This window comes from Lissotriton helveticus, chromosome 11 (genome assembly GCF_964261635.1).
Source record: "Lissotriton helveticus chromosome 11, aLisHel1.1, whole genome shotgun sequence".
NCBI lineage: Eukaryota > Metazoa > Chordata > Amphibia > Caudata > Salamandridae > Lissotriton > Lissotriton helveticus.
The window spans coordinates 270721546-270793634 of record NC_136072.1 but is presented as its reverse complement, the minus strand read 5'-3'; positions in this window follow the sequence as shown (position 1 = coordinate 270793634).

Sequence of the window (72089 nt, the reverse complement as noted above, 5' to 3'; positions counted from 1 at the left end):
CGGCCTACTTTGAGAATTTTTATCGGGCTAGAGACCTAGGGGGAGCGGAGGTAGTGCGGGCCTATCTGGGAGATATGGAAATCCCGCAGTTGACCCCCGAAGATTGTGAGACCCTGGAGGCAGACTTATCACTTACCGAAATTACGGAGGCGCTGGCGCTTTTGAAGCCTGGGAAGGTGCCGGGCCCCAACGGCTTTCCGGCGGAGTTTTTCAAACGGACGGGAGACCTCCTCTCGCGCCACCTGCAGGGATTGCTCGTCGAGGCGTTTGATGCCGGGCGGCTCCCGCCGGATTTGACCCTAGCCACCATAGTCCCAATCTATAAGGAGGATAAACCCAGGGAGGAGTGCTCCTCCTACCGCCCAATCTCCCTCCTTAATATCGAGACCAAACTGTTGGCCACTATTTTGGCGCGACGCCTACGACAGGTCATTCCAGATCTAGTGCATCCGGACCAATCTGGGTTTCTCCCGGATAGGGCCACCAAACTCAACTTACGGCGAACCCACAATTGGCTCCAGGAGGTCTGTGACAGGGATGAACCCCACTGGTTCCTCTCCCTGGACGCGGAGAAGGCGTTCGACGCGGTACATTGGCCCTTCTTGATGGGCACGCTCGAACGCTTTGGGTTAGGGCCTAAGTTCTTAGGATGGGTGAAGCTGCTCTATTCGAACCCCAGAGCGAAGGTGAGGGTCAATGGCAGGCTATCCAGAGAGTTTGCGATAGAGCGGGGGACAAGACAGGGGTGCCCGCTATCCCCACTGCTTTTCACCCTCACGATTGAAATCCTGGCGATTCGCATTCGATACAACGGGGACGTGAGGGGGTTTCACTGGGGGGAGTCGGACGCGGACCAGGAGAAAATCTCCCTCTACGCTGATGACGTTTTATTGTACATCACGGAGCCGACTAAGACTATCCCTGCCCTATTTAAGGAGCTGGGAGACTTCGGGGCAGTGGCCGGCCATACCATTAACTGGCACAAATCGGTCATTTACGATCCTCAGGGGGCCCCTAGAGGGGAGTGCTTGCCCGAACAGCTCCTGCACACCACAGAGGGCTTCCGATATCTGGGGGTTTTCATCACCCGAGACGCCCGTCGTTCCTATACTGCTAACATTGACAGGATCCTGGTGGCCGCGAAGGCGGAAATGGAGCGATGGCGACAACTCCCACTCACCATCCTGGGCAGGGCCGCCCTGTATAAAATGATCCTTCTTCCGAAATTCTTATACGCCCTCCAAAACGAATATTACCCGCTGCCTGCCGCAACTACATCAAAAATACACGCTGACCTCCGCTCCTACCTGTGGCTGGGGAAACAACCGAGAGTGGCACTAACGACTTTGCAGCGGCACCAATACAGCGGGGGCATCTCGCTTCCCAACTTAGAGGCATACTACTGGGCCGAACACCTGGCCCCGGTCAACGAGTGGATACATGCCCCAGCGGATCACCCGACCTATGCCCTAGAAAAATCCAAATGGGGCGCAAGGACGGTCTTACACTTCCTGTACGGGGGTATGGGGGGTCGTAGGCTTCTCCCGGCAACTAGAATCACCCTAACGGCGTGGCGTAAAGCTACGGTGAAAATGGGATGGCAACATAGACCCACCCGGCAAACCCCCCTGTGGTCCTGCAGCTGGCTGACCGAACTCCACAAACTGAGGGGTTTCAAACAGTGGGATGACATTGGCATCTCTACGATCGGGGATGTCATGGCGAGGGGGGGGCTGAAAACCTTCCAGGCACTGCAACAGGAATTTGGTCTTCATAACACACAATACTTCCGATACCTGCAATTGCGACATGCGTGGGGCACACAGAACATATCCCTTACTGACATTCCCCAATATGCACCACTTGAGGGACGCCTGCTCCAGGAGCGGATACACAGGGGGGCGGTATCCATGATCTACAAAACACTGACAAACAATATGCTAGGTGACCTACAGGCCTTGAGGGAGAGATGGGAGGGTGATGTGGGCACGTTTGAAACCCTGGATTGGGAACTCATCCTCATGCACCCTAGGGAGGTGGCCATCAAATCGCGGCTTCGCCTCATCCAATTCAAGGTTCTCCACAGGGCCTACTTTGATAGGGCACGACTCTTCCGGATGGGGAGGGCCGCTGATGCCTCCTGCCTGAGGTGCCAACATCCTCAGGGTGATTTCTACCATATCATCTGGGGTTGTTCCGTGATTCAGGGGTACTGGAATGAGGTCTTCACAGAATTATCAGCAGTTCTGGAGGTTGACGTCCCCAGAGACCCTAGGTTGGCGCTCCTGGGCTTGTCGACTGAGGTGGATGTCACACGATACTCTCTTATCTTCCTGTTGTTGGCGCTGGTAGTCGCCAAGAGAGATATTGCTAGAATGTGGGGGGCACCAGGACGGCCGAATCTGGATGACTGGAGACGAGGCCTAGACATGTACATGGCAGCTGAGAGGGTTACGTATAAAGCGAGGGGGTGCCCGAGGAAATTTCGTAAAATATGGGCCAAGTGGAGGCACTATCACGGACTCGAATAGGGGGATGCACTGTGGAGAGGGGGGGAAAATTGAGGGTTACGATATGGCCCACAGAGGTGGTCTCATGTACGAATGTTTTGCACCTGTTGAACCTGGAGGACCCGGAGGATGAGTCGACCTAATGCTTGTGGCTTCTGCCATGTGGGGTGTGGAAGACGCGAGATCCGGGGCCTGGGGGGAGGTATGGGGGACGAGTTGTTTGGGGGGGGGGGGAGGTGAAGGGCGGGAAGGGGGACCTCGGATAGAGGCCTCTCAGTTGCCCGGGGATGTTCAGTGGGATAGTTGGGAGGGGGGGTTTGGGGTGAAAAATTGGACCACGAAATGATCTTATCGTGATAAATACTGTATGCTACTGTGTTCAAAATGTTGCGTATCACCGGGGGTTGGCGGAATGTTGACGCCCCCCCCGGATTGCCACACTGCTTTTCTTGATGATCCGTATGATGCAACAATAAAAGAAATTTACAAAAAAAAAAACAGTAGGGAAAGCGCTGGATAGCATAGGGGTGAAAATTACTATTCCCACTCCAGGGAATGCAACTGTAGGGAAAGTGTTGGATAGCGTTCGGGTAAAAATTACTATTCCAACTCCAGAGAGTGCAACAGTAGGGAAAGAGCTGGATGGCGTAGGTGTAAACATTACTATTCTCCCACCAGTGAGTACAACAGTAGGGAAAGCGTTGGATAGCGTAGGGGTAAAAATGACAATTCCCACTCCAGAGAGTGCAACAATAGGGAAACGCGCTGTATAGCGTATGGGCAAAAATTACTATTCCCACTCCAGTGAGTTCAACAGTAGGGAAAGCATTGGATAGCATAGGGGTAAAAATTACTATTCCAACTCCAGAGAGTACAACAGTAGGGAAAGCGCTGGATAGCGTAGGGGTAAAAATTACTATTCCCACCCCAGTGAGTGCAACAGTAGGGAAAGCATTGGATAGCGTAGGGGTAAAAATTACTATTCCAACTCCAGAGAGTGCAACAGTAGGGAAAGCGCTGGATAGCTTAGGGGTAAACATTACTATTCCCCCCTCCAGTTAGTGCAAAAGTAGGGAAAGCTTTGGATAGCATAGGTGTAACAATTACTATTCAACTCCAGAGAGTGCAACAGTAGGGGAAGCGCTGGATAGCATAGGGGTGAAAATTACTATTCCCACTCCAGGGAATGCAACTGTAGGGAAAGTGTTGGATAGCGTTCGGGTAAAAATTACTATTCCAACTCCAGAGAGTGCAACAGTAGGGAAAGAGCTGGATAGTGTAGGTGTATACATTACTATTCCCACTCCAGTGAGTACAACAGTAGGGAAAGCGTTGGATAGCGTAGGGGTAAAAATTACAATTCCCACTCCAGAGAGTGCAACAATAGGGAAACGCGCTGGATAGCGTATGGGCAAAAATTACTATTCCCACTCCAGTGAGTTCAACAGTAGGGAAAGCATTGGATAGCATAGGGATAAAAATTACTATTCCAACTCTAGAGAGTGCAACAGTAGGGAAAGCGCTGGATAGCGTTGGGGTAAAAATTACTATTCACACTCAAGTGAGTGCAACAGTAGGGAAAGCATTGGATAGTGTAGGGGTAAAAATTACTATTCCAACTCCAGAGAGTGCAGCAGTAGGGAAAGCGCTGGATAGCATAGGGGTGAAAATGACTATTCCAACTCTAGAGAGTGCAGCAGTAGGGAAAGCGCTGGAAAGCTTAGGGGTGAAAATAACTATTCCCACTCCAGTTAGTGCAACAGTAGGGAAAGCATTGGATAGCGTAGGGGTAAAAATTACTATTCCAACTCCAGAGAGTGCGACAGTAGGGAAAGTGCTGGATTGCGTAGGGGTAAAAATTACTTTTCCCACTTCAGAGAGTGCAGCAGTAGGGAAAGCGCTGGAAAGCTTAGGGGTGAAAATTACTATTCCAACTCCAGAGAGTGCAGCAGTAGGGAAAGCCCTGGAAAGCTTAGGGTTGAAAATTACTATTCCCACTCCAGTTAGTGCAAAAGTAGGGAAAGCTTTGGATAGCGTAGTTGTAAAAATTACTATTCAACTCCAGAGAGTGCAACAGTAGGGAAAGCGCTGGATAGCATAGGGGTGAAAATTACTATTCCCACTCCAGGGAATGCAACTGTAGGGAAAGTGTTGGATAGTGTTCGGGTAAAAATTACTATTCCAACTCCAGAGAGTTCAACAGTAGGGAAAGAGCTGGATAGCGTAGGTGTAAACATTACTATTCCCACTCCAGTGAGTACAACAGTAGGGAAAGCGTTGGATAGCTTAGGGGTAAAAATTACAATTCCCACTCCAGAAAGTGCAACAATAGGGAAACGCGCTGGATAGCGTATGGGCAAAAATTACTATTCCAGCTCCAGAGAGTGCAGCAGTAGGGAAAGCGCTGGAAAGCTTAGGGTTGAAAATTACTATTCCCACTCCAGTTAGTGCAACAGTAGGGAAAGCGTTGGATAACGTAGGGGTAAAAATTACTATTCCAACTCCTGAGAGTGCAACAGTAGGGAAAGTGCTGGATTACGTAGGGGTAAAAATTACTTTTCCCACTCCAGTGAGTGCAACAGTAGGGAAAGCGTTGGATAGCGTAGGGGTAAAAATTACTATTCCCACTCCAGTGAGAGCAACAGTAGGTAAACGCACTGGATAGCGTAGGGGTAAAACTTACTATTCCCACTCCAGTGAGTGCAACAGTAGGGAAAGCGCTGGATAGCGTAGAGGTTAAATTAACAAACTTATCAATTAAATAATTTTGTATTCAAAAATAGCATATTAATACTTATTTTACAAATAAATTATTAATAAATAACAATAAATTACAATACATATTTACAAAAATAACATTAAATTACATCCCACACTATTTCCCCTTTCACTCACTACACAGTACACATACAAAAAATTACAATTAATTTAACTATCAATACCAATTAATAATATATTAATTATAATTAATATAATTATAAATTAACTAATTAATTACTATTACTTACCAATTAATAATTAATCACCACCTAATTATTAATTAACAATAAATGAATTAACACTAACAATAAATACAAATATTAATAAATTCATTATAATAATATATGTAACTAACTAATAAAAATTAATTACCAATTAATTAATAACAAATACCAATAAATAAAAACAATCTCATTGATTAATTTCATTAAATTACTTCCCACCCTATTCCCCTATAAACCCACAACCCACTACACATAAAAAAATCACATAATTATTTTATCACTTAATAAAAATCAATCACCAATTAATTATTAATTAACAATACATTGATTAACCATAAATAAAAATGTATAATAAATGAATTGTAGTTAATATAATTAACTAATTAATAAAAATTAATAAAGAATTAATTAACAATGAATTATTAATCAATACCAATTAATAAAAACATATTAATTAATTAATTATAATTTAATTACTTCCCATCCTATTCCCCTATAAACCCACAACCTGCTCTGATACTAAAACACAATATTTACTTTGCCAAAATTACTAATTTCGAAACATGTATTTCAAATTTATTGAAATACATCAAAAAATGTTTTACATACATATAAAATCTATACTAAAATACATAACACTAAAACATTTTTCGATATTATTGACAATATTTTTGCTTATGATATTACTTATTTGGACATTACTTACTTCCACATTTAAAAAACGATATTACTTACCTTTGGGTCGATATTCTGGTCAACGATATTCTTGACTTCAATATTCTGTCCCTACGATATTAAAAACTCAATATTAATGTAGGTCGATATTTAAAAATCAATATTTTGACTGACCACCGCAGTGGTCAAAGTGGGCCGGATCGGCAGGCCATAAAGTGCCCTACTTCTTTAATTCAATTGATTTCATTCCCCTACTTTTTTATTTTAAACATGCATCTCAGGACAAGGGAAATATCCAAGGCCTACAGCTAAGTCTCGTTGTTCTGGAACGGGCGGGTGGGCAGAAAAGGGCTTTGTCTCTTGCCAGGAGAAGACAAGAACAGTGTTCACTTCTCCTGCTCTACTGCTGGCAGATGCCACCCCCTCTCTTTATTCCTCATATTCCCTCTCTTTCTGTCTTGCTCCTCCTCACTTATTGAAAATCGTGACTTCAATAAACGCTTCTCACCCTCTCTTTCCTCCTTTCGTTTATTTGTTCCCCTGTGAAATTGATCCAATAATCCAAAAAAGAAAAACACTTGCTGGAAATGCCGTCTTCTTCTGCATTTTTCTTTTCCAAAGTGCAGTCTCTGGAATAAAAGATTAAAAATATGAAAAATAAATAAATGACTAAGGGCCAGATGTAGGTAATTCCGATTTACCGACTCTTAAATACCGACTCATACCGAATCGGTATTTAAGAGTCGGTAAATTGGAAGGAGGCAGATGTAGGTAAAAAATTACCGAATCTGTAAGAGTCGGTATTTACCGATTCTGTAAATACCGATTCTGTATTTCCCATTGATTCCTATGGGCCTTGAAGCCCATAGGAATCAATGGGAAATACAGAATCGGTATTTACAGAATCGGTAAATACCGAATCCTGCAAGGGTGCAGGGGGTGTCACTTTGACACCCTCTAGCACCCCAAGTACGGGCTAGTGTGACATGTGGGACACATACATGCCCTAAGGGCATGTCTGCGTGTCACATTGCACAGGTGTGCATGCACAGATGTGCATGCACACCTGAATTCGGTATTTTACCACCCAATAGGATTGGGTGGTAAAATACCGACTCTTAAGGGCCTGTGGCACTCTTAGGAGTGTCACCTACATATGGATTTACAGAATCGGTATGTTTACCGATTCGGTAAAATACCGAAGTGGTAAATTTACCGAATCGGTAAATATACAGATTCTGTAAATAACTACCCACCTACATCTCAAAAGCCAAATACCGGTTGGTAACGGCCGAATTCGGCCGTTACCGACCGGTATTTGGCTACCTACATCTTGCCCCAGATGAGGCAAGAGAGAGTGGTCGCAAAGTGGTCAGATTGATTTTATTCACACCCAAACACATTGGCGTCACTTTACAGAGTTTGCCAGTGAAGCTCTACTTTTGTTTTTCTGCCTTTCTTTGAACAGCATTGTTTTCCCCGGGTGGGGAAGTGCACCAATCCTGGAGGTACTGCAATGCCTGATTGATGGATGGATTGGAAAGAAAATGTGTACTGTGGCACTGTGCTCTTTTTAAACCACACTGCTTATATTTTGTAAGGATATAAGCAATGGACATTGAAATGGGTCCCTCCGGGCCCTGTAGTCATGCCCTTAAATTTTCAGGCAAAAACACTCACTGATTTCTAAACAGTAAGTGTAGTGCTGCCGTGCTGCTTTATTTTTTTAGGCAACATATTGCTCTTGTCCAGTGCTTAATTTGAATTGAGTCGTATGCAGGTGTTTATATTGGGGCACAATTGGGTTGTAGTTGAAGGCAGTGCGAGTTTCTCTCAGTGGGGCAGTTTTTGTTCAGTGGGGGAGAGGATGTGGCACTATGGTCAGAGCTGCCGAATTTGGAACTGGGGAACCAGGTTCAGCCTTTATGACCAGTCCCCCAGACCACTCTCCTGAGGGAGCACATTCCCATGCTTGACTTTAGAAGTCCCCACAAGACATTAGAAGCCCGGGTGTCTTTGCACCAGCAGGTGGACCCTAGCGGTGGCAAGTGTGGGTTAACCTTGAAGGCCTGTCCACCATAATCCATACTGAAGTTCACCTCCAGTCTTCTGGGCAGGCCTATGAAGCAGCACACCCTAGAGCAACAGTGACTGTCACTGAGGTCACAGGACCCTTGAGAAGGGCCAGCTCTAGGGCGGTGCGACTGGTGTGACCGCACTGGGTGCTGACTTTGGGTGGGGGCGTCATGTTTGCAAGTATATTATGGTTTTTAAAGCGCTTGCTGCCTCCTTCCTGGCTTCTAGCAATTTTTGGCAACAACAAAAATGTCATGATAACGCCAGTGATTAATTTTCTTCCTAGAGAGAGATCGGAGTTTTGTCTTTGGAAGTTAGGGCTCATGGAAAAGTAGTGCAGAGGGTTAATGTGCCTGCTGCAAAGAACACGTACCACACAGATCACAAAGTGCACATAGTGTAAATAGGTCAGTGGGTTACTGCTTTTGTCAGAGAGATCCTTTTGTTACTTGCAGTTTATCAGTTAAAACCCTAGCGTAGAACAGTGATCTATTAACTATCATCTAAAAGCTGCATGCAAACTGCAAGGTATAAATTGGAGTGTTGTGTTTTCTTTTTTACTCCAGTCTTTGATTATCCTAATGTTGCAAAAAGTGTTCATTCAGATGGAAATCAATTCTAATTATTAAAGAGAATCCCCAACCATGGTATTACGTTTTACATTCTGAGTTTGTGCTTCTCCAGATCAATAACTAATATACTATGTTGCCTATTAGTATGGTTGTCATGTTACACCTTGTACTCCTTTGTCTTATGTATCATTTCCTATACAGTGATTTACACACGTATGATTGATTGTCTCTGTGTATTGTGTGTGTGATGTAAAGTGCTCTGATACCCTACACTGGTATGAGTAGCGCTGTAAATCAAATTAAATGCATCTGAGAGAGAGTGGGGTTTTCGAGACTCAATGGCCCTATTAAAAGTTGGTAGCGATAAAATCCATGGCGAAGGTGCTTATTTGGGGGGCACCAACAAACATTGTTGCATAGGGTGCCACCAGCACTAAAGCCGCCCTGGCCTTAAGGCCAGTCTGCCTCACCGATTGTTACCTCCATTGGCCTTGTTTCAGCAGTAGTAGCTGCAACTCACCAGTGATCTTCAATGCAAGATTTGCACGCACACCAAATTAAGTTCGCAAACTTCACAGTCTCTCTGCTTCATGCAAAAGCACTTTTAACATGTGCTACCTGCTTTGGGTTCACTGGAATTATGCAGCGAAGGATGAAAAAATTATGCCGCAGTGTTGACTAAATTTTTCAGCAAAAAAAAGGCTGCAGCGTAATGCAATATATTTTTTGGTACTTTATCATTTTGAAATTTCTACACATGCTAACAGCCTCTGGAAAAATTCTGCCTTGTTAGTAACAGTGTAACATACAAAAGCAGCAGTGAGAAAGATGATCAGTCAACCTTTGCACAGGGCCATCTATTTTGCAGCAAAACAAGTCACATTTGTTTAAATCTATTTGAGCTGCAAACACCGATGGGGGTCTCGTCTGCAGGCAATGCTCCTCTCGCTCTTCTCGTGGAAGTGCTACGAGAGAAGGCGGTCTAAGCTCTAAGCACTTTGGTGGAGTGACGTTGGACGCCACGAAACTCGTGCATGGAGCGGAGGCTGAGGGGGTGTCCCGGTCCCAGTCCTGATCCCGACCCTCCGAGACCCTCCATAAACCTAGCAACTGGGGAAGTGTGGGGAACTTCTCTGCTCTGCTGCATTGCCTGCCTTGCCCGGTCCTGCTCCGCCGTCCTGGGAGCCGCCTTGGGACCCGCCTGGAAGTGCCTCTTGATTGCAGTGAGTGCAGCGGAGCCAGGCGCCGGGAAGGGGTGGACAGGAGCTTCCGCCCCTCCTGCTTCCAGGCACTTCCAGCTACTGTTGTAATCGCTGAAAACTGAATTACCAGCCCCTTGAACACCCTGGTTGCACCCCAGTCGCACTCCAGTTGCAGGCAGAGGTGCAGGCAGGGGTGCGGGTCAGAAACACTTGTGACCCCTTACGAGCCAGTGAGTGCAGTAAGTGCAGGTGAGCCCCGGGGGCCAGGAGTTGTTCCACCACTTTGGAGGGACTGGCCGGGGTGCATGTAGTGCCAATGTGGAATCGTTGTTGTAGCGCTTCCACGAAAAGAGCGAGAGAAGCATTGCCTGCAGACGACCCCCCCCCCCGGTGTGGGACGGGGGAGTCGATAGTCACTGTGCCAGGCGCCCCTAGGGGGGCAAAAGGCGGAAGGGAATTCAACTGGTTTTTACTGCAAGGAGCTGACCGGTGTCTGGTCGAGGGGGCTCTTGTTCCTAAGGAGCCTAGACTGCAGCGTTAGCAGGTAAACAGGCAATTTGAAAACTTGGCAACTGGACAAACAACTTGACAAATAACTTGACAAGCAACAGGCACTGTCTATTGAACTTACTGCTCCAGAGGGTCTGCGGCTAATACTGGGATAGTGACTGTGGGGCTGTCAACAGAGACAAACCTAATCGGGGAATTTTTGTGGTTGAAAAAAAAGGGAGACTTTTATCAAAAGGCTGTTGAAGACAAAAACACCCAAAGAAACACACTTCAATAAAAAGGAAGGAAAATGGCAAGGTTCTATCGCAAAGAATATCAAAACAAATACAGAGGGGGTGGCTCAGATTTAATCTCACCAGTGTATAGAATGTTTACAAAATCCATCAATATTCCAAGCAAATTTGATTTCTTAAAGGATCCAGCGGGTGCAATGGTATCCCATCGCGAGGGACTGGATCAATTACCTGCACCTATTTCACCAATTACACCAATAGGAAAAACAAACCCAAGGAATGGTCAAATCAACATTAACAAAAGGGACAATACAGGGCCCATAAACCTAACTGGGTCCCAGCCGGAACAAGAATTTAGAGAACACATGGACCAATCATGGGGTCCATTATGGATCTGGAATTTTTGACAAATGGTGACCACTCCCCACAACAGGACAAATATCCCTCTGAAGCACCTATTAAGCAAATGCTACAAAATCCCTGAGATCATTCTCTGAGCATTGGGCCTCACCAACCAATTGAGGTACAAGTAATAATCAATAAGCAACCTTTAAACCATATTCAATATGTGAAAGAAAACCAAACAAAACAGGTCTCAGTAAACACAACACAAACATTGATTGTTACGGCGCTGATGCCTAGAACACAAAATGTCATAACAAATTACCTATTGGTAGGAAAGAAATCAAAGCCCGAAGGAATCAAATCCCCCAATAAGGTGGCATATACTCCGGAAAATAGGTCTCCGAATAGTAAAGATAAAATACAAATTCATGCAACAGCAGGGAGTGAAACCTCCAGCAATATCCCGGTAAAAGATAATCTTCGCCAAAACCATGATAGCAATCACTCTGTAGTAACAACTGACTCAGGAACAATATGGGATATCTTCTTTAAAATATCTCAACTCACATTAGAGGCTTTGAATTATCAACCAAATAAGATGGAGTTGCTCAATATTGTGGCAAAATCAATATCAGCGATTGCTCAAAAACTGACTAATCTGAATACAATAATAACGTGGGCCCAAGCATACGCAACTACATTAAACACAGACTGCGCCTGTGGCTCAACAATTGACAAACTAGCATCAATCCCCGAATTGCTGTCTACTAAAAATAAAAGTAACTAAAGTAGGGGGTAATAAAATACTTGCGACGACCAAGCAAATCGCTAATGAAAAGGACCTAAAAACGGTCAGCACAAACACAAATACAAAAACAGATCTAGTAACCAATAATCAATTGACAGTAAATTGCGGAAAGCCGGATAAGGAAGGTAGGCAGGAAAATTCAATCAGCACTACCGAGCCACATCTGTCACGACGTATGAAGAAAAAATTGAAAAAACAACTGAAGTGCCAAAAGACTACACAAATTAGAAGGAGTTGTGGGCAGTCAACTTATGTCTCGACAGAGCCAGTAAATAAATCTGCTCAAAACCAGGAGAGGCAATTGCTTAAAAAACCATATCCATACATTGTACCTAGAGACTTTACTTTATGCATTTCCTTTGTACTCTCCAAGCTGGGCTTCGCCCTTCTGGTACGCTGAAAATTCAATAAAATGTATTGTTAAAAAACAAAAACATAGCTGATATTTACTAAGACTCAAAAACAAAATAAACCTCTGGGAGAAGGTCCTGCTACAGTAAAGATCACACATTAAACTCACCAGCTACTCGAGAAGCATAGCCCATTGTAAATGGAGAGGCAGTAAAGAAAGTCTTACAAGCCACAATTGAAACCGGTATGGACAAAACCGATTGCAGACTTTCTAAAGTGACACTTGGTGAAGGTACAAAAAACAAACTGCCTGTGACCAGTAATTTTTCCAACACACATACAGAGTCACAATGTGAGGGAACAATACAGTTACAACTTGTGTCTAGCATGACACTAAATTCCGCCTACACTAGCAACCCATGCAAAACCATTTTCAGCCACAATATAAATCAAAGGGTAGGCACGATACATTAAATAGGGGGAATCTACTAAGACTCCTTCAACACATACCATCATTGCCTCATATAAAAAGTGAAGATATGGTTAGTGTTCAATTTGAACCAAGGGGTGAAGATATCCCCAACAAAGATACTATAGCGACCTGGACTAACCATCATATGCTGGAAGCAGTGCTTACAGAAAAGAAATCTTTAAAAACTGGGGTATTGCAGTAATGGAGCCAGAGCAAGAAAAGTACCCATTAATTTTACTTGATTCAGCTAACACAAGAAACCACACAATGAAAGCAAAAGATCACTTGCATGGTATATTTAGAGGTACATCAAAAATACAAACTGATCAGAAATACCAGAATTTCACCATACCTGTAAGAACACAGGAAGACACAATCACAAACAGGACAGTAAATGAAGATGCTCTGCAGAAAATCCAATGGAAGGATCAACCCAGCAGGGTAGGCAGACAGACACAGTATAGTACTCGCTACTCCTGATGTTCAAGTGGGCCTTTCCGATGTTTCGTTGACTCAACAAGAGTTCCCTACCGTAAATCCTTTAGTATTCGAAAAGTCTAGCATATCTCGTCCTAAACAAAATAGAAATTCCAATCTCAAAATCGTTTCCTGGCAGGCATACAGAAAGCTCTCAAACAAGTAATAGCAAAAAAAATATTGCTGGAAGGAGATATTTATGCCTACAATAAACTTGGGCCACAGATCAAATACATCTGGAAGGCTACGCCAGTTTTCATAAATTAGCAATTAAACACAACCGGTATGGCAGACCATCAGGAAGAATCTCTATTTACGTAAAACATCTAAAACTGCTGACAGTAAGGAAGATAAAAACTGAGTCAGATATGTTACAGGCACTCGTAGTTGAGGGAAAAGGGGATAGAGAAGTCAGCGCTTCAATCCTGGTTAGAAATGTATATTTAAATGTGCATGGTCCGTCAAAATTGGAAGCTACAAAAACCATTATAACCTCAATACAAGAAATTCCACGCACTCATTTGCTACCAGCTAAAGTGATTGTGGGTGATTTCAATCTGCACCATCTGGGAATGAACACGAGCAACAGGACGTACCTAACCAGCTCTGAAAGAATTTGTAATACCTACTTGCAAAACTATGATCTAAAGTCCACCGAGGAAATATAAAAAAATTGAGATCCCAAACATTCAGGATTGACCACATTTAAGAATTGCTCGACAATTGACTATATCTTTCTATGTAACCACCTTAATTAGAAAATAGTTCATTTTGAATTCAAATCACAGAAAACCAGTGGCCACGCAATTCTTTGCGCTGAATTGAATATCACTATCAAGCAACGGGAACATTCTTCTGCAATTTCTCATTCAATAGGGACTGAGCAATACTTGTTAGTCAGAAGGTTAAAATGGAATTAGCACCAGGCCACCTTATTTAACGCATGGAAAGATAAACAAGCAGTTGGACTTAATCATCCAGCAATCAAGCCCAGTATGGTTAATTAGATGGCGTGGATTTCAGCACGCTGTTCTCCACCCTGCACTATTTCGACTCCGATTTTTAGGCCGTTCCGGTGCTGCTTGACACAGCAAAAGCATTTGATTCCCTTCAATGGGATTACATGTTTACAGCCCTCACGAGAATGGGTCTTCCTCCATTCTTCCTCCAGTGGATCAGAGTCTTGTACACCGAGCCGGTAGCCAGGGTTCGTATTAATGGTTGGGTTTCGTCAGCGTTTCTCATTGGAAGGGGCACGCAGCAGTGTTGCCCCTTGTTGCCGGTGCTTTTTGCACCGGCTGAAGAGCCTCTCGCTTGCAAGGGCCGACAGCTGCATGCGTTGGTGGCATTGAGGTTCCGGCAGCGCCCACATATAGTCTCGCTTTAGGCGGACGACATGCTTTTGACGTCCGTGAACCTGCAAGCTACCTTCCAGCATTGCATCAAGAATATGTGAAATTCGAACGTTTCTCTGGCTTAGGAATTAATTGGGCTAAGTCGATGTAGTTTCCCCTGACGGCTGGCACTTGCGAGATCAAATTGGACTTCCCGTTGTCCTGGACCAAGGACCCGGTGAAAAACCTGGGTGTCTGGCTACATCGGGACCCTGAGCAGGTAATCTCCATGAAGTATGTTGGCACCATTTCTCAAATTACAGACCGGGCTGAGCGCTGGGCCCGGCTGCCTCTCTCGCTTGCGGACCTCATTGCAGTGATCAAAATGACCATCTTACCCAAATTATTGTATCTATTTGTGAACATTCCTATTTGTCTGAATCTTTCTCCCTTTAAAACATTGCAGTCCGCCCTTTTGTCATTCATCTGGGGGTAAAAAAGCCTTGATGTAGCTGGAATACTCTTGTGCAACCATTTGACCGTGGTGGCTTTGAGGCACCAGACATACGCCTCTACTATTTGTGCGCCCAAGCGCAATTCGTGCATTATTGGTTTTATCCACAATGGGTCCTCCCTCACATGGCGATAGAGGCGGATGCTATCAACCCGCTGCCGCTTGTGGCAGCAGCCCTTTCGGGTGGTGGCGGGGACCCAGTACTATGTACCGCCTGGGCCTGGCGGGCCCTTGCTAGAAGGGCAAAGCTAGACTACCTTTATGCCCCAAAGCTGCATGTGTTGGCTCATCCAGATATCTCTGCGGTGCGGGATTGCTCTGCTCTGCGTGCGCTGTAAGTGGTCGGTGTTGTGCAGATGGGTGACCTATATAAACAGTGCCAGTTCTGTTCACTGCCGAACATTCAGGCAGGTCGGACTTACAGCCCGATACTGTGCTTCACATATGTCAGGGTGCGACAGGTGGTCAGGGCAATCTATCCTAATTATCCAGCGGAACCACAGCCATTGCGAGCACTGCAGGCGATGTTAGCTGGTGAGGAGTGTAAGGGTCTGATCAACTGACTATTCGCTGCATTCCAAAGTGAGAACGATCCAGAAGAACACCCATCATATTTTCAATGGAACGTAGCCTTGGGGCACGTTTTACCACTTGACCATTGGCAGTTCTGCTGTATGCTGACTGGGCTCCTCACTGCCAACTGTAATCTACTTATGATCCATTTCATGTTTTTACACCAGTTGTATTACACTCCACTGCAATTGCGGAAATATGGTTTGCGTGACACAGCCTGTTGTGTGAAATGTGGACAGCATATGACGATTTTTTGCATCTATCGTGGCAGTGCGCAGGTATAGCTGCCTTCTGGGTTAAAGTGGTCAATGTGGTAACAGAAGTGGTGCTGGAACGAGTGGGGTATGTGACTCAGGTGTGCCTGCTGGGAGATGTGAAGTCCCTGAAGCTGTGAAACGTGCGACTGGTTGCTGAGGCGACATTACTAGCCAAGCGAGCTGTGGCACAATGTTGGGGCTCTAAGAGCCTCCCTACAGTTCGGAAATGGGTCCGTGATCCAAACTTCTGCAGGGCACAACTGGAGACCTATGCGGAGGACCTGCCAGAGTCTTCTTGTCCTAAAGATTTCTCTATTGAGTCATCCTGATCTGTAAAGTGTCCTGCTCCTTGCTTCTTTTTGTTTTCCTTCTTTCAAATCCAAAAAAGCTTTATTCGACAGATTGTCATAAAAGCAACACACAGTACATCACTATACATTACACTATAAATAATACATGGACATCACATAATTAAAATAGTTATTAAGGGGGGCGTGTCCAAGATGGCGACGGAGTAGGACGTGCTTTCTGTCCCTCCGCCGCCGTGATCTTCTTAGCTTTGCCCAGCGCCTTCCCTGGACCCTACCGACGGCTCCGGCCCTAGCGCGACGCTCCTGGAGTCACTGGAGTAGTTTAGGCGCTGTCCACAGCTCCGTAGATTGAAGATTGGGCTGAGGCCTGTGGCGTGGCGGAGCAGCGGGAGCCGGGGACTTGCGTGCAGCGGTGCCGAAGAGGAGCCGTCCGGCCGCACAGCTGCGGTGCCGCTCGCCGGGAGAGGAGCCGGCTGCACCCCCACCGTTCCGAGGCCCAGTCACTCAAGGGGTGAGTGGCCTGGAAGCCCGCTGAGGATTCGGAGCGAGACCAGGTTGAGCCGAGGGGCCGGACGGGTCACCCGGTACACGCGAGCCCGGGGATCTGCGGCCTAGCGCCGGGCCGCGATTGGAGCGGGCCGGCCTCCTGGGGTGCGGCCGATCGGGCCAGAGAAGTTGTGAGAGCGGCGCCCGCCCCTATCCTGCACCGAGGAGTGAGGAACTTGGTTGGAGGACTCCCTGGGCCTAGAACTGCCGGCGGCCCTATCTGCCTATCTGTGATGACCCCCGGTGGCGGCCTCCTGGCGGTGGGCCTCTGGCTACCTGGCTGTAGCCGCGCAAGCACGTGGGCCGGGGCATCTGCGTGAGGCCCGGTGAAGTAGTGACAGTCTCCTGATAGAGGAAGCACAGGGCACGCGGATCCACGCTTGGAGTGACCTGGGATTTGCCCGGGGTCTGAGCCCGGGAGCAGGCATTGAGGGCTGTATCAGCGACTAGAGCAGAGGCGGACGGCCTGTTGGAGGGGCCCGGCCCTGGTAACGACGAGGAGAGGTGCAGCGTGGCCCGCTGGGGGGCGATTGAGATCTGCGCCGGGGCCTCGGACTTGCAGCGGCGCCTCTGGCACGACAGGAGGGGGATCGTTGTTGTTAGAGAGGACGCACCAGGGGGCAGCAGCAACTGGACAGGTCGTGATGGCTCAACGGAATCGCAAGGACAAACCCGGCAAAGAGGGGCCTCTGAAGGGGTCGCAGACGTCGTCATCCCCGAGCACTAGCTCTAGCTCGTCTCCCCGGCCGCGAGATGATGAGGCTCCGGCCACCAAAGCCTTCATGCTAAAACTTTTTTCAGCTATCAAGGAGGACATCTCGGAGCTTCGTTCTCAGCTTGCCTCCGACCTCAGGGAGGTGAGAAGGGATGTCGATGGCATTGGGGAGAGGGTCGCGACGCTGGAAGAACACGATCTGGGCCTGGCAGAGGATGTACACCAGCTCCAGCAAGATGTGATCAGGCTGACGGAGCAAAACCTGGATCTCCAGGCTCATGCAGAGGATTTGGAGAACCGTTCCCGTCGAAATAACATCCGCATACGCGCTGTGCCCTGGGGAGGAGAGGCGGGGGACTTGCGTGGTTATGTGGAGGCACTCTTTTTGCAGATCCTGGATGAAGAAGACCTGCACGAGGTTAAAATGGACAGAGTACATGGAGTTGGGCTACCGAGAGGCACGGGAGCCCCGCCTCCGGACATTTTGGTCTGCATTCATGATTTTCTGCTTAAGGAGCGCATCCTTCGGAAGGCGAGAGGGATCGCTGACTTGCAGTTTAGAGAGCATCGCCCCCAACTCTTCCAGGATTTGGCAGCATCAACGCTACAAAAGAGGCGTGACTTTAAGCCAGTGACGACCTATCTGAAGGAGCAGGGTGTGGCATACTCCTGGGGTCATCCCTTTCGCCTCATCTTCCGATGGCAGAACAGACTGGTCCAGGTTCGTTCGCTGCAGGCGGCCAGGGAGATACTGGGCTTGGACGACACTGCCCCCTCCCCAGGGGCTGGACAGTCACCAGCGCGGCGGCGGCGCTCTCCTTCCTGGCAGAGAGTGGGGCGCCCGGCGACGCACATTAGGCCGGATCCCTCAGCCAGCCAGCAAGAGAGAGTCGGAGCGGTGGCCTCTGTGGCGAGTGCAACGGAGTCGCAGTCGCAGGGCAGCTCAGGAGCGGCATGATCCTGCATGGGAGGCTGATAGGCGTCGGAGGGACCACCCCCCTCCACTCAGGTACCGTGGGTAAATATGTACTTTTGGAGAAGATACCCCGGCCCCGGAACTGAGTGGGACATTGACTGGTGTCTCTCCCGCAGCCCTCCGAGGGCTGCTAAGGCCGCCCCTATGGTGGCTCTTTGTTTCTTGTTTTTTCTTTTTCCCCCTTTCCATTGCCCCCTCGGGGCCTTTGCAGTTACAGGTAGGAGAGGCACTCCTGTTGAGGATCTCCGGACCTGAAGGGGGGGAGGGGGTAGGAGTTTGGGGGGGGGATGGAGGGGGGGAAGGGGGAGGAGGGGGGGTGGTAGTGTGAATGTGTGTCGAGGTATGTTCCTGCTCTTGCAGTCCGCACTGGGAGTGTTAGCTACGCTCCAAGGAAGCTGGCTTACTGTGCCGGGGCCTGGATGGGGGGTTGGAGCCGAGGGGCTGGGCGGGAGTTGGCGCACTGAGGATAGCGGGCGTGGGTCCCACAGCGCGGGGGGTCTGAGGGGGGGAGCTGGGGGGGACTGGGCCTGTTGGGGATCCAGAGGTGCTGGCTGGGGTGGTGTGTGTCGGGCATGGGGAGGTGGGAAGCTGAGCTGAGTGAGAGTACTTGTCTGTGATGCCGGTCACTGTTGGTACATGGAACGTGAAGGGGCTGAATTCCCCTCAAAAGAGGCAAAAGGTGTGGAAATACATTCTTGATCATGACTTGGATGTGGTGGGCCTCCAGGAAACGCATTTGGCGAGGAAAGACGAGACCCGCCTCAAACATAGACAATACCCGCTGATATATAGATCCTCTGCCCATACTAAGCACAGAGGGGTGGCTCTCATGTTCCGTTCAGCAGTGCGATTTCAGCCGTTGGGGGTTAGGAGCGATAAACAGGGTAGATGGATCTTGGTCAAGGGGGTGCTCCTTGGCAAGTTGTGTACCTTTCTGGTTCTGTACGCTCCCAATGCAGGACAAAAGAGGTTCCTCCAAGATTTACTGACTACAGTGGAGGACTTTGTTGAGGGGGCACTTTTTGTACTGTGAGATTTTAACCTGGTATGGGACCGTGAGCTGGACTGCTCGCGTCCCCAGAGGGCTGACTCAGGGCTCTGTTCGGCTGAGACACATAGGCGGTTTACGGATCGGGGATTGGTTGACGGGTGGCGGGCCCTTCATCCCCTTGCCCGGGACTACACCTACTATTCGCATGTCCACCAGTCTTATTCTCGCCTGGACTATGGGTTTCTGAGCCAGTCCCTTCGGGGAGCCCTGAGCGATGCTAAGATCTTCCCCCTTTCGGTCTCTGATCACAGCCTACTGGCCCTCTGTTTTCATTGGGCTCCGGATAGTGCGGGAACCCGCAAGTGGTATTTCCCAGCCTCCTTGGTCAGTGACGACCCCTCCTGTAGGGCCCTGCGGACAGCGATCCGTGACTTTTTTTACCTTGACCCTGTCCAGGACACCTCGATCTTTGTCACTTGGGATGCCTTTAAGGCGTCGGTCAGGGGTAGTTGTTTAGCCCTCAACGCGGCTCTTAATAGGCAGCGGCGTGTGGAAAGAGAGGAGTTGGAGGAAGAGTTGGCCAGGTTGGAATTGACCCACAAACAGAATCCCACCAGACAGACGCTCCGCTCGCTGACAGCGGTCCGGGGTAAACTTAGATCCCATTATAATAACCGAGCGGAGTTCACTCTCCTGAAACTGCGCCGTCTCTCTTATTCACAGGGTAACAAGATTGGGAAGCACCTAGCGCGCCAGTTGAGGGACAAACGGGAGAAGGAATATATCGGCGGTATTCAGGGTCCCGGGGGGGACCTGCACCATCAAGATGAGGATAAGGCGGAACTCTTTGGAGAGTTCTATGCTGCACTGTACTCGGGAGACTCTTTAGACCCTGGGCCCAGCGTGACTATCTTACCGCACTTCTACTCCCTCGCGTCTCTCCCGAGTGGAACGAGTTACTTGAGGCCCCCTTCACTAGGGAGGAGGTTCTGGTGGCGATTAAAGCTCTGAAACCCAACAAGGCACCTGGGGCAGACGGCTATACGGCACTCTTTTATCGGACCTTTGCGGCAGAGGTGTGTGACTATCTGGTGCTCCTCTTTAACGCCATGGCAGTCTGGCACAACCACGGGCTCCATGGCAGAGGCCGTTATATCGGTTATCCCCAAGTCAGGGAAGGACCCTACTAAGTGTGCCTCCTATAGGCCTATAGCCCTGCTGAATATAGACACCAAATTATACTCGTCCATACTGGCAGCCAGATTACAGCACCTCATGCCCGCTCTCATCCACCCTGACCAATCGGGATTCATTAAGGGGCACCAAACCCACGATAACACCCGCCGTGTGGTCCACCTTATTGAAAAAGCTAATCGCTTCAGTATCCCGGCGGTATTAGTGGGGTTGGATGCGGAAAAAGCCTTTGATCGGGTGGACTGGGGATTTCTATTCCAGACCCTAACGGCTTTTGGCTTTTCATCCAAGTTTCTGTCCATGGTGGGAGCGAATTATAGCTGCCCTCGCTCCAGGGTTTTGGTCAACGGCCACCTGTCGACCTTCTTCTCCCACTCCCGTGGCACGAGGCAGGGGTACCCGCTTTCGCCCCTGCTCTTTGCCCTGAGTATAGAGCCGCTGGCGATAGCGGTGCGGGAAAACCCAGACATCCGGGGACTACCTTTCACGGGCGAACAACATAAAATCACTTTATTTGCAGATGACGTCCTGCTGTCCCTTTCGGACCCCGCACGCTCCCTCCCCCATGTTCAGACTGAACTGGCGCGCTTCGAGGCGGTGGCGGGCTTTAAAGTCAACTACGACAAGTCCTTTATTTTAAATCTTACGCTCTCCCTGGCGGAGGTGGACCGCCTTCGACCGCTGTCTCCCCTGCCGTGGACCCTTTCTTCCTTTCTGTACCTGGGGGTCCACCTTACCCCCACAGTGGGGAAACTGTACGCTGCCAATTTCCCCCCCCTGCTGGCTCGTATCCGCTCCGATCTGCGGCGATGGCTACCTCGGTACATCTCGTGGCTGGGACGGATACACGCGATTAAAATGACACTTCTCACCAAGCTGCTGTATTTATTCCAGGCGCTCACCATCGTAGTAGATACTGACTTCTTTCGCAGTGTTAAAACTCTTATGCTCCGCTTTATTTGGCAAGGAGGACGGGCTCGCTTTGCCTTTGCCGCACTTAGGCGTCCGCGGGAGGAGGGGGGGGGGGTCGGCCTTCCTGATATGCTTCTCTACTACAAAGCGGCGCAGCTTCGAGTACTGGTAGAGTGGTCTCAACCGATGTCAGAGAAACACTGGCTACATATGGACAGGAGTGTGGCGGGAAGGTCGATATGGGATCTGGCGTGGAAACCCAAAGGAGACAGACCTAAGAATGCGTATATCATCACTCCCACTGGCACCACCTTGAAGGTGTGGGACTCGCTCGCCGGGGACGAGAGGTGGACGACGTTCCCCTCCCCATTTACGCCCATCCATTTCAATCCTGCCTTCCCGCCTGCCCTATTTGAGGGGCCCTTTGATGTCTAGAGGAAGGGGGGCTGTTTTGCCCTCACCCACCTATTTCATGGAGATGCCCCGCTGACATTTGACAACTGCAGACGGGACTATGAGGTCCTGCCGGCGGAACGATACCATCATGCCCAGCTTCTCCACTGGGCTCTCTCCCCTGATGTTCGCGAAGCTGCTACTAGAGCTCTTACCCCTTTTGAGGCCTTTATTGCCCGGGCTTCTGGCATGCGGGGAGTTATCTCCTTTCTTTACCGTCACCTCTTGTCCACGGCGATTTCCCCCAGGCCGAGATACATGGGTTTGTGGGAAGAATTGTTGGACCGTGAGATATCGGATGTAGAGTGGTCGCAATTGTGGAGAGACTTAGCGAAACACAATCACTCCATTGAACTCCGTGAGGCCCATCTTAAAACGATGATGGACTGGTACCTCACCCCAGCTAAATTACACCGCATATATCCTGGCGCTTCCGACAGATGTTGGCGAGGCTGTGGCCTGTTAGGGGACTTTCGCCACGTGTGGTGGGACTGCCCCGCTATCCGTCCCTATTGGGAGGAAATCCTTTCCCATATTAAAGAGATCCTGGGATACCCCGTGGCTGATTCAATGGCACATGTGCTACTGGGCCTCCGAGATCCACTGCTGGAACATCAGACCCGGGCGGATAAGAAGATCCTATGGTTGTGCATTGGGGCGGCCAAGACTACCCTAGCAGCGGTAGAAGAAGAAGGAGGCCCCAGCGATCTCTTTATGGTATGCTAGACTGTGGAGATTGTTAAGCATGGAGCGCATGGCTGAGGTCTTCCTGGGAGATTTTAAAAACATTACCTTCCGCTGGGGTCCACTGGTTCGCTTCCTCTCTAAGGGGCTTCCATCTGCGGTCTACCCACCTACATCTCTTCCAGATATGAATGCTAGATGTATGGTTGAGTGTGAACGAGGGACGCTACCACCACCGGGAGGGGGGGTGGGGGTTGGGAGGGGAGTTTCTATGTTTCTTCTGTTGCTTTGTCTGGGACGCTATTACTCGATTGTGGCGGGAGGCGTACAGCGATTCTCCGAAAGGGCTCTACCGGTTGCAGTCGTCCATGATTAAGATTGAGAGCTAACGGGTCGGTTTCGCTAACGCCTGGGGACATAATGGGCCTGGGGTGCTCTTACTGTGACTGTTTATCTTACGATCCCCGGTCACTTGGAAGATTGTCTTCGCCCTTTCTCTTAAGATCCTCCCGCCTGCCATGATTACCCCCTGCGAGGGAAGTTGTGCGAGATTGTCGCAAGATTTTTCTTCCTGGTTTTCATTCAATAAAATACACCTTTGACAACAAAAAAAAAGTTATTAAATATCTTAAATCTGTAGTTTTGGAATACAAATAGCTTACTTGTTAATGGGTCATATAACAACAAGTAAGAAAATAAAATTACTCCATTATTAAAAAAAGTTTCAGATAAAACACAGGTGATTACTAGCTAGCAGCCTGAGGTTGGAAAGTGCGGGTGCGTATAATCCAAGACCATTTTAAAAATTTGGCAATTGCTACAGCTATACAAGGTGAACAGTCAGATTCCAGTATTCGTAAGGCATCTTTATATTTCCGTGTGCCCAAATTCGAGCAAATTGGTTTTAACCATTTACGGCGTGGAGCACGATAGAGAGGGCATTCAAAGAATATGTGAGCAATAGACTCAACCTTATATTTACAGTTCTGACATTTATCACTTCCTAGTGGTACCCATTTAGAGCTGAAGGCTTTTACTGTAAGTGTGCCTATTCTAAATTGGAAATATAATTTGCGGTCTTGAGGCCTTTCAATATTATCCCAGTATGCCTCACAATGGGGACGCGATTTAAAATCAAGAAAGCGGCCAGTTAAATTGGTGCCAGTACTACTCGTATGGACTCTCTCACAGACCATTGCCCAATATTTTTCTTTCAGGAGCTTTTTTGATGGGAATGTTGTCATGTCAGAAGTACCCCATAGCTGGATAAGGTCCAGATCTTTTAGAAGTGTCCTTAATTCGCTAAGCCACTGGATTACATGAGATTTTCCTTCTTTCTTTTTTGTTCTGTGCCTCAGTGGGAATTGTTGCAATGTGATTCATATGATGTATTGTTATATATGCATGTCAATAATGCTCAAGATCCTTTGTTTGTAGGATGCCACACCCTTTCAAGTGCGGGGGTGGGGGGTAGTTGGCTCTTTGAGCTGTATATTTATGTTTCACTGCATATTTCTGCAGTATTTTATACTTAAAATGTTTGTATTGTTTCATGCTAAGTAGATGCTGATGGCTCCCCATTGGAGCATGTGTACTGTAACAGCAAGCTATTCAATAAACAAATAAACAAATAAACAAAAAAATACAGTCTGTGGGCCAGACTAGTGCTGCTCCCAATTCAAGAATTAAATCCTGGGTGGAAGTCCCTCAAACCTAAAATCAAATGTAGAATCTGCAACTTTTCATCAGAATCTCCTCTACATTTGATTTGTTGTTGGCCTGGCATGCTACAGCCCCGTCAGATGCTTTTAAAACAAATATGGCTACCCAATGGGGCTCGGACAGTGAAAGAAGCGGCTTTGGTTTTATTTTCTTGCACCCTACTGTCAGATTTGGCTAGATTTGGAATATTTGGTCCTGGCAACATTGAAGGTCCTTTGTCTGACAAAAAGTCAGCCTCAGTAATTAGTCTTGTTGCTGCCAGCTCTAAATGCTCACCAACCTTTCTCCTTTTAAATGTTAATAGCATACTACTTTGCCATTTTACTATTGGAATTAGATAATCCCCAAGTGATCTCCATTTTGTATGGATTTTAAACAATTGCAATTTTGTTTTTAACACATTTTGTATGTATGTAAGTTATATTGCAAATGGTTTTAAGTAACTGTGCAATAAAATTAATTCATTCGAGCTCCAAACAATGTATTCACTAAAATTGTGAGATTATGCAGCAGAAGTTGTATTATGTGGCAAATGTGTCAGAGCCATAATTATATAGAAAACATTTGCAAACTAGAATATTTTGCCATCTATGTTTAAACTGCTCTTGTGGAAAAAGGGAGGAGAAGTGCTGATGATAGAAGCCTCATGGCTCGGAGGCAAATGGCTTGTGCTTCCACTTTTAAGCGTATTTGGGACGGGAAACAGCCATTACAACGCAACTTTCACAACGCACTACCATTACAACAAAACTTTTACAACGCAGGATCCATTACAATGCATGCCATTACAACACAGATGCCATTACAACACAGATGCTATTACAACGCATGCCATTACAACGTAAGTATGGGTAAGTATTTAATTTAATTTTAACACCTACACTATCCAACACTTACCCTACTATTACACCCCCTGGAGTTAGAATAGTAATTTTAACCCCTTCACTATCCAACACTTACCCTACTATTACAACCCCCTGGAGTTAGAATAGTCATTTTAACTCCTACACTATCCAACATTTACACTATTATTAAATTCCCATTAATTAAAATAAAAAAAATACTTACCCATACTTACGTTGTATTGGAATGCGTTGTAATAGCATCTGCGTTGTAATAGCATCTACGTTGTAATGGCATGCGTTGTAATGGATCCTGCGTTGTAAAAGTTTTGTTGTAATGGTATGCGTTGTGAATGTATGCGTTGTAACGTCATACATTCATTTGGGAAATTCTGTGATTAGAAACATATCGCACTTTGTGAATGTATTTTAATGTCAATAACTCATATTAAACCTTGAATAATCATGTTTATCCATTGACTGAATTAAATAACATAAGCTGTAACTGGTCATTGAAATGCCAAACAAATGCTAAAAATTGGAATCTTTTACTCATTCTGGCCACACGTCTGACTCTACGCACTGATCCAATCCTCTGCTTATTTCCGCCCTCTGATTCTCCACCCACAGTTCCCCTACTTTTTTCCCCCCACTTTCGGCCACTGACTAGATGTAATTAATAATTTTGAGCCTTTGGTACTGGGACCAACTCAACTGAGAAAATTCATTCCTGTGCATGTTCAGGGTCTGTGCTACCTGTATATTCTAGCATCAGGGAGCTAGCAAGCAATTTTAGCTGTAGCAGGAGGGTATCACAAAGTGCTTTTTCCAGGGCGTCCAAAATTTGAATGCAATGCTAAGCGGAATAAATATACAGATCCCTTTTCCAAGCTGCCCTGAAGAATTGCAGAAACCTAAATAGATTTTTTTTTAAATCAAATTGCAGATTTTCCTAAGGTAATCGACTGGGTACATGGAACACACTGAAATGACCCCTTCTGCGTACCAAGTATCTTTATGGGGATAAAAAGCAAACACACTTCCTTAGCAATGCAGGTGGTGTACAATGCATACACTATTATAACAAAGAGTGTTGCCCCAGGGAATAAACAGGACTCTTAATCTCTGTCATAATGTATTAAACAATAGGCTTTAAAGGGGAGATAGATGCTTCCTTGGTAAGTGTGATAATGGACTGTGGTAAGTTATTCATTCAATTTATAGCTTCATACCCTTCATACCCATGGATGGATGTTACAGATATACCATTTACCCATGGCTATTTACCCTACATTTACATCCTATAACACCAAGGCACATAGATATAGATGCAGCACAGAAAGAAGTATTCTCAGTGATTGAAAGAACTTTTGGAATTTTAAACAGATGTTATTGTCTGATAAAAGTGGTGGTAAAATGGAGTATATCCCAGAGACATGTTTCTACATAACTGCAGTTTGTTCATTGTTAAATAACACAGCAGGGCATAGGGAACTGCCAAAGGAAGCACTGGAAGAAAACTTAGATGATGATGAAGCTCCCGCTCCAAATGATCTTTCGTAGGGATAAGACAATTTAAGTTCTTCTGAGGGAAGAGCTTGTAGATCGGGCAGCTCGCACAAAATAACGTTTTCCAAAAAGCATGACAAAACAAGCATTGACAAAGCCAAAAGGATGGTGAATAACAACAGACTTAGGGCCTAATTCCGTGTTTGGTGGTCCGTGGACCGCCAAACCCGGGTGGCCCCGCACTGGTGGTGCGCACAAACGGTCTGACTGCCATATTCTGACTCTGGCGGTCAGACCGCCAGAACTCTCTGCAGCCGCGATCCCCGGCGTGGCGCAGCAGTCGGATGCCTGCAACGTACTTGGTGGTACTGCTGCGGCACTGCCAAGGCTATTACTAGTTTTGTCACAGCCACAGCTTTCAGGGCGGTAAATCATGCCATGAAAACTGTGGTGGTGCGGAAACTAAGGGGGTCATACAGGACCCCCTGTTGCCTCAGGGCCAGTGGATGCATTCAGGGGGGCACACCAAGGGGGGCACATGGTGTGTCCCCCGTCTTCATGCACCTCCAGTCTCAGTACAGTCCATGCCATGCTGGAATATGCTGTCTACCATGAGCTTTTGAAAGGCACCGCCATGGAACCACCATCGCAGGACCACACACCAGGCTTACAACTTATAGGCGTTGGTAGTGTGGGAGCGGGGCAGTGGCATGGAGGCCTGCTCCCACGCGGCCAAAGTGGTAATCAGGCACTTATTGGGAAAGCCAATGAGTGTTTCTATCTGCTACTAAAGAAATAATAACCCCAATTTTGCATTTGCAATAATTACTCCAGTTTATTCACAAGGATTTTGAAATCTTTTATTTACCCAACTGTTGTATCTTGCAAATAAGTTAATCCAAGAAACAAATATTACATTTTGTTTTTCATACAAATATTTCCAAAACAATGAATCTACTTTTCCTAAATCTTTCACCAGAAGGCCTGGTTATGTGTACATGACTTTGAATACCTTCTATTTCAACACTCCTGGTCCTGCTGTGTGTACAAGTACTACCCTTCTGCATTGAAACACGACTCAAATTAAACCATTCCTTCATCTTCGCTAGTGCTGGTTCAGCCCAAATTCCTGCTTTGGAGTTTTACATTCTTCCAAACTGTACTAACTTGAACTTAGATTCTGGTTATGTTACCAGTTTATTTAGTTAACTCAAACAGTAGATTTAAATATCTACACAAAGTGTAGTTAGGGTAGGAAATCCTCCTTTCCTGGTTGTCACCATGGAGTGTTTTACTTTTGATGGCTTTAGAACTCTGCTCACTTTACCTCTACTAAACAGTACAAAGGAGCGTGTGCTCTCCATTTAAATCATGATTGAATAAGCAAATAACTAATTGGCATATTAACCTCATGGCTGCTTCTTACGGCCAACGGCCGTCGCGTGCACTACCTTTGTAGTGCTGCGCACGTCCGTTGGCTGTCGCGGCCCCGACCACTCAATAGAACGTTCCACAATAGCGCGGAACGTTCGGCGCAGTTAAGGGGTTAACTGGCCTATAAGTCCCTAGCATAGGGTACACAGTGTATCCAGGGCCTGAAAGGTAAATGCCGCCAGTAAATTGCAGCACTTATTGTGCCATCAATGTCAGCGACAGTGTAAACATGAATTCAGGTTTACCATTGTAGCCTGACATCAGCAGTGTCAAAACTGCAATTTGACCTGCCAAAATAAACTCTTTGTGACAGGTTAAAGACTTCCCTTTTAAATGTTGATATAGTTCATGGTATTTAATAGTAGGACATGGAGAAATGTAATGTTAACATGGCCCTAGAGTGGCTAGCACCCAAAAGCTATTTTTCACGCTGGCAGGCCTAGTTTTCCTATGTAGAAAACCAGGGTGCAGACTCAAATCCTAATGCTGTATCTCAGGAATAGGACTAGCTAGAAAAATAATGAAACATCTATTTTTAAAACGGAATCAGATTGGGAGGGGACTCCATGTCCATAATCCATCACTGATGTCTAGAAGAGGAAAGGAGGATGAGGAGGGGCAGGCAAGGAGAGTTCCCAGCTTCCTGATCAGTCAAGGCCATTCAAGTAACTGCCCTGACTCTAAATTGGAATTTAGCATCATGCAGTGGTAGATGTGAATCCGACAGAATAAGGCCAACACACGTACTATAAACCTGGTTGTACAAGTCGAATCACTAGGTCTGTTCCATTTGTTGGACAATATGATCATTTTAGACCATAAGGAAAGTGACTGCAACGTTCTTATGATGCCTATAACTGGCCTGTTAGATACTCCAGTAAAGTGACTCAGGGAGAAAGTCTATGTACAAACAACAGAAAAACTATAAGATAGGGCTGGGTACCAAAAAACTCGAAATCTTGGAAAAAGAGTGTCAGATGGTGAAAGACGTGACAGAATATCTCATTGCACAATGGTGTACAATATAAGAGAGCTAATCTGTCAGGAAGTAAAGACGAAGGCCGAAAACTCCTAAACTGCAACATGGTACAATAAGGTCTACAGGATATTCAAGAACAATCTCCTTCATGCCCAGCAAACTAACAATAGAGTAGAACTTCCACCTGCTAGGAAAGCTTATAAATGCCCCCTGTCAGAGGCTAAAAGGGAAGAACAGAACTCAATTTGGGTGGACTTGATTATTGCTGCTAATTTGAACAACAAGTTTTTTTGGGATACGGCCACTCGTGGATCTGCCAAAGCTCCCTAAGAATCTGAATTTTTGGTTCAGCCACAAGACTAGGTAGGCTACTTTAGCAGCACATATAAACTACATAGTGACATGCCAGAGGATGAATCGGATCCCAAACTTCTGGACAAAATTGATGAATGCATTATATGGTTGATTTCCCTACAAGACACTTAAGCAGCCATCAGTGGGACTCAGCGTGGTAAGGCACTAGGCCCAGAAAAGGTGATCTTTACTTCACTAACCTAGACATTTAGGTACCTTACATAAACTGCATTTCTAACTCCATTATAGAAGGCACAACTTTACCTCAATCATCAAATGCCCTGATTTTAATTTGATACCAAGAAACAAGCTCTGGTTAGTTCTGGATGACCTGGGACTTCCACCCAATCCATTGTCTATACTGATACGGATACATGCTAGTAATTACTCACATTTAAGATGGGATACTGGAGGACAATTTACCAATCTGTTTACACTCCAAAGGGGTGTTAGACAGGGGTGTGTCTTGGCCCCCACGTTATTTTCCCTTCATCAATGACATAGTGAGCTGACTGGACAGGGATGGCTGTGACGTGCCGTAAATGGGAGGGCAGAGGATATCTATCCTCTTATTTCCAGATGACACACTTTATCGTCAAAGACCCTTGGTGGCCTCCAGCAGCTACTAAATGCCTTTGAGTCATTTAGCAAAGGGAGAGAGATTGATCTCAATACTAACAAGCCTAGGTGTATGGTTTTTGGCAGTAAAAAGGCCCCTAATATACAAATGCATGTAGGCACAAATGACATTGAGCATTTCTATACCTTTGAATATTTTGGAATAAAGTTATCCCATAACTTGTTCTCAACCTTGCAGCTAGAGCAATGTCAAGCAACTTTACAACAGTTTAGCTCGAGCATAACAAGAAGGGACAAAGCCCCAGTCTCAAAGGCAATTTCACCTGCCATTGAAATGTATAATATCAAGGCATTAGTGATAGCATTATATGAAGCAGAACTATGGGGCCACACGAACTGTGATATTTTATCTGTTACAGAGAGTAGAGTACTCAAATCCCTGCTACCTCCTTCAGAGTACCCCACTCATCCTAATGTATTTAGATCTTGTCGATAAGCCTACTGCACAAAAGGTACCCAGTCGCCCAATTCTATACTGGCTTTGTCTGAGGACAACCGATGAGCTCGCTCTTTACTGGGTTGGCATTGGAAAGTGTATCCATTCTATTGAAAGTGCAAGGATACCATGGCTGAACTGCATTAATTTCACATTGACCGGTTTGGAAATGGGAAGGTTCTGGGAACACCCCGAAGACATGACTATGATTTCCTGGTCATTAATCAAAGAAAAGTACTGGAACTTTGTGATGGAGTAGAGTTTTTGGTACTGCAAAAGTGGAGACATTGTGGACATTTTTCCTGATTTTAAAATGGTACCATCTTTAGAACACTTTATGGAGTATGCTTTACCTCCCCTAGCTCAGAAGCTGTATCTTGAACACCAAGACCTACTGTAAAAACTGGAGACTCCCCCCAGATATTTCTGACAAAAATTCTGCTTATATTACTGAGACAGAAATGATGGCCCATCTTATATTCTACTGCCAGGACTGTCTCACAACCGAAAAAATGGATAGTTCTGCTGTGCATGAATATTGGCTGCACACGATACAGTGAGGCACTAAGAATTCTCAAATCCGACAATTGCACTTTAGTGGGTATATTGTACCCGCAGATACTTGATGTCTGTCTCGTTGTTCAGAGCACTCCTCCTAATAGAAACATGGTACTGATGAATCATTCTTTTAAATCTCATTATAAGATATTCTTAACTTTTTTAACAATTTAAAACCAATTGACTAGTTTATATAATTTTTTTATGAACTCACGCACCTTTTACAAAGCTTAGTCTAGGATAATGATTTGGCAAATAGATATTCTAGTGGTCAGTCGTATTACTAATGAATTGCATGTGTTGAATTGTGTTTTTAAGAAAATTATTTTCTGAAGTAAACTATTTTAAGGATGATAGTTATTGAAAATCCAATTCGATGATAAGCATGTATTTTTGGTACCTTTAAGGAAAAGTATCTCTTAGTAAGTTACCTTTTCCCTGCCTGGAGCTACTGGAGGGTAATTTGCATTAATTTTCCTGCTTCCCCCAGCCTGTACTTGGCCTGGATGAGGTGTGAAATTCCTCCCAGGGGCTACACAATAGGTAACTGTGATTTAGCAGATCTGCTGGGTTCACACATAACACTTGGGGCATACTTAAAAGGAAGGGCAGGTTCTCAAGACAATTCTTGTGTATCTACTGTTTGGTTGCTAAATAAATCCAGCTTTTGTCATACCAGACTTCTGTCCCTCAGTTTGTTGTGGGTACAGTGGCTGCCTTTAACTGAAGTTCAGTGTTCGATGTGGGAGGACACTAGGAATATTATAGTACACTCCCCTCTGATACACCCAGCCATCAGAGCCCAAGTTAAGTGTGGTAGAAGACTTTAGCCATCTTGAAAATACTCAAAATGGGCAGGGTTGGCCCTGGGAACTTTTATCACATTGATTAGGGCTTGCCCAAGAATCATTCCCACCCACTAGCTAGTGCAAGGTATAAATGTGACATCTTCAGGCAACCGCTGCAGTTAAGATCCCAGACCTGCAGGGGTTCAGAAGAGGAGTGGACCAGCTCCCTCTGGTAGCTTGAACAAAGACATGAACTCGAGGGATATAAGGCCAACCTCCTGTTCAAGCTACAGACATACAACCAGCTTCAAAAGGTTTTTTCTTCACAGTACCTAGCTAACCAGTGGAAACCGGGCCTGGGCTGGGCCCTGTTGTTAGCCACTACCCTGTGATTCTCTATGTGACTCCCCCAAGGTACTGTGGGGGCTCTAGAAGTGTACTTCAGTGGTGGATTAGGACTTAAAGTATAGAAGTTAAAATCTTTAACCAGGACAAACCTGGTTTGTGTATTCGACCAACGTTCCATTGCGGCCATCCTCAAATTCTGCAGATGTCCTTCTACAGTGACCATTTTTGGCGCTATTTCTAATAAAAATATTAAAAATTTTCGTCCCCTTATTGGATTTTTGTCATTTTGATATTAAATGTAACTCTATTTTTCTAATTTGTTTAAGATCTTTATTGTTTTGCATTTTGAATTCATGACTGTTTTTGTAGTGCATAAATACTTTATGCATTGCCCTATGTTAAGTCTGCCTGCTCTGTGTCGAAGCTACCAGGGGTTGAACTCAGGTTAATTTAGTGGCTTTGAGAGTTCACTCTAGCAAGGGTTGTGACTAGAACTTGAGGTGGGCAGTTACTCACCCCAAATAATAATCTAATTTCTTATAGGTAGTTGCTGCTAAACGCTGTACTGAGCAACAAAGGCCTGAAGACAGTTTTCTGAGTGACACTGACAACACCTCTGTGGTTTGGCATCCTCAGCTGTTCCTCAACATAGTGTTTGTACAGCTTCTGAAATGTCAAACATACTACATGCCATGCATTCAAGACCATTCTTTACTTTATTTTGCAATTCCATCGCTCTATGGATTAATTCACACATCGCTTTACACTGTTTCTTTTGGACTCGAAGCACTGCACTTTCCAGTTATCTAAAATGTTCTGACTGTACTCCAGCATCTTTTCTTTCGCATCCTATTCTACTTGTTTTTGTACTACATGGCCCTTCCTTGCTTCTTAATGTGTGAAGCATTGTGCGTCTTTGAGAAACAGTAATCATTGTAGTTGGGGTTGTTTGTGTAGAAAGATTTTCAGGTGCAGTTGGTGTTTCTAACATTCTTTCAGGTACATCAAGATTGATATTCACATTGGTATCACTTCACGACTCAGATGTATGACCTCCACAAGTGTGAGGTTGCAGATTGTGAATGGCCCCAGACCTCTCCCCATGTGTGTCTTTAAGCGACACTTATGGCCCAATTTTGAGTTTGGTGTACCCGTGAACCACCGTACTGGCAGCGATGGTCTGAGCGCAGTGAGCTTGGTGGTCCACCTGCCGTATTACGACTTATGCTTATTGGCTTTGTGAAGACCGCCGCTGAACAACTGACAATGCCAGCCAACTACAACTGCGGCGACCACGAAGCAGGCCTATGAGGCTGTGGGAGGCTTGGACCACCAGTGAAACTGCTAACCCAATTATGAGTTACTTTACAGCCGGCATGACCGTGGCGGTCCAAGTACCACCATAAATGGGGGGAGGGATGCACTCCGTTTTCTCCAAATTTATACACATGTATTCATTTAAACTGAGACTGCATGCAAACTGGCTCGATGCCATGCCCAAATGGCACCATTCAAACAATAGCTCCAAGAGATGGTCCAAGTACCACACCTGAGACAGGGGGAAAGGGAGGGATAGAAGGCCAAAACGCACCTCTACTCGTCTTCTAGTGACATGGAGCCCTTCATGCACGTCCTGCTGCTGCTCTACCTCCTCAACCACCTTCAAAACCCAGTCCGCCACAGACAAAATTGGTGGTAAGTCATTCAACTACCTTTTGCCATAGACTCCTCTGCAAAACGATGCCCTGCCATGGACTAGGCAACGGAGGTGGGTTATCTAGCTAAATTGCATGTACACAGAGACCCCGTCTGGGATTGTTTCTTAATAATCATACAAAACACATTTGCAAGAACCCCTACTACGCCAAAATATTGTGCACAGGTACACTGTACACAAATGGACATGTGTTTGCAAACTATTTAAAGCAATGGTGATGTATGCATTAATGTGTGTTTCAGAACACCACCTCCTCATCATCATCACACCTATTATAGTCTGTCATACATATCTTTTGCCCTTTCTCACTTGTCTGCCATGTCATCACTGATCTACACTAGTCATGCAGCTTACCATTACTCATGTGTTGCTAAAGTGACATTGAACTGACTACAATGACCATGAGGTCTTGTGGTTGGACCTCTGACCAAGATGCTACACTTCTTTTGCCCTTTCTGACTTGTTTACCATGTCACCACTGATCTACACTAGTCATGTAGCTTACCATTTCTTAAGTGTTGCTAAAGTGGCATTGAACTGTCTACAACTACCATGAGACCTTGTGACTCCAACTATAACCAAGATGCTAGACTTTTTTTTGCCCCTTCTCACTTGTCTCCCATGCCACTACTGAACTTCACTACTCATGCAGGTTACTATTACTCAACTGTTGCTAAAGAGACATTGAAGTAGCTACAACTACCATGAGGCCTTGTCACTCCAACTCTAACCAAGATGCTACACTCCTATTGCTCCCTCTCACTTGTTTCCATGTCACTACTGATATTAACTGTTTATGCAGGTTACCATTACTCAAGTGTTGCAAAAAGTGAGACTGAGGTGACTACAACTAACCAGAGGCCTTGTCACTATAACTCTAACCAAGATGCAACACACCTGTAGCCCTTTCTCACGTGTTTATCTGTCATTACTGATCTACACTAGTCATGCAGCGTACCATGTTTAAAGTGTTGCTAAAGTGACATTGAACTGACCACAATGCCCATGAGAACTTCTGATTGGAACTCTGACTAAGATGCTATAGTGAATGTGGCACATTCACATTGCACATACCCCAGGTCCTGTTGGAAGGTCAAAGAAACATCAGTAAGGATGTATCATTAAAGTGAAACAGATCGTCTCAGGTACAACTCTGTAGTGGACTCTGACACATCACCTACATGAAAAGGCAATATCAGTCAATGGGATCACATAGACTCACTATGACAAACATTCTAAGGGCACAATGGAAACAATCAATGCAGGATGCTATGCCTCTATCAGGGGGAACTGGAAGTCTGGGGCAATGGGGCACAGTACTGTTTTTTCACATGCCTGAGATACTCCATGGGCACTGGACCTGGGAACTGAAGTATAACAGGGGCAACCAATTGCATAACTAAGTTCCATTCATGTGTAGGCAATGGGTAAGTGCAACTAATGTAAGCAAACAGCACTTACAGCATGTGGTACACATCTAAATTAAGTAGCTGTCCGGTACACATTGCAAAATGAACACATGTCCATTCTGAAGGATACAAAGGTATGACAAGTTGACACCCTTCATGTGTAGATACACAAATATTTAACTTCAACACACCTAACACATACCCTACCTACATGATAGGAAGAAGGGCAGGCTAAATGATGCTGACGGTGGCAGGCCAAGCTGAAAAATGAACCATATAACATGTCACCCAATGCAATGTCTGCCCCATCTGGATGTCAACCCACATAGACATCCATCCAACATTTACCCTTGACCTGTCTAACTCCAGCACTGGCTCCAAGAGCACATCATACTAAACACTTCAACTCGATCAGTAATCAGGGATGAAACAAATAAACCATACTTTCACATCACTAATTATACAATAATCCATAATGTCTAGATTGTGCCGCAGCACAATGCTGTGCCAAAAGACTTGCCCTATCTGACACTGCCAGGGAACCTCCTCACAAAGGGTCATCTATTGGGGAGTCAAGGTATCTCAGTTATGTTATTTGGTAGGGCTGGGGTATTGGGAGGGGGTTGCCTTGACTTTGGGATGGGAGGGTGTGTCTCTGGCAGACTTAAGGGCAAGGTCAAACATAGGGCTTTCCTTGGGAGCCTGGGGCGGTAGGATGACAAGGGGTGGGTTTTGGGAGGTAGAGAGAGTATCATTGACTGGTTTGGGTGTGCCTGATATTGGTGCAGGTGTGTGTGGGTCTAATGTATGCTGTGTCTGTGTTGTAGGTGTCTGTTGTCTGGTTGAGATTTTGTGTTTCCGTGTTTGTTGGTGTTTGCTGTGGATGTGCTAGGTATGTTGTGTATCTGAACTGTCTATTGGTATGGGTCTGTGGGTATGTTTGTGGTGGGGTGGTGAGTGTCTGTTGAGTGGTTAAATTCCTGATTTCTTGCTGTGTTTTGGTGTGTGTTTGCTGCATGTGGATGTTGTGGGTGTATGCTTCTGTCTGCCTTTGCTGTGGTCAGGTCTGGGGGAAAGGTATTTGGGATGGGGAAGAGGCAGGAGGTAGGGTAGAAGGCTGCCATCAGTGAGACCAGAGCTTAATATGAGCTCTTTAGGGCAGACATGCTACTGTGAATGCCTTCCAGGCAGTCCACCGTCTGCGTCATCTGGCTGGACTGCCCCTGGATGGCATTCAGCAGTGCAGTGTACGTAACAGAGATCTGTATCAGGAGGTCAATAGCCTCCTCACTCAGAGCAGCTGAGGTTCCTGGAGCAAAGTAGATGCTGTGTTCCTTACGAGAGCGGAGTCGGATAACTTGTTGGGGAGCAGCAGGGAGGGTGGAGATGGAACTGGGGTGGCAGACAAGGAGGTTGTCGACACAGATGCTGTCGGGTTCGCAACCACCAGGGAGCTGCCACTGGGGGTCACCTCAGATGAAGATGCCTCTGAATCATGGGCCTCCAGGGAATCCCTCTCACCCTCTGAGCCACTGCCTTCATCTGTGTCAGTCTCCCGACTGGAGGCACTGTGGCCAGCTGGATCCCCAATGTCATCGGCACAGTGTCCTCGGCTTTCCTCGGTTGATGCTGAGAAGACAGTTGAAATAGGTGTAAGACATCTGCGTAAACTCAATGTACAAACAGCTCTTAACAATAACATTATCAAAGGTGCACAGATCACTCCATTGAGAAGGTTTACTAAAATTTGAATGGAGACAAGGTGGCCTTAAGTTTTCAGTCAGAAATTGCACATATAAACTATAGTACCAGACCCCAACCTACGGCTAGGGACAGCCCTAGTCCACATTGCTCCTGGTCGGAACACCATCCTCAGATTGCATATCCACAACTCAATAGAACAGTTAAAGTCTTAAAAGGATTAGGTAATCTCCAGTCCATGAATATGAGGTGTCATTTGTGTCCAAAAGGGGACTCACAGTACCCAAAATGTTTTGCACACACAAATACTAATGTATCACAGTGTTTAAACACCTACGTATGACCACAACAAATCTACATGTCACTCCCTGCTGCATGTCATCAGTCAGTGAATTCACCTTCAAAAGTCTACATGGGTAGTGCACATTACTCTACCCTTTCATATCAGTGGCCTTGATTACCAGTTTGTGAGACATAACTGTAAGTGTACATACCATGAAATACATAGCATCAACAATTGAAAATTACTAATAAGAGAGATCAATGTCCCTTTGTATGTCTAATAAACACTCCCATGTCTATACACTCCTGTCTGTGTGTACACATCACCTGCATCCTCAGCATGAATTAACAATGTCCTTTACACATTGGCCAACACATATAAGTGTGGAGGACTCTCAGCTTAACCAATGTAGACCATTAAATCATGTATCATACCCTTTTGCAGATGTGGAGGAAATTAGGAAAGAACAAAATTCAGGCACCTGGACCTCTCTTCTAAATACAATCCAACTAGCCGTCGAAGCCCTACAATTTCAATTAGATAAAATGGAGCTACAACTCACACTTTTGAATTGATGAGAAACTGGGCAACCTGAACAGCTTGATAATGAGAGCACAGACAAACACCTACCTCACTTGCAACTGCAACCAGGCAATCGGCAAACTAGCTACGCTGCCCTCAATGCTAACTGGTCTTATAAATGATATAAAAAACTCTTCAGCAAAAAATGCAACAAAAAACTTGGGCACCATCGAAAGCGAAGAGGGAATACCCAGCAGCAAAAAACCCAGCAAAGGCCTAAAGGTCAACCTCGAGGCTCAAAACGACAAGACGGCTCAAAGGGAAAATGGAAATCTGCAAAAACGTAATGCCAAACAACATCGTCAGCAAAAAAGGAAAGGGCGAAACCAAAAAATCCAAATAAATACAACAAAATATTTCTCCATTTTCACAGGCCCTCAGGAAAACCAAGTAACAAATGCTAGGGACGCAGAGCAAACATATCAGGCAACCCTGGCATTAAACAATCCCAAACAACAACAAAAATTAAATAGAAAAAGTTCGGACCATGACAAACTAAAGGCTCAAAACTCGCCAACAAGGGCAAAAACAACCAAAACAAAGACAAAACTCCGAAACATTTAAGAATTGCTCACTTCCAAAAGCTGACAGTGGAAAGACCAGCCAGGGGCAACACTGCCAAACTTTAAAGAGTGACTTAAGTTCCCCAATCAACGAGCCCATCTTTTCAGAGCAAGCAGAAGGTCAGACATGTAACTCACAGTCAATATGCTCACGTGAAACCAAGCAAATATCCTCATTACCAAATCCCCATATAGGGGATAGAAGGGAAACCAGCGGTCCAATAACAGGGCCGAAACAGGAAGCACCGCCAACAGAGACAGAAACAATGAGCAAACACACAACGTCTAGACCAACAGAGAACGAACTGGCAAAACGCATATACGACAAGGGGATAGAACTAAAAGAATCATCTCCAAAATACACATTAACAATATCAAATACAAACAACCCCCCAGCACCTGGAGCTAGCAAGTGCCTGGATACCAAAGAAGAAAGCTCGCACAAAGAGCTAACTGCAACAAAACACGAACTACCAACGAAACAACAACAATTTGAAACCAGCCGCCAGTCCACAGAGATTCTGTTTTTTTACCCTGAATAGAGGTCAAAGGGACAACAGGACCTGTTAAATCGTGGCAATATCCTCAGATTAATTAAATTCATTCCAAAGTTAGAGGGCGTAAGCTCAAAGGACTTAGCCTCCGTAGAATTCCTACCTGCAGACAATCCCTAATGCTCAGAGGCAACCAAGACAACCTGGACATCAAGCAACATAGTGGACTCGATCTTAGTAGAACAGGAGTTTTTCCACACCTGGGGCATCAGGATTATCACTTTTCAAAAACCAGCTTACCCGCTACCATTTCTGAGTATGCCAAACTCAGCATCGAAAACAGTTCGGGCACACCCTATCAGTGTACTCAGAGACGCCCGGGGAAGCTCACTCAAAAGGAGCGTAAGCAGCCCATGGTATCGACCAGACTCATGGTCAGCGGCAACAGTCGAGCTACCTCAAAGTCCAAAAAGGGAAATAGTGTCCCGAACCATTATAACTCGCTCTGAAGAGGTCTGATGCCACCTACATGACAGTGATCGGAGAGGGGGTAGGGATCCAATCATAGGCTTATGTTCTTGGAACATTAATGGTCTGAACACAAAAAAAATGACCCAGACTTCCTGGATTATATCTCCCTTTTCGACATAATAGCGCTTCAAGAAACCTGGCTCAAGGATACACAGCACATCAAGGGTTATACATGCTTCATCACACCAGCCTCAAGGACCAATAGGTTTGGCCATCATTCAGGCAGATTGGCTACCTATGTCTCTACCACAACAATAGCATCAGAAACCTCTATGGTCTCAACTTCTAATACAACACTACCAGTTGAAATAAAAATTGTCCTTGACGGAAAAGACGTGGAGGTGTGCATAATCAATTCATACGTACATCCAAGAAATAAAATGAAAGATTCAATTAAAATAATAAATCAACTGGCCGAATACGCCACTCAGATGGAAAACCCACTCTTCTTTCTGACAGGGGACTTAAACCAAGATCTAATGGGCTCCGCAGTAGGGGTGGAGGTACTGGCTCTAAACAGTATACATAATGTCGCACCGCAAAGCGTCCTCTCAGACAGGAAAAAACACCGTAATAACCGATTTCTTAACGACTTGGAACACCAAAATCTCCGGGCACTAAATGGAAGATTTCCGGCCGATTCCCCTCCAGTCAACTCCTTCTACTCGACAAAAACAAGCTCCATACTGGATTATACGTTTGAAAGTCTTGCGCTGTTTCTTCACATCTCCGGGTTCAGAATGGGCGACAAGGGTGATAGAGATCATCGCCCCCAGGAATGTCACATAAGATCAAATACGCCAATCCCGATCAGGCCTGAGACAACACCGGGGCCGATTCATCTCTTGAACCAAAAGAGGATCAAATGCACGATCACTAATTCGAACCGTCAAGCCGAAACTGCTCTTCAACTCTTCGATGCCCAAGCATCCACTGCAGTCAGGCATATCACCTACTGGGCTCAGTACACGGCAACACTGTTACAGTAGCTCGCAGCCAACTACCCCAAAACAGACAACTTTTGCACAGAGGGCAGTAAACACAATCTAAACAAAGATCAGAGAGCTCAACTAAGGAACCTCAAAAGATCAGCAAACACGACTCTACACAAACTGAGAAAAGCTCCTAAAAACACCAGCCTACGAGTAATGCTGAAACAACAAAAGAGCAGCGCTTAAACGATTTAAATGGAACACCAAAAGAGAGGGCAATAAGGAAGCATGGGCCAAACTCCTACACGACATCAATAGCAACAACAGCGCCCATTTATGGGAAACAGTACATGGCTTTATGCGCCCACAGCACAAAGAAATAGGATCCCATATCTCTGAAGGGACCTGGATAAAATATCTCTCCAGCTATTTCAACAATGACACAGAGCACCAAGGAGCTCACATCGGGATTAGTAAGAGTCCAGAGAGAATTGGGAAAACGGGCACGCTCGAGCCAAGGGGACAGGCCTTCCCAGGCACCAACATCACCCACTCAGAGACAGCGAGGCGCCAGCAGTCAGTCTTAATCAAAAAACAGGTAGCAAAAGGCAGAAAAGAAGGCGCCCCGGGCCCAAACGTCATACCACCTGCCCTGTATAAAGCAAAGAACAAAGAGTGGTCTGACATCATGCAACCCCTATTTTTGGAAATTAGATTATTAAACAAAATTCCTGAATCCTGGCAAGGTTCGATGATTGTCCCTATTCACAAAAAGGGAGATACGGCTGTACCAAACAACTATCGCTTAGTAGCCCTCATTGACAATGAGGCGAAATATTTTGCAGGCACCATATTAGAAGAGCTTACACTTTGGGCTGAGTCAAATCAGATAATTCCGATGAATCAGACAGGCTTTAGAAAAACAACTGGAACATCAACAAATATTCTTGCCATGTCAGTAATTATTGATGCAGCAAAAACATCCAAGATTCCCTTACATCTGTGCTATATTGACTTCAGGGCCGCACTTGATAACATAGAGAGAGGCAGACTTTGGGGGAAACTAGCAAAATGGGGCCTACCACAGTCAATTCTAAATATGCTAATGCTCCTCCACACGGACACCTGGGTGCAGGTGAAATTAGGAAGTGGTACTCACCTGTCCTTAAAAGTACCAACTACTAAAGGCCTGAAACAAGGGTGCGTGCTTGCACCAACCTTGTTCAATCTTTTTATGGCTGACCTATGGATAAGCGCTCGATGCCTGCAACTCTCACTCCCCAAGGATAGGCGGAAAAACCTTGAGCAACCTTCTGTATGCAGACGAGTTTGTGCTACTCAGTCACACTTACATCGGCCTTAAATGTCTTCTTACTGAAATGCAGAATTACGCCAAGGAAAACAATTTAAAAATTAATCTTAGCAAGACACGTACAATGTCTATAAACGCCAACAAAAAACAATGCAAGTGCTGGCTGCTCGGTGACACAAAAATTGACCCAGCTTGCGAGTATAAATACCTGGGAGTCATATTTGATAAAGAAGGCTCTTTCGCGTACCAGAAGCAGGAAATAAGAAGGAGAGGTGCACTGATTGCCTTGACGATGAAAAATCTGGCAACCAAACTGATGGGACCGACCATGACTCCGTTTCTGAAGGTAATCAAGGCAAAACTGATCACTTATGGCAGCGAGGCAATGAGGGGAAGGGACTCCAAGGATCTGGACAGCATACAGGTGAAGGCCTATAGAACAATGTTCTCGCTCCCGACTTATACATCTCCAGTTCAAATAAGACTGGAATTCAGCCTGCAGAAACAAGATCTAGCCAGGCAAGGAGCATACATCATTTGCTGCCACAAATTAAGAAGCGCTACCACAAACACACTAAACTCTCTGTTATGAAGTGACATACAAAGCAGAGACGCTTCAGAGGCAAGAAAGTACCTCCAGTCAGCTTTGGAGGTCACCAAACTCTACGAGCTCTTGGACAAACAGCTTGGGCATGGCAAGTTCAAAAAAATAGTCTGGAAAAATGTCAAATCACTTTCCTTACTGGAGGACAAGGTCTTATTTTCAAAAAGATCACATACATGGATGACTCTAAACTCCTACAAATCACTAATGCCACAAATATATTTTAGCCAGGGGTACCCCAGAGCCATAAAAATGAGCTTTTTAAAGCACAGACTAGGGATTCTTCCATGCCCGCGGCACTTACAACCATGGCTGAAGAAGGATGGCAATGAGACCTGCAGGCTATGTAACTCAAGCAATGGTGACAGCCTTCACATAATCTGCTTATGTGAAGACTTGCAACAAGCCCGTCAATCGCTTCTAAAAGACCAATTTACGCAGAGAGGGATTGGTACCAGAAGGCAAGCGGTGCTTGCCTGTTTGAATCCCTCAAATACCCAACTAAACTGCAGATTTGTGAAATTCTTGAGAGTGGCCGAACAGAGAATGCCAAAACTGGTGGAGAGTATTACAGAATTAGGCCGATCAGCAGATGGACACTAAATGTCATCTTACCGAACATGAATGTCTAGGACTAGTGCTATATGGTGGAGCAAGTAGAGCCCATGGGACAATCACAGTAACTGGCTGAACAGGACTAGAGCTTCCTAACATAGAGTCCAGGACTACAGTAAGTGAAAAAAGGAAAGCACTCTATCCAGCTTTGCTAAGGTTCTTCATAATGAATTTTCTATTTTATGACCTATGTTAAGTGTTTTATAAGGAAGTTTTAAGAATTTTTGATACTCGTGTTGCAATGTTTTAATTTACTACGCAGATATAAAAATAAAAAATTCTGGTTTCTGGCCCTTTTGTAGATGATTACACAACAAATCAAAGGTGCACATGCCATCATGTAGGCATGAATACTAATGGCACCAGTGTTGTTTGTCATCTCATAATGCTATACATACCCTACTTACCAAGGCCAAATATGGCTCATTGTCTGCATCATATATGCACTGTATGCCATGCCACATGTAAGAGATCCCCAGGACAAGATAAACCTAATTGGCGGAGCATCACTCCTGACACAACGAAGACACGCAGTCTGTGTGGGACAGCAGTCACATACAACCTTAAGCATATGTAGGTAAACTGTCATGTTACTCAGCCATGTGTCTGAACAACTCTGAAGATAGACATGTGACTTGACTCGGCTTTGGATCTAGTCCAAAAGACATGAGTCTCGGTGAAATATCATGCACCTTCGACAGACCTACACATGCAACAACACTGCTAATCCTTAGGACATAAGTAATCTACTATGTTGATCGGGAACCTGCTGCTTTTAACAGAAGAACATTTTTAATGCACATTGTCTGACTCTGCCCAATACTCACCCCCTCCTAGCTGCTGTTGGGCCCTCAACTGCCTCTCAAGCTCCAGGTAGACATCACCAGGATGTGGGTCATTAGGGGAGTCAGTGTCCTGTGCATGCCCATACCACGTTGGAGGGACTTCCCCAGCTGGACCTCCACGATCTTCCTGGTCCAGCATCTGAGGTCCTCCCACCTCTTCCTGCAGTGGATGCAATGAAAGATCTTGCATGTTTCACACTGACAGAGTCCACTCTGGTATTGTCTGGCTATGTGTATAGTGAGAAAGGGATATCATACAATGTAAATGTAAATGTAAATTGATACTTGTATAGCGCACTACTCACCCGCAAGGGTCTCAAGGCGCTTGTACGAATACCACTGTGGAACCCATCCTGGCTTTCCCTGTGAGGTGTCCACTCCTGGGTACCCCCAAGGTGGAGGCCAGGCATCCTTAGCGTTGTGGGGGCCGTTGTGGAGATTAAGCAAGCTATTGCCCAGAGTTGCAGAGTGGGACTCCATGATTGGAATAGGCACCGAGGCGAGAATTATCAGGTCCGTGGAATTTTTGAGCCCAAGACCCGCCGAGGCGGGAATTGAACCCTGGTCCCGGGCTAGACCTCTTCATCAGGGTCTGCCGCTCTAACCATTGAGCCACACTTCTCCACTCAATGAGTGACAGAGTTTGAGTGTTTGGTATTAGCATTACAGGACATACCTCCTACCATATGTGGCACTGACACAGGGATGACACCAACAAACTTTAGAATACCTAGTTGGATATGTTTTCTTTTAACAGGCTGCAGTACTACAAAAGTAGATTGTCTCACACATATTCCAGGACAGTCAAAATGTCACATGAGCATTACGCCTGCACAATGCAAGCATGACATTTGGAAGAGTTACAACGCACCTGTGGAAGTAAATGGTCTGACCTACTTCAATCACACACTTCCACAGTAGGGGACAAAGGAAAGAAGTATACGGTCAGGGGTGACATCTGACAGCATACACAATTTACAACATGCAAGAGCAATCTGGACATATAGTGTGGGAAGGGACTCATTTTGGGAACATCCAAGGGCCAGCCAAACTAAACGGTTGTAAACATGTGACTCACTAATGCATCCAAAAGTGATTGTGCCTCTTAGCCTCTGCCATGGCCAATGATGGGCACAATTCTTCCTCATCCCTTGCCTTCTGCAGGAAGTGCTGACGCATCCCACATGTACAACGCATGCTCAGCACTTCAATCAAGAAATGTATATCTTTGGGCCATGTTATATGTTACATGATCATTGTGTGGCACTCTGAGGGGGCGATTGCGGTATAGCTAGTTCCACACGCATATTATGTCAAGTACTGATCTGTCCTGCATAGGTATATGACGGTACACATGCCTCACATCATCCTCACCTGCTTCTAACAGCATACATACACAGCCTAGACTGCAAGCCTATAAATATTTAGCACCCTTTGCCATGATTTGTTATTTGGCACCACTAACTGAACATGTGTGTTGAAATGTGTAAGCTCTTAAGGAATGATCTATGGCTTAACAAACGTCACAATAATGATGTGAAGTACACAGATTACAGTGCTTCACAATTTATTACATGTATGTCCTGTGTAGGTACACCAAAACTTTTACTTCATTACTATCATATGACACACTGGACAACAAAGCCCCATCATAGCCTGTGAGACAGGAAGCAATGCAGTTCAACAGAGTGAAGTATGTTTGTTAAGAAGTTACCTTGTCCTCTGGTGAGCCATAAAGCTAGCCATACAGGGAAAGGATCTCATCCACGAGCTCACCCCTGCAGCATGTGCCATGATAGCTCCCAGAGATTGTATCAACAAGGGGGAATCATAAAAATAGGACAATTTTTAACGGGGTCCAATGTATGTGTCCCAGAAAGTACCAACAACAAAGAATTTACAGAGTTCCCCGGACAAAGTCAACTAAATGACTAACGTGAACCTCTCTCTCATATTGAGTTCAACAGAAAAAAGTGAATGTTGTGAACCCTTTACGGAATTTGGGGATGCCTCACACAGGTCACCGGTTGGACGACTATTGTCATCCCACCCGGCGATCGTCCAGCGTCATCATCGGTATCCTGCCCCTGCGACAGACTGGCGGTGCAATGCCTGTCGGGCAGCACCGGATGCTGCACTTTGGCGGGGTTCTTTTATTCCTTAGCCAAAGGGTGTGTGAGTGTGAGGGGCCTAAAAAAGTGCAATAGTGAGCGTGAGTGTGGTCTAAAAAAAGTCAGTGGAGTCCATGGGGAAAAGAATTTAATAGTATGGCTCACTGCTTTATTAAAAGGAACGATAAGGGGTATTGAGGCGGGACAATTAAAGTAATCGTGCCTCATTCAACCCTTAGTGAACGTGTGGTCAACATGTTTCTTGCCGCTCAGGCAATTCATCAGGACCAAAAAGAAGCTCATATAATTGCTGACAGATCCCTCAGTAATCAGAGGAATCAAGTATACGACCTGGAGTGTGTCGTAGGGACAATCCTTCGTCCAGTCCCTCCCAAGAGCTAGGCAAGGAAAAGGAGAAAGAGTGTTATCAGAGATATAATTAGAAATGTGTCTATGTTCCCCTAGCTATCGTTAAATTAAAACCAATAACATGCTGGTGATGCATATCGGGGTGTAGATGGGTTTGTGAAGACCCCATCATGGAGACACTTTTGAGTGAGAGAGACGGTCCAAATCCCTCGTGGAAGAGGAATCACCACATTGTATATGTGTAAACAGTGCTCATTAAGCCGGCATGTGATATGTGTGCACTGAAAATGGCTCGCACAGTGGTCTATACTCATATCGTCTATCGTGACATGCCATGCCTACATTTCATTTGAGCAAGCAACTGTAAGTGTGCACATTCACACACGTAAAATTCAAATTAAAATTATTTCCAGACAATCAGAAGAAAGAGAACCACATCGACACTCTAGCTCAACAAATCAATGGCCACCGCAAGTTGGCGCCTGTGTGGTGAACAAGCCTTAATGTGAGATATTCAACACGCTGGGGACGGTCGCCATGCAAGCCTTACCCGTGATCCCAGGGTCGGACAGCTCTCACGCGCTGACCTGGTGGGGCCAGAAATAGGTTACGGAACCTGAAACGAATCAACAGTGCCGCCAAGTCAGGGTGTTGTTGCTTAGCGGGACGGCTCATCGTCATCTGTGGTCCCGCAGAGGGTCCGCCACGGCGATCGGAAAGGACCGCTCGCGGGGGTCCTTGCATGAATCAGTGCGCCTTACCTGATTATCGCTGGCAGAGGGCGTCTAGTCACCTACCCCTCCCACGTCGGTATTACCGCAGGTCAGCCGGTGGAGTCGCGACCAGCCGCTGCCTCAGATAAGACCTGGAAGCGCGGGCGCCGTAGGGGCGTGTCCTAAGCCTGTTGCTAGGCAACGTGACGCCGGTATAGACAGTGATGATTCCCCCTGGTTGTAGTAAGGGGTGAAACGCGGGAGCCATATTGGAACGGGGAAGTGGTTTACTCAATGGCTCAAAATCGATGTTGGTGAAGGGGCAATGGGTTCGTATAGAGAGCTTCTCTAACCCCGTTTCGAGAACGGGTGGCAACAAGTCTCAGCCAGAATTCGAAGTAACTTGGGGGAGGACAATCAGTCCCTAGAGTGAACTATCTAGCTAGCATTGTCCACGGCACCGCATCATTGAGGCCGAGTTCATCGGTGCGAAGACGATGCACCCATCTCTGCTCCAATCTGAAGAGGGCTTGTTGGTTCATTCCAGGTTGGCACTCGAGGACAGTCCAACGCATGTTCTCAGTGGAGTGGTTATATTCTTTACAGTGGTCATAAAGCCTTGTATGTGTTTTTGCACAGCGAATGTTGCTATTGTGCTCCCTGATGCGCTCTTTCACAGGGCGCATCGTCATCCCAATGTAAAGCATATTACAGGGGCACAGCAGGACATAGATACACCTCGAGCTATTACAATTGGTGTGTTTGTTTATGGTCCAAGTGAAGTCCCCTTGTAGTTCAATAGTTTTCCCCTGGATGGTTTGGGGGCATACTACACATGAGCCACATCTATAATGTCCAGTGACTGGAGGGAGATCCCATAAGGTCTTGACTGGTCGAGTGCTCGATTTTTTCGGGCGGGTGTGAATCAGCGTGTCTTTCAGGTTCGCTGTCCTCTTGAAGGCAAATCGGGGCCGCGATAATTCCATCCCTGCGGAGTTCAGGATCCCCCAGTGTGAGTTAATAGCCTTTTTAATGAAAGTTGAATGACTGGTGAAAGATGTAACGCAGGTTATTGTGTCGTCTTGTTCTTTTGTGTGCACCTCCAGTAAGGCCTCTCTGTCGTTATTTAATGCTCTTTTAAATGATTTCTTCAACAGTCGTGTGGGGTATCCCCTCTCCTGGAGCTTGTGTTGCAGAATCCGAGCCTCATGTTTGTAATTCTGGACAGAGCTACAGTTTCTCCGTATGCGAAGGAATTGCCCGAAGGGCAAATTATCCCTCAAGGCTTTTGTGTGGTGGCTTTGATAGAGGAGTAAACTGTTTCTGTCAGTGTCCTTTTTGTAGAGGGAAGTACTAATTGTTTCTGTTTCCAAGCAGATAGTTAAGTCAAGAAAAGGTATCGATGATTCGGAGATGGTGCCCGTGAACTTCAGGAATGGGTCTTGTTGATTAATCCACTCGCAGAAGGCTTCGCAGCTAGGTCGGTCCCCCTTCCAGAAGATCAGAATATCGTCGATGTAACGACGCCAGAGAGTAAGATTCTCTCGGTATGGGTTGTGATCTGGAGGGTAAATGTGATTCTTTTCGAACGAGGCCATGTAAATACATGCCAGGCTCGGCGCAAATGTCGAACCCATAGAGGTCCCACGGACCTGATGGTACAGCTGAGATTCATATCTGAAGAAATTTTCAGTGAGGGCAATGTGGGCTAGTTCCATAATGAAGGCTATCGGTGTTGGGGACAGCCATTCTTCTTCTCGCATCAATGAGTCAACTGCTTCAAGTGTAGCTTGTTGAGGGATATTAGTATACAATGCCTCCACGTCAAGGGTGAGAAGCAAGTCGATGTCTTCTCTCCCGTCGATATCGGCGATCAGGCGGAGGACGTCTCTGGTATCCTGTAAATACGATGGAATTTGTTTCACCAGCGGTTGAAAAAAGGCATCGCAAAATTGCGATAGCGGTTCTAATAATGACCCGATGCCCGAGACAATAGGTCTCCCGGGGACTGGAGAGATACCCTTATGTATTTTTGGAAGGGTATAGAAGTAAGGTGTTACTGGGTCCGGTGTGACCAAGAACTCTGCCTCCTTCTTACTTATCCACTCATTTGTCTCAGCCTCAATGACGAGACCCATGATGGTGTTGGAGAGCCGTTTGGTGGGATCCTCTATGAGTGGTCTGTAGTGCGTCATGTTTGCCAGTTGTCTCCTGCATTCGCGATCGTAGTCCTCGTGGCTTTGTATGACTGTTGCTCCCCCTTTATCTGCCTGCTTGATGATGATGGACTCATCTCTGCCCAGATTGTTGGATGCTAGTCTTTCTGCAGTGGATAAGTTGTGGAAGGGTTTGGTCACCGGTTTGTTCCGCAGGCTCCTCAACACTGCCCGCTCGAAGGTTAGGACTTCTGGCGGTACCATCCCATCAGTGGGGGTGAAAGTGGAAGGCTTTTTTAGGCCTGTGTCTAGACTCGGCAGTTCAGGTTGGTTCTCGAAGAAGGCACGTAGGCGTATCTTCCTGAAGAATTGTTTGAGCTCAATCGTCTCTTGGAAGGTATCCGGGGTTGGGGTAGGGACAAATCCAAGTCCCTTCTCTAAGACTTTTTTCTCTATTGGTGAGAGAGTTCTGTCTGATAAATTGACAATCAAACTCGTCTCCCTCTGGATGTCGTGCTCCTGGTCTCTATCGCAGTTGGTGCTGGTGTTTGGTCCTGCCACTGTACTCCTTTCTGCCCGCCTCGCTTTCGCCCTCTTCCTCTGCCCCAACCTCTGCCTTGAAAAGGTGGCGGATTGAGGGGGTAGAATTGCGGGGGGCCCTGTGGGTAGAAGGGGTATTGCCATGGGGGTACCATCTGCGGTGGTCCGTGGAAGGCTGGGCCTTGGTGGTAGCCTTGTTGCCATGTACGTGGTGGTCGGAGATTCTTCGAAGAGTGTCCGCCACTTGAATCGCTGCTTGTTGATCCGCGTCTGTTATCACTCCCTGAGTTCTCATCAGATGAATAGTTATTCTTTTTCCCTTTGAAGTCATCCTTTAGGTAGGGATATACTTTTTCTTTCGCGAATTTAGCAATGTCCTTTTCAAGTTTGGTTGTCTTTTGTTTGAGTAGAAAATCATGGTGGTCAGCCATTTCTTTGTTAATCTCCGATAATTTTGTCGTAAATGCTGACTTGTTATTCTTAGATATTGCGTTTTTCATGGTGGCTTCCAGGGCTAAGATTTTTTCTTGTAGCGCATCCGAAAGACGTTTCGCTGTTTGGCTAATCAAAAAAAGTAGGTCCTTGGTACACTTCCAAGACACTTGGCACCAATCCACTTTGAACCGTTTATCATCCAGAAAGAGTCTTGGAATTATGTTGACAATTAGACCTTGCGGTGCTATATTACTTCTCAAGTATTCTGTCATCATGATCCCATGTATGGTGATTCTGATAAGTTCCTTCTTCATCTCCGTCAGTGTGATCCATTCATCGGAGGGTCCTCCAGATGTCGAAATCGGGGGGTTGGTCAGGATTGATGGCGTTGACCTTAATGCCTCGGCTATAGTGTCCTCATCGAAGCTGAGACCCGGTACATCCTCCATGTTGGTGAAAGAGTCAAGATGCGGTGCTCGGGACGTTTGCAGGCCAGAGCAGGGTGTATTCAGTGTTATTCTCTTACATTAACTGTTGTCTAGGGTTGGTCCAATAAGGTGATTGGTTATTCACCAAATGGTAACCTGAAAGGTAGTTCCCGTGCAGAGAGCACGCTAGGAATTGTATCAACAAGGGGGAATCATAAAAATAGGACAATTTTTAACGAGGTCCAATGTATGTGTCCCAGAAAGTACCAACAACAAAGAATTTACAGAGTTCCCCGGACAAAGTCAACTAAATGACTAACGTGAACCTCTCTCTCATATTGAGTTCAACAGAAAAAAGTGAATGTTGTGAACCCTTTACGGAATTTGGGGATGCCTCACACAGGTCACCGGTTGGACGACTATTGTCATCCCACCCGGCGATCGTCCAGCGTCATCATCGGTATCCTGCCCCTGCGACAGACTGGCGGTGCAATGCCTGTCGGGCAGCACCGGATGCTGCACTTTGGCGGGGTTCTTTTATTCCTTAGCCAAAGGGTGTGTGAGTGTGAGGGGCCTAAAAAAGTGCAATAGTGAGCGTGAGTGTGGTCTAAAAAAAGTCAGTGGAGTCCATGGGGAAAAGAATTTAATAGTATGGCTCACTGCTTTATTAAAAGGAACGATAAGGGGTATTGAGGCGGGACAATTAAAGTAATCGTGCCTCATTCAACCCTTAGTGAACGTGTGGTCAACATGTTTCTTGCCGCTCAGGCAATTCATCAGGACCAAAAAGAAGCTCATATAATTGCTGACAGATCCCTCAGTAATCAGAGGAATCAAGTATACGACCTGGAGTGTGTCGTAGGGACAATCCTTCGTCCAGTCCCTCCCAAGAGCTAGGCAAGGAAAAGGAGAAAGAGTGTTATCAGAGATATAATTAGAAATGTGTCTATGTTCCCCTAGCTATCGTTAAATTAAAACCAATAACATGCTGGTGATGCATATCGGGGTGTAGATGGGTTTGTGAAGACCCCATCATGGAGACACTTTTGGGTGAGAGAGACGGTCCAAATCCCTCGTGGAAGAGGAATCACCACATTGTATATGTGTAAACAGTGCTCATTAAGCCGGCATGTGATATGTGTGCACTGAAAATGGCTCGCACAGTGGTCTATACTCATATCGTCTATCGTGACATGCCATGCCTACATTTCATTTGAGCAAGCAACTGTAAGTGTGCACATTCACACACGTAAAATTAAAATTAAAATTATTTCCAGACAATCAGAAGAAAGAGAACCACATCGACACTCTAGCTCAACAAATCAATGGCCACCGCAAGTTGGCGCCTGTGTGGTGAACAAGCCTTAATGTGAGATATTCAACACGCTGGGGACGGTCGCCATGCAAGCCTTACCCGTGATCCCAGGGTCGGACAGCTCTCACGCGCTGACCTGGTGGGGCCAGAAATAGGTTACGGAACCTGAAACGAATCAACAGTGCCGCCAAGTCAGGGTGTTGTTGCTTAGCGGGACGGCTCATCGTCATCTGTGGTCCCGCAGAGGGTCCGCCACGGCGATCGGAAAGGACCGCTCGCGGGGGTCCTTGCATGAATCAGTGCGCCTTACCTGATCATCGCTGGCAGAGGGCGTCTAGTCACCTACCCCTCCCACGTCGGTATTACCGCAGGTCAGCCGGTGGAGTCGCGACCAGCCGCTGCCTCAGATAAGACCTGGAAGCGCGGGCGCCGTAGGGGCGTGTCCTAAGCCTGTTGCTAGGCAACGTGACGCCGGTATAGACAGTGATGATTCCCCCTGGTTGTAGTAAGGGGTGAAACGCGGGAGCCATATTGGAACGGGGAAGTGGTTTACTCAATGGCTCAAAATCGATGTTGGTGAAGGGGCAATGGGTTCGTATAGAGAGCTTCTCTAACCCCGTTTCGAGAACGGGTGGCAACAAGTCTCAGCCAGAATTCGAAGTAACTTGGGGGAGGACAATCAGTCCCTAGAGTGAACTATCTAGCTAGCATTGTCCACGGCACCGCATCATTGAGGCCGAGTTCATCGGTGCGAAGACGATGCACCCATCTCTGCTCCAATCTGAAGAGGGCTTGTTGGTTCATTCCAGGTTGGCACTCGAGGACAGTCCAACGCATGTTCTCAGTGGAGTGGTTATATTCTTTACAGTGGTCATAAAGCCTTGTATGTGTTTTTGCACAGCGAATGTTGCTATTGTGCTCCCTGATGCGCTCTTTCACAGGGCGCATCGTCATCCCAATGTAAAGCATATTACAGGGGCAAAGCAGGACATAGATACACCTCGAGCTATTACAATTGGTGTGTTTGTTTATGGTCCAAGTGAAGTCCCCTTGTAGTTCAATAGTTTTCCCCTGGATGGTTTGGGGGCATACTACACATGAGCCACATCTATAATGTCCAGTGACTGGAGGGAGATCCCATAAGGTCTTGACTGGTCGAGTGCTCGATTTTTTCGGGCGGGTGTGAATCAGCGTGTCTTTCAGGTTCGCTGTCCTCTTGAAGGCAAATCGGGGCCGCGATAATTCCATCCCTGCGGAGTTCAGGATCCCCCAGTGTGAGTTAATAGCCTTTTTAATGAAAGTTGAATGACTGGTGAAAGATGTAACGCAGGTTATTGTGTCGTCTTGTTCTTTTGTGTGCACCTCCAGTAAGGCCTCTCTGTCGTTATTTAATGCTCTTTTAAATGATTTCTTCAACAGTCGTGTGGGGTATCCCCTCTCCTGGAGCTTGTGTTGCAGAATCCGAGCCTCATGTTTGTAATTCTGGACAGAGCTACAGTTTCTCCGTATGCGAAGGAATTGCCCGAAGGGCAAATTATCCCTCAAGGCTTTTGTGTGGTGGCTTTGATAGAGGAGTAAACTGTTTCTGTCAGTGTCCTTTTTGTAGAGGGAAGTACTAATTGTTTCTGTTTCCAAGCAGATAGTTAAGTCAAGAAAAGGTATCGATGATTCGGAGATGGTGCCCGTGAACTTCAGGAATGGGTCTTGTTGATTAATCCACTCGCAGAAGGCTTCGCAGCTAGGTCGGTCCCCCTTCCAGAAGATCAGAATATCGTCGATGTAACGACGCCAGAGAGTAAGATTCTCTCGGTATGGGTTGTGATCTGGAGGGTAAATGTGATTCTTTTCGAACGAGGCCATGTAAATACATGCCAGGCTCGGCGCAAATGTCGAACCCATAGAGGTCCCACGGACCTGATGGTACAGCTGAGATTCATATCTGAAGAAATTTTCAGTGAGGGCAATGTGGGCTAGTTCCATAATGAAGGCTATCGGTGTTGGGGACAGCCATTCTTCTTCTCGCATCAATGAGTCAACTGCTTCAAGTGTAGCTTGTTGAGGGATATTAGTATACAATGCCTCCACGTCAAGGGTGAGAAGCAAGTCGATGTCTTCTCTCCCGTCGATATCGGCGATCAGGCGGAGGACGTCTCTGGTATCCTGTAAATACGATGGAATTTGTTTCACCAGCGGTTGAAAAAAGGCATCGCAAAATTGCGATAGCGGTTCTAATAATGACCCGATGCCCGAGACAATAGGTCTCCCGGGGACTGGAGAGATACCCTTATGTATTTTTGGAAGGGTATAGAAGTAAGGTGTTACTGGGTCCGGTGTGACCAAGAACTCTGCCTCCTTCTTACTTATCCACTCATTTGTCTCAGCCTCAATGACGAGACCCATGATGGTGTTGGAGAGCCGTTTGGTGGGATCCTCTATGAGTGGTCTGTAGTGCGTCATGTTTGCCAGTTGTCTCCTGCATTCGCGATCGTAGTCCTCGTGGCTTTGTATGACTGTTGCTCCCCCTTTATCTGCCTGCTTGATGATGATGGACTCATCTCTGCCCAGATTGTTGGATGCTAGTCTTTCTGCAGTGGATAAGTTGTGGAAGGGTTTGGTCACCGGTTTGTTCCGCAGGCTCCTCAACACTGCCCGCTCGAAGGTTAGGACTTCTGGCGGTACCATCCCATCAGTGGGGGTGAAAGTGGAAGGCTTTTTTAGGCCTGTGTCTAGACTCGGCAGTTCAGGTTGGTTCTCGAAGAAGGCACGTAGGCGTATCTTCCTGAAGAATTGTTTGAGCTCAATCGTCTCTTGGAAGGTATCCGGGGTTGGGGTAGGGACAAATCCAAGTCCCTTCTCTAAGACTTTTTTCTCTATTGGTGAGAGAGTTCTGTCTGATAAATTGACAATCAAACTCGTCTCCCTCTGGATGTCGTGCTCCTGGTCTCTATCGCAGTTGGTGCTGGTGTTTGGTCCTGCCACTGTACTCCTTTCTGCCCCCCTCGCTTTCGCCCTCTTCCTCTGCCCCAACCTCTGCCTTGAAAAGGTGGCGGATTGAGGGGGTAGAATTGCGGGGGGCCCTGTGGGTAGAAGGGGTATTGCCATGGGGGTACCATCTGCGGTGGTCCGTGGAAGGCTGGGCCTTGGTGGTAGCCTTGTTGCCATGTACGTGGTGGTCGGAGATTCTTCGAAGAGTGTCCGCCACTTGAATCGCTGCTTGTTGATCCGCGTCTGTTATCACTCCCTGAGTTCTCATCAGATGAATAGTTATTCTTTTTCCCTTTGAAGTCATCCTTTAGGTAGGGATATACTTTTTCTTTCGCGAATGCAGGAGACAACTGGCAAACATGACGCACTACAGACCACTCATAGAGGATCCCACCAAACGGCTCTCCAACACCATCATGGGTCTCGTCATTGAGGCTGAGACAAATGAGTGGATAAGTAAGAAGGAGGCAGAGTTCTTGGTCACACCGGACCCAGTAACACCTTACTTCTATACCCTTCCAAAAATACATAAGGGTATCTCTCCAGTCCCCGGGAGACCTATTGTCTCGGGCATCGGGTCATTATTAGAACCGCTATCGCAATTTTGCGATGCCTTTTTTCAACCGCTGGTGAAACAAATTCCATCGTATTTACAGGATACCAGAGACGTCCTCCGCCTGATCGCCGATATCGACGGGAGAGAAGACATCGACTTGCTTCTCACCCTTGACGTGGAGGCATTGTATACTAATATCCCTCAACAAGCTACACTTGAAGCAGTTGACTCATTGATGCGAGAAGAAGAATGGCTGTCCCCAACACCGATAGCCTTCATTATGGAACTAGCCCACATTGCCCTCACTGAAAATTTCTTCAGATATGAATCTCAGCTGTACCATCAGGTCCGTGGGACCTCTATGGGTTCGACATTTGCGCCGAGCCTGGCATGTATTTACATGGCCTCGTTCGAAAAGAATCACATTTACCCTCCAGATCACAACCCATACCGAGAGAATCTTACTCTCTGGCGTCGTTACATCGACGATATTCTGATCTTCTGGAAGGGGGACCGACCTAGCTGCGAAGCCTTCTGCGAGTGGATTAATCAACAAGACCCATTCCTGAAGTTCACGGGCACCATCTCCGAATCATCGATACCTTTTCTTGACTTAACTATCTGCTTGGAAACAGAAACAATTAGTACTTCCCTCTACAAAAAGGACACTGACAGAAACAGTTTACTCCTCTATCAAAGCCACCACACAAAAGCCTTGAGGGATAATTTGCCCTTCGGGCAATTCCTTCGCATACGGAGAAACTGTAGCTCTGTCCAGAATTACAAACATGAGGCTCGGATTCTGCAACACAAGCTCCAGGAGAGGGGATACCCCACACGACTGTTGAAGAAATCATTTAAAAGAGCATTAAATAACGACAGAGAGGCCTTACTGGAGGTGCACACAAAAGAACAAGACGACACAATAACCTGCGTTACATCTTTCACCAGTCATTCAACTTTCATTAAAAAGGCTATTAACTCACACTGGGGGATCCTGAACTCCGCAGGGATGGAATTATCGCGGCCCCGATTTGCCTTCAAGAGGACAGCGAACCTGAAAGACACGCTGATTCACACCCGCCCGAAAAAATCGAGCACTCGACCAGTCAAGACCTTATGGGATCTCCCTCCAGTCACTGGACATTATAGATGTGGCTCATGTGTAGTATGCCCCCAAACCATCCAGGGGAAAACTATTGAACTACAAGGGGACTTCACTTGGACCATAAACAAACACACCAATTGTAATAGCTCGAGGTGTATCTATGTCCTGCTGTGCCCCTGTAATATGCTTTACATTGGGATGACGATGCGCCCTGTGAAAGAGCGCATCAGGGAGCACAATAGCAACATTCGCTGTGCAAAAACACATACAAGGCTTTATGACCACTGTAAAGAATATAACCACTCCACTGAGAACATGCGTTGGACTGTCCTCGAGTGCCAACCTGGAATGAACCAACAAGCCCTCTTCAGATTGGAGCAGAGATGGGTGCATCGTCTTCGCACCGATGAACTCGGCCTCAATGATGCGGTGCCGTGGACAATGCTAGCTAGATAGTTCACTCTAGGGACTGATTGTCCTCCCCCAAGTTACTTCGAATTCTGGCTGAGACTTGTTGCCACCCGTTCTCGAAACGGGGTTAGAGAAGCTCTCTATACGAACCCATTGCCCCTTCACCAACATCGATTTTGAGCCATTGAGTAAACCACTTCCCCGTTCCAATATGGCTCCCGCGTTTCACCCCTTACTACAACCAGGGGGAAATCATCACTGTCTATACCGGCGTCACGTTGCCTAGCAACAGGCTTAGGACACGCCCCTACGGCGCCCGCGCTTCAAGGTCTTATCTGAGGCAGCGGCTGGTCGCGACTCCACCGGCTGACCTGCGGTAATACCGACGTGGGAGGGGTAGGTGACTAGACGCCCTCTGCCAGCGATAATCAGGTAAGGCGCACTGATTCATGCAAGGACCCCCGCGAGCGGTCCTTTCCGATCGCCGTGGCGGACCCTCTGCGGGACCACAGATGACGATGAGCCGTCCCGCTAAGCAACAACACCCTGACTTGGCGGCACTGTTGATTCGTTTCAGGTTCCGTAACCTATTTCTGGCCCCACCAGGTCAGCGCGTGAGAGCTGTCCGACCCTGGGATCACGGGTAAGGCTTGCATGGCGACCGTCCCCAGCGTGTTGAATATCTCACATTAAGGCTTGTTCACCACACAGGCGCCAACTTGCGGTGGCCATTGATTTGTTGAGCTAGAGTGTCGATGTGGTTCTCTTTCTTCTGATTGTCTGGAAATAATTTTAATTTGAATTTTACGTGTGTGAATGTGCACACTTACAGTTGCTTGCTCAAATGAAATGTAGGCATGGCATGTCACGATAGACGATATGAGTATAGACCACTGTGCGAGCCATTTTCAGTGCACACATATCACATGCCGGCTTAATGAGCACTGTTTACACATATACAATGTGGTGATTCCTCTTCCACGAGGGATTTGGACCGTCTCTCTCACTCAAAAGTGTCTCCATGATGGGGTCTTCACAAACCCATCTACACCCCGATATGCATCACCAGCATGTTATTGGTTTTAATTTAACGATAGCTAGGGGAACATAGACACATTTCTAATTATATCTCTGATAACACTCTTTCTCCTTTTCCTTGCCTAGCTCTTGGGAGGGACTGGACGAAGGATTGTCCCTACGACACACTCCAGGTCGTATACTTGATTCCTCTGATTACTGAGGGATCTGTCAGCAATTATATGAGCTTCTTTTTGGTCCTGATGAATTGCCTGAGCGGCAAGAAACATGTTGACCACACGTTCACTAAGGGTTGAATGAGGCACGATTACTTTAATTGTCCCGCCTCAATACCCCTTATCGTTCCTTTTAATAAAGCAGTGAGCCATACTATTAAATTCTTTTCCCCATGGACTCCACTGACTTTTTTTAGACCACACTCACGCTCACTATTGCACTTTTTTAGGCCCCTCACACTCACACACCCTTTGGCTAAGGAATAAAAGAACCCCGCCAAAGTGCAGCATCCGGTGCTGCCCGACAGGCATTGCACCGCCAGTCTGTCGCAGGGGCAGGATACCGATGATGACGCTGGACGATCGCCGGGTGGGATGACAATAGTCGTCCAACCGGTGACCTGTGTGAGGCATCCCCAAATTCCGTAAAGGGTTCACAACATTCACTTTTTTCTGTTGAACTCAATATGAGAGAGAGGTTCACGTTAGTCATTTAGTTGACTTTGTCCGGGGAACTCTGTAAATTCTTTGTTGTTGGTACTTTCTGGGACACATACATTGGACCCCGTTAAAAATTGTCCTATTTTTATGATTCCCCCTTGTTGATACAATTCCTAGCGTGCTCTCTGCACGGGAACTACCTTTCAGGTTACCATTTGGTGAATAACCAATCACCTTATTGGACCAACCCTAGACAACAGTTAATGTAAGAGAATAACACTGAATACACCCTGCTCTGGCCTGCAAACGTCCCGAGCACCGCATCTTGACTCTTTCACCAACATGGAGGATGTACCGGGTCTCAGCTTCGATGAGGACACTATAGCCGAGGCATTAAGGTCAACGCCATCAATCCTGACCAACCCCCCGATTTCGACATCTGGAGGACCCTCCGATGAATGGATCACACTGACGGAGATGAAGAAGGAACTTATCAGAATCACCATACATGGGATCATGATGACAGAATACTTGAGAAGTAATATAGCACCGCAAGGTCTAATTGTCAACATAATTCCAAGACTCTTTCTGGATGATAAACGGTTCAAAGTGGATTGGTGCCAAGTGTCTTGGAAGTGTACCAAGGACCTACTTTTTTTGATTAGCCAAACAGCGAAACGTCTTTCGGATGCGCTACAAGAAAAAATCTTAGCCCTGGAAGCCACCATGAAAAACGCAATATCTAAGAATAACAAGTCAGCATTTATGACAAAATTATCGGAGATTAACAAAGAAATGGCTGACCACCATGATTTTCTACTCAAACAAAAGACAACCAAACTTGAAAAGGACATTGCTAAATTCGCGAAAGAAAAAGTATATCCCTACCTAAAGGATGACTTCAAAGGGAAAAAGAATAACTATTCATCTGATGAGAACTCAGGGAGTGATAACAGACGCGGATCAACAAGCAGCGATTCAAGTGGCGGACACTCTTCGAAGAATCTCCGACCACCACGTACATGGCAACAAGGCTACCACCAAGGCCCAGCCTTCCACGGACCACCGCAGATGGTACCCCCATGGCAATACCCCTTCTACCCACAGGGCCCCCCGCAATTCTACCCCCTCAATCCGCCACCTTTTCAAGGCAGAGGTTGGGGCAGAGGAAGAGGGCGAAAGCGAGGCGGGCAGAAAGGAGTACAGTGGCAGGACCAAACACCAGCACCAACTGCGATAGAGACCAGGAGCACGACATCCAGAGGGAGACGAGTTTGATTGTCAATTTATCAGACAGAACTCTCTCACCAATAGAGAAAAAAGTCTTAGAGAAGGGACTTGGATTTGTCCCTACCCCAACCCCGGATACCTTCCAAGAGACGATTGAGCTCAAACAATTCTTCAGGAAGATACGCCTACGTGCCTTCTTCGAGAACCAACCTGAACTGCCGAGTCTAGACACAGGCCTAAAAAAGCCTTCCACTTTCACCCCCACTGATGGGATGGTACCGCCAGAAGTCCTAACCTTCGAGCGGGCAGTGTTGAGGAGCCTGCGGAACAAACCGGTGACCAAACCCTTCCACAACTTATCCACTGCAGAAAGACTAGCATCCAACAATCTGGGCAGAGATGAGTCCATCATCATCAAGCAGGCAGATAAAGGGGGAGCAACAGTCATACAAAGCCACGAGGACTACGATCGCGAATGCAGGAGACAACTGGCAATCATGACGCACTACAGACCACTCATAGAGGATCCCACCAAACGGCTCTCCAACACCATCATGGGTCTCGTCATTGAGGCTGAGACAAATGAGTGGATAAGTAAGAAGGAGGCAGAGTTCTTGGTCACACCGGACCCAGTAACACCTTACTTCTATACCCTTCCAAAAATACATAAGGGTATCTCTCCAGTCCCCGGGAGACCTATTGTCTCGGGCATCGGGTCATTATTAGAACCGCTATCGCAATGTTGCGATGCCTTTTTTCAACCGCTGGTGAAACAAATTCCATCGTATTTACAGGATACCAGAGACGTCCTCCGCCTGATCGCCGATATCGACGGGAGAGAAGACATCGACTTGCTTCTCACCCTTGACGTGGAGGCATTGTATACTAATATCCCTCAACAAGCTACACTTGAAGCAGTTGACTCATTGATGCGAGAAGAAGAATGGCTGTCCCCAACACCGATAGCCTTCATTATGGAACTAGCCCACATTGTCCTCACTGAAAATTTCTTCAGATATGAATCTCAGCTGTACCATCAGGTCCGTGGGACCTCTATGGGTTCGACATTTGCGCCGAGCCTGGCATGTATTTACATGGCCTCGTTCGAAAAGAATCACATTTACCCTCCAGATCACAACCCATACCGAGAGAATCTTACTCTCTGGCGTCGTTACATCGACGATATTCTGATCTTCTGGAAGGGGGACCGACCTAGCTGCGAAGCCTTCTGCGAGTGGATTAATCAACAAGACCCATTCCTGAAGTTCACGGGCACCATCTCCGAATCATCGATACCTTTTCTTGACTTAACTATCTGCTTGGAAACAGAAACAATTAGTACTTCCCTCTACAAAAAGGACACTGACAGAAACAGTTTACTCCTCTATCAAAGCCACCACACAAAAGCCTTGAGGGATAATTTGCCCTTCGGGCAATTCCTTCGCATACGGAGAAACTGTAGCTCTGTCCAGAATTACAAACATGAGGCTCGGATTCTGCAACACAAGCTCCAGGAGAGGGGATACCCCACACGACTGTTGAAGAAATCATTTAAAAGAGCATTAAATAACGACAGAGAGGCCTTACTGGAGGTGCACACAAAAGAACAAGACGACACAATAACCTGCGTTACATCTTTCACCAGTCATTCAACTTTCATTAAAAAGGCTATTAACTCACACTGGGGGATCCTGAACTCCGCAGGGATGGAATTATCGCGGCCCCGATTTGCCTTCAAGAGGACAGCGAACCTGAAAGACACGCTGATTCACACCCGCCCGAAAAAATCGAGCACTCGACCAGTCAAGACCTTATGGGATCTCCCTCCAGTCACTGGACATTATAGATGTGGCTCATGTGTAGTATGCCCCCAAACCATCCAGGGGAAAACTATTGAACTACAAGGGGACTTCACTTGGACCATAAACAAACACACCAATCGTAATAGCTCGAGGTGTATCTATGTCCTGCTGTGCCCCTGTAATATGCTTTACATTGGGATGACGATGCGCCCTGTGAAAGAGCGCATCAGGGAGCACAATAGCAACATTCGCTGTGCAAAAACACATACAAGGCTTTATGACCACTGTAAAGAATATAACCACTCCACTGAGAACATGCGTTGGACTGTCCTCGAGTGCCAACCTGGAATGAACCAACAAGCCCTCTTCAGATTGGAGCAGAGATGGGTGCATCGTCTTCGCACCGATGAACTCGGCCTCAATGATGCGGTGCCGTGGACAATGCTAGCTAGATAGTTCACTCTAGGGACTGATTGTCCTCCCCCAAGTTACTTCGAATTCTGGCTGAGACTTGTTGCCACCCGTTCTCGAAACGGGGTTAGAGAAGCTCTCTATACGAACCCATTGCCCCTTCACCAACATCGATTTTGAGCCATTGAGTAAACCACTTCCCCGTTCCAATATGGCTCCCGCGTTTCACCCCTTACTACAACCAGGGGGAATCATCACTGTCTATACCGGCGTCACGTTGCCTAGCAACAGGCTTAGGACACGCCCCTACGGCGCCCGCGCTTCCAGGTCTTATCTGAGGCAGCGGCTGGTCGCGACTCCACCGGCTGACCTGCGGTAATACCGACGTGGGAGGGGTAGGTGACTAGACGCCCTCTGCCAGCGATAATCAGGTAAGGCGCACTGATTCATGCAAGGACCCCCGCGAGCGGTCCTTTCCGATCGCCGTGGCGGACCCTCTGCGGGACCACAGATGACGATGAGCCGTCCCGCTAAGCAACAACACCCTGACTTGGCGGCACTGTTGATTCGTTTCAGGTTCCGTAACCTATTTCTGGCCCCACCAGGTCAGCGCGTGAGAGCTGTCCGACCCTGGGATCACGGGTAAGGCTTGCATGGCGACCGTCCCCAGCGTGTTGAATATCTCACATTAAGGCTTGTTCACCACACAGGCGCCAACTTGCGATGGCCATTGATTTGTTGAGCTAGAGTGTCGATGTGGTTCTCTTTCTTCTGATTGTCTGGAAATAATTTTAATTTGAATTTTACGTGTGTGAATGTGCACACTTACAGTTGCTTGCTCAAATGAAATGTAGGCATGGCATGTCACGATAGACGATATGAGTATAGACCACTGTGCGAGCCATTTTCAGTGCACACATATCACATGCCGGCTTAATGAGCACTGTTTACACATATACAATGTGGTGATTCCTCTTCCACGAGGGATTTGGACCGTCTCTCTCACTCAAAAGTGTCTCCATGATGGGGTCTTCACAAACCCATCTACACCCCGATATGCATCACCAGCATGTTATTGGTTTTAATTTAACGATAGCTAGGGGAACATAGACACATTTCTAATTATATCTCTGATAACACTCTTTCTCCTTTTCCTTGCCTAGCTCTTGGGAGGGACTGGACGAAGGATTGTCCCTACGACACACTCCAGGTCGTATACTTGATTCCTCTGATTACTGAGGGATCTGTCAGCAATTATATGAGCTTCTTTTTGGTCCTGATGAATTGCCTGAGCGGCAAGAAACATGTTGACCACACGTTCACTAAGGGTTGAATGAGGCACGATTACTTTAATTGTCCCGCCTCAATACCCCTTATCGTTCCTTTTAATAAAGCAGTGAGCCATACTATTAAATTCTTTTCCCCATGGACTCCACTGACTTTTTTTAGACCACACTCACGCTCACTATTGCACTTTTTTAGGCCCCTCACACTCACACACCCTTTGGCTAAGGAATAAAAGAACCCCGCCAAAGTGCAGCATCCGGTGCTGCCCGACAGGCATTGCACCGCCAGTCTGTCGCAGGGGCAGGATACCGATGATGACGCTGGACGATCGCCGGGTGGGATGACAATAGTCGTCCAACCGGTGACCTGTGTGAGGCATCCCCAAATTCCGTAAAGGGTTCACAACATTCACTTTTTTCTGTTGAACTCAATATGAGAGAGAGGTTCACGTTAGTCATTTAGTTGACTTTGTCCGGGGAACTCTGTAAATTCTTTGTTGTTAGCTCCCAGAGATGGCAAACAGCAGCTGAAGTTGAGTAGGTGTAGATCGTAGCAGTGTCAGTAGGCAATAGAATAGGTTTGTGCACCACCACATACATGTATGCCACATAGGCAGTCTTCTGCCTACACAAACATAGTCATTGGACCCCGACCGTCATATGCACCAATGTTAGCTTATGGCTGTGTTCACTGTTGATGACATCGCCTCCCGCACCGTCTACTTCCGCTGGTGATAGTCTATTCAGAATGTCCAATAAGCAATGTCAGGCAATCACCATTTTGGCGTTTGAAATTAGAGGACTCCTCAAATTTTCTACAGCGTCACAATCGCTACAAGTATGTTGAGACATGTCTACAGAGGGTGTAGACTACCACTTCACAAACAAGATTGTACAGCATTCCTGCTGATGTCCCCATGATTACCGCAGTGAATTTGAAAAGCTCCAGATAGGCCACTGCCAGGATGCGGGCCATTAGGGAAGTTAGTCTTCGGCGCACACCCCTACCATGTGGGGAGGACTTCTCCAGCTGGACCTCCATGATCTTCTGGGTCTAGCATCTCTGGTCCTCCCACCTCTTCCTGCGGTGGATGCCGCACCGGCGATAGACCCCCAGGGAATACACCTTCTGGGAGATCGCTTTCCTGCTTCTAGTGGGTGTTGATTTGTGTGGATGCAATAGATGAAGAGACTAAGTGGACATACAAGGCTATGGTCATCTGTCTGACTGATCAGGCAGTTGTACACACCCAGCATGACCATGAATTATTTGTCAAGACCCCAAATATGTAGAGTCCCATGATGAACATACACACTGACATGATATCACAATACACTAGTCATCCGATGACTATACCCAACTCATGTCAGGTCCTCTACTGACTATGATAGCTACTTACATCACGTAGCCCGGGGCCATAACACATGTACTGTGTGACTCTGTCAATGCTGTTCAAAACAGAACTGTTCCCACTAAATGTAATACATCCCAAAACATGGGTCACAATGGAAAGCCTTCCATGTGTCACACTGTGTGCACACAATCTGAAAGTTAGTGGTCATGGGAAAACTCAATGTAACATAGCCTGATTGACTTTTTGGGTGATGTGCTGCCAGCAAAGGATACCCATTTGGCCATTTGTGGCACTGGCACAGGGATGACATCAACATACAATTGAACATTCTATCTGGTTGCTTCATGTGACACACTTTGTGATGCAGTAGACTCAGGTCTGCGGGTCTTGCCAGCTACAATACTATAGGTAGCATATGTAAGATGTAGTAAACCAACAAAATGTTCAGAAATATTATTTTAACACTATCTAAGGATCAGCAGATCTACAGGGATTGGGCTCTGTGCTACAGTACTATGTCACATACACCTCTTCTAGAACCTGGGTCAGAATGGGTAGAAATCATTGCCAGGGTTTGATCTCTGCAGACTTCCCATAGTGCTTTCACATTACCATCACATTCCCAGGTTTTACATAGGTAAGTGTAGACATCCAATACAGGACATGTCCATTTTGTTGTTTCTGATCAGGCATGAAGGGGTTTGTGACGTTTGCTTCACTCCAAGAGGTTGGGGGGACTGATGTGTGCTGGGAGAATTGGGGTGCAAAACACATATCTGAGAACAACTTCTACGGCACCTTACATTCTACATACACAAGCCATGCAGTCAAATATATTCTTTCATTTGCAGATTGAACATGATCTGCATGTGAAACCCAATATAGGTAACATTGCACTTTAGTATGCAGATATATGTGCATGGCACAGGAGAAGTATATAGGACTACTCTACCATCACTATGAAGTTTTTTGTCAACAAAGCACAGAGCACCAGGATCCATCACATGATTGTCCTAAGAAGGGACAACACATCCTAAGAAATGTATCTGTGATTTCACTCTGGAACATTGAAAGGATGCGATTTAAAATGTCTTCAAACATCTTGTAGCAAGTTATCTGCTCCTCTGGTGAGGCATAGAGCTTGCCGTACAGGCGAAAGACATCTCCAAACAGTCGCTCCAGCTCATCTGGTGTGAAGACAGGGGCCATGCCAGAGGTGGTACACAGCAGCTGACGTTGAAGAGGTGTTGATTCCAGCAATCTCAGGAGGCAAGTGAGGTTTATTTTTCAAATCGCGGCGTACATGTACGTGGTCATGAGCGTAGGTGCACACAGCCATTGGGCCACGGCAGCCACATTCCCTTGCCAATGGTAACTTATGGCTGTGTCCACCGTGGAGTGAACCGCCCAACGCACGGTCAATGACTGATGATGGCGGGACGTTGCATTTGTCCCTTATGCACGGTCAGGCTTCTGCCATTTTAGCGCTTGTAAAAACAATATTATAGACTGTATTTTAACGTTTGCTAAGGCTGTATTTGATGATTAAGTGCGTCACCACCACCACAAAAGAGGGCAAACCTGTTTACATTTTCAACGCTCCATTCCCATATCATTTCCAGTATGTAGTAAAAAAAACTTTATTGCAATAATCATTTGATTACAATAAGACAATCACATATTTACCATGCGTAGTATCATAAAAAGAAGATATACGTGTGTCGTAATACCTGTCTTTGCATCTATGTACAAAGTCGATCAAAATCATCTAGTCAAGTAATGTTTTATAAGCATGTTCTAAAAACTGCACCATCCTTCTGATTGCACTTTCCCCTGTGAGCCTAAAACAATAGTGTATTGCCTCTGTAGTTGTTCTTATTTTGGCATTATTAAACATGGGGCGTAAATATTACCTCTGTGTGGGCAAAAGTCTTGGGCATATGCATATTAAATGTTCAAGAGTTTCCTTGCCGGTTCCACAAAGTCGACATCCCTGAGTATCTTTAAGAGCCTTATTCCAAGTCCCTTCAAACTCCCCTATCGGAATATAGAGTTGTCTAAACCTTACGTATTTCCATTTAATGTAGCTGGTCACATTCCATCCCAAGTATTCTTGAGCCTGCAAAGTATATGTGTCAATTATTAAGTCTGTGTGCTAATATTTCCCGGCTTGTAGGCCATCTAAGTTCCACTGTGTTAGCTTTATTGTTTTACCTATTAGTTTTTTCCACACATCCCTGGTCATTCATCCCCATCTCCTGAAAATCAGGTAATTCATAAGAGTCTATTTCCATCATTATTATAGAAAGTTGCTGATCTCTTACTTTATTTCTCCGGAGTTCCTCCATTATTAGATGTTTCAATGTACATGAATCGGCCTTAGCACAATCGATAATGTAGTTAACACAACTGATCTTATGCAGCAGTTCCAGAGATTTTAGGCCAAATTCTAACCGTATCATACAATGTGGAGTAGCCTGTCGTAAATGGAGTATGGTACGTACGCTTTTCATGAAACATTTTTCAAGATCAAAAATGACTTTCTTGTTCATGACAGGAGATGCGTACAAGAGAAACGGAATCATTTTTATCTGTAAAGCTTTTAGAGATGGGATAATTGCATTCCCTCCGCACAGTTTCATACATTTTGCAATTGATTCTGTAATAGTTATAGATTTTACACATTTACAGACCGTATGGTATTTGTCGAATGTTACGCCAAGGTAGTTATATTGGTCCACTAACTCGATTGGATTGTCTCCTAAATTCCACGGATTTGATTGTGTAAACCGTCCAAACGTAACAATTTTTGTTATAGATAAGTTAGCTATCAAACCATTCATTTTGTTGTATGTGTCTAGTTGGTTCAGTTGATGCTGTAATCCATTAGGAGTTAAGGATAAAATTACTAAATCGTCGGCATATGTTAGGTATGGTATTCTTTTGTCCCCTAATTTAGGTGCCACACCCATATCTGAACTTAACACCGAGTTGATATCTGCAATGTACAAGGAGAATAATAAAGGCGCAAGGACACAGCCTTGTTTAAGACCGTTAGTGGTATCCATTTTTTGAGATAATGTATTATCATGAGCCAGCTTCACCCTGACCGATGTATCCGAGTGCAGGGCAATATTAAAGTTTAAAAGGTTTAAATCGACCTCCCCTGCTATTAATTTGTTCCACAACCTTTGCCTGTTGACCTTATCGAATGCTGTGGAATAGTCCACAAAGCAGGCTTATAATGTTATTTTCTGCAAGCTTGCCTTTTTTTCCCAACATGGCCAGTGAAACAATGTTATCCACGGTCGAACACCCTAAGCGAAATCCAGTTTGCATTATTGGGATTAATGATTTTTCCTCCGCCCATGCCCGCAATTTATTCTTGAGGTTCTTCGCAAACAGTTTTCCTTCAAAATCCAGCAACGCTATTAATCTATAGCTGGACGGATCCTCTTTTAGGTCTCGCTTGTAAATCAGATGTATAATCGCTCCTTCCAGAAAGATGGTATAATTCCGCAATTTATTGCCTGTAGCAACAACTGTTTTAACAACGCACTCCAAAATATTATGTTAAATTTTATCAAGCCAATAGGGATACCATTAGGTCCTGCTGCCTTGGATGAGCGAGAACTCTTTATTAATTTGACAATTTCATCTTTAGTTATTTCTGCAAATGTACTATCTGCGTTAGTTGTCATATATTCACTTATAACAGATGATTTGTATAAAGAGTTGATATGATTTTCCCACTTATGACTTGAGGAGACAAAAAAATCATCTGGCTGTTTATGCAAATTTGTGCCGTGACCCACCAGGGACCAAAAAGCTTGCTCATTCCTGGACGAAATAGCATGATATAATTTAGCATAAGCAGTATCCACACCTTCCTGCTTTATCTGAAAATTCCTATTCTTAAATACTTTCTTTATGTCTTGTATTTTCATGTTCCTCTCATTCGATGTTGGAAGTTTTAAGATATAACGCATCTCCTTACGATAGATTCTTTTTGATTCCTTTAATTTTGCACTCTTTGTTACGTTGACATTTAATCGCGGCTCTTGTATACTTGCCACAAGACTAGATAATATATTTTTTAGAATAGATTGCCAGGCATCCGACCAGTTGTCACCAGACTTTATTACAATCCTGTCTTTCTCAGTACAGGCTGTCATGTTTTTTTCCAGTATCCATGCCTTCATTTGTAGTTTATTGTTCCAGATAAGTATTTTCCCATTTATAGCGGTCAACCTTCCACTATTGCCCATTGTGTGAGTCTCCCAATGATCATGCTTGATGCTCATGACTAACCTTTGAGGATGAATTAAAAGAATGAAAAGACTTTTATATAGCGCGTGGCTACCCGGGGGCATCCCAGCGCTGCAGCAGGACTGCGATAGGGATGGGGGGGAGGACTCAGGGAAAAAGCAAGGTTTTCAACTGCTTCCGAAGGACCAGGTAATTGAGTTCTTTCCTAAGGGCTAGAGGAAGGGAATTCCTGAGCTTGGAAGCGTTGTATGAAAAAAGGCGGCCCCCGATCTAGACCTTCTGATTCTGGGGACCGTTGCCAGATAGAGGTCGTCCGAGCGGAGACATCTAGAGGCCTATGGGGTCTGACTAGATCCTTGATAAGGGGGGGACCAGTTCCCTTCAGAGATTTGTGGGCAATACACAGTGCCTTAAAGTGGATTCTCTCCTGTACCGGGAGCCAATGGAGGGATCAAAGGGCAGTGAGCAGTTGTGCCGCTAAATTCTGCACAACTTGTAGCTTGTTGATGACAGAAGTAGGGGCACCCAAATAGAGAGAGTTGTCGAGATCTAGCCTAGACAGGACCAGGGCCTGGATCAGACTTTTTTTGGTATGAATGGGAAGCAAGGGGAGGATTTTCCAGGTCGTTCTAAGAATGCCATAGCATGCTGCAGCGGTCTTGCGTGCTTGGGTTTTGAATGAAAGTTCATGGCCAGCCAGATTCCCAAACTCTTTATTTCAATTTTGGGGATAGGGGCTGGACCCATGCATGCTGGCCACATGGTGTTTGATTTGAAACTCTGCTGGTTGCCTAACACCATCAGTTCGGTTTTGTCAACGTTCAGCTTCAGATGGGAGAGGCACATCCAGTTGGTGACTTCCTTGAGGCAGGAGTGGAGGTCGATGGGTGACTGTTTGGTCTGATTTAGTTCTACAACCAGCTGGGTATTGTCTGCGTATGTGACAGTTTGGACCCCGAAAGGGGATACAAAAGTCGCCAACGGGGCCAAGTACACATTAAAGAGAGTGGGGCTCAGGGAGGAGCCCTGAGGAACTCCACATTGAAGGGAGAGGGGTTGTATCCTTTAAAAACTTGAAAATGTCTATTTTCTAGAAAAGACTGTAGCCATGCCAGGGCTAATCCTGAAACTCCAGCCTTCTTGAGACGGTGAACCAGAATGTTGTGGTTCACAGTGTCAAAGGCTGCGCTGAGGTCGAGGAGTATAATGGCAGAGGACCCTCCCTGGTCAATAATTTTCCTAGCGTGCTCCACCACTGAAAGAAGGGCTGTTTCAGTACCCTGATGGGGCTGAAAGCCAGTTTGGGAGGAGTGAAGATGACCTTGGGATTCCAGAAAAGCCGAGAGTGAGTTGTTGACTCGTTTTTCTGGCAGCTTACTGATGCAGAGGAGAAGCGAAATGGGGCGATAGTTGCCCAGTTCCGCAGGGTCAAGGTGAGGTTTTTTAGAAGAGCCTTGACTAGAGCGTTTTTCCATCCTGCAGGAACTGAGCCAGCTGCTAGTGAGATGTTAATTAGGTCAGTAATGAAGGGAGTGATAGTGGGTAGAACTTTTTTGAGAATGTTGAGTGGTGCGGGATCAAGCTGAGACCCAATTTTAACAGCAGATAGTATAGGAAAGAGAGATTCCTGTGTGAGAGGGGTGAGGATTTCTAAGTCAGGGTGGTTTTCGTTATGTTCCGTGTCTCTGCGTTGGGGTAGGGAAGGAGTGTCAAGGAGAAGGAATATGCTTCAAAATGTTTTGAATTTTAGACTGGAAAAGTCTGCTATTTTATTGCAGAATTCACCCGAAGGATCGGGCGCAGTTTTGGTTTCTGAAAGTTTTAATAACTGTTTAACGATGAGGAATGATTCTCTGGAGGGGTTGGTTGATTGAGATAGTTTTTGTTCGTAGTAGGTGGCCTGGGCAGTCTTTATCTGGGCTTTATAAGTTGCTATGGCTGACCTATACTCTGCTTTTTTTCCGGGAGCGAAGTCTTTCCTCCAAGTTCTTTCCAGTCTTTTTGCGTTTTTTTTCAACAGACGAAGCTTGGGCGTAAACCAGGTGTGTTTGTTGGGACCGGGTTTCTCCCGGAATGATTTTTTGGGGAGCACGGTGTTTAGGGAATTTTCAATCCAATTAGTGAAGTCCCTGTAGGAGGTGGAAGGGTTATCATTGAAGGTAGGTCTAGTATTTTCTAGAGTGAGGGTCCATTCTTCTACCGAGAGTTTTGACGAGGGACGAATTTTAGTGGGCACTGACAATATTGGGGATGGGGAAGACATTTTTGGAGGGTTCCAAAGGAAAGGGGCTAGAAAGTGATCAGACCAGGGAAGGCGAATGGGGTCGATCCCTTTTAGATGTGCTAGGTTGGAAAAGATCGGGTCTAGGAGGTGCCCTTTCATGTGTGTGGCTAGATGTACCTTCTGAGATAGCTGGTATGATGCAAGATCTGAGACTAAGTCAGTTGCATGATGGTCCAACAGATCATCAAAGTGGAGATTAAGGTCTCCAAGGATGGTGAAATTAGCTGTACTACTGGCAATGCAGATTACTGCTTCTATTAGTGACTGGGAAAACTGGTTCAGAGTTCCGGGAGGACGAAATATGAGAAGGCCTGAGAAGGTGAGTGTGGGGGAGAATTCGATGGAGAAATGGACATTCACACAATCTAATAGGGGACTGCCCAGTAGCCGACAGGTCAACTGGTCCTTATGGGTAATAGCAGTCCCACCCCCTTTGCCGGATGCTCTATCTAGGTGTCTAATTTGGAACCCTGGATGAAGGGCTTGTATAGTGTCAGGGTCTGAGCAAGGGGTAAGCCACGTCTCTGTGAGAAAGAGTACCTCGGGTGATAGGTCCTCCAGGAGTAAGGAGATTTCTATGTTGTGTTTAGGTAGGGATCTGCAGTTGAGCAAATGAAATTTGAAAGGCATTCCAGGGTCTGAATTGGGCAAGCCCAAGGGAGTGAATTTATAGGAGCAGAGAGTGCACTCGCTGTAGTGTTTTTTGAGGGATAGTGGGTGGGTGCACGTGTGTTTATTCATATGTTTCAGCTCTTCACT